The sequence below is a fragment of the Pseudophryne corroboree genome, chromosome 2, assembly GCF_028390025.1.
Source record: "Pseudophryne corroboree isolate aPseCor3 chromosome 2, aPseCor3.hap2, whole genome shotgun sequence".
Lineage (NCBI taxonomy): Eukaryota > Metazoa > Chordata > Amphibia > Anura > Myobatrachidae > Pseudophryne > Pseudophryne corroboree.
The window spans coordinates 258,177,096-258,249,184 of NC_086445.1; the positions used below are offsets into that span (position 1 = coordinate 258,177,096).

Sequence of the window (72,089 nt, forward strand, 5' to 3'; positions counted from 1 at the left end):
TTGTGGCACGCCTGTCTATGAAAAAATAGAATTAGTTCAAACTTAACTTGTATTAGTTCTAATTAGAATAGATATATACGATAGCCTCTGAGATAAATTTCACATGGGGCATAACAATAGAAAGAAATTTCTAGTGTTGGCGAAAATATCAGGAATAATATTAAGAAATTTGAGTTGAATTACTCAATTCAAAACAGGGCACTGCAACAGGGCACACTACTGACTCGACCGCTCTCCACAGCCGCCCACTCTTTCTTCCTTCTATCCGGTCACAGCTGCGGCAGGATCCGCTCACCGCTGTCCACTGTAACTATATGTCACACACAGCAGGCAGCAGCGGCTCTCCACGACCTCACCGAAACTTTGTTCTACCCCTCTCCAGCTCAATTCCTCTGCCCAAACCTCATCTCATCTCTCTACCTCTCCAATCCAAAGTCCTCTCATTGGATCATGTGTCAGCAGTGTCTCTGCACTGAATTTTATTAATTAAATTCATCAGTGACAATCTGCCTCCATTTTTCTAATAGCAGACATTCTATATACCTCTGTCTCCTCTATAGAGTGCCGGCTCTACGGACACACACTCTGTTATCATTGTGACCATTTGCATATAACCGCAACAGCTGCCCTACAGAGCTCATACACGTAAGACCTTCTTTTCTATCACCCCTGCCCTGAGTGTACCCATGCATGGTTTTATTGTGGTAGATACATCACTGAATCAAAACTAAACAGTAATATTTTCACTGCAGAACTTATACATTGTACCCATCTATGTGGCAGACTTATTTTGAACTGTACTTTAATGATTCTGATTTGTTTCTTTCATTACCCTTACACAGCAGTATTGTATCACATTAAGTTTTACATTGACACATTGTTCTCCAGTTCAGCAACCCACTATTGTTTGTTATCATACAGAGGGAATCTGTTAACCATTAACATCCAGGTTATTGAGATGGACTGCATATGCCAATCATGTATTTTGTGACTGCAGGTGTTACTAATTTATTGTGTGTGTGGAAATTGCTTCGGCCTAATATAGTGTCAGTCTGACCTATAATTGGTGAAACGCCTTAAGGCCAGTACTCACAGGCCGACGTGGGAGAGATGTGTGCTGAGCGAACCGCTCAGCACACATCTCTCCCGCTGCTCAGCACAGCGTGATGTGTGCTGAGCGTGCGGGGGGGAGACGGGGAGGCGTTCATTTCATGAAATGAGCGACCCTCTAGATTGGCCTGCACGACAGGCCAATCTAGCACCGGCGATAGCGATGCGCGGGGCTGCGCATCGCTATTGCTGTAGGGGGTACACACGGAGCGATCAGGCTTAAAATCTAAGCAATCTAGTCAGATTGCTTAGTTTTTAAGCAGCGATCGCTCCGTGAGTACCCCCCTTTACAGTATATCGAAGCATCATTCTTTTTTATTATCTACATTTCAGGTTCTGTACAATTTTCTAACAGTATCAGACTGTCAATATATTTATCTAGGACTGCCTATATGTTTTGAATTGAGTCATTAAACTCAAATTTCTTAATATTATTCCTCATATTTTTGCCAACCCTAGAAATTTCTTTCTTGTATTATGCCCGATGTGAAATTTATCTGAGAGCTATCGTATATCTATTCTAATTAGAACTAATAAAATTTAAGTTTTAACTAATTCCAAGAGAGTTTCTTTCTGTCTTTTTTTCTATCAATACTATATTTACTCTCTGGGTGCACCTCCACCTGCTACATGAAATATATGCTAGTTATTTGATGTCTTTTTGATGTGGACTTTTCTTTGACCCCTCTCTAATTACTTTGACTTAAATTGCTGTTCTTGTTGAAACCTCCCTCTCATTGGTTGACACCCTCTCTCTCTCTCTCTCTCCCCCTGATAACCCCCCTCTCTCCCTGACACCCTCTCTCTCTCTGTTTCTTTCTCGCTCCCCCCTCTCTCCCTGACACCCTTTCTCTCTCTCTCTCTCTCTCTCTCTCTCTGACACCATCTTTCACTATCTCACTCACTCTTCTCTTTCTCCCTGATACAGTCTCTCTCACTCATTTTCCCCCTTCTCTCTCTCCCTTGTTCCCCCCTCTTTCTCTCTCTCTCCCTGAAACCCTCTCTCTCTCTCTCTCTCTGAAACCCTCTCTCTCTCTCTCTCTCTCTCTCTCTCTCTCCTGCTCCCCGTTCTGTCTTATAGCCACCCCTCCTGACTTACCCCTCTTCCCTTTCCTGGGTTGAAATAGGGTATTGGGAGTGGAGGGGGGGGGGGGGGGGGGGGGGCGCAGTAGGCAGAAGTTTTGCCTAGGGTGTTGAGCGACCTTGCACCGGCCCTGTGCATGATGGATAAGTACCTGCCTGTATTTCTCAGCATTGAGGATACCATTAATCCTGACCAAATACCCAACTCAATTTGCTGAACTGCAGCCCCAAACTTGCAAGGAATCTCCACCATGCTTCACTTTTGCCTGCAGACACTTGTTATTGTACCACTCTCCAACTCTTGGGTGAACAAACTGCCTTCTGTTACAGCCAAATACTTTACATTTTGACTCATCAGTCCAGAGCACCTGCAGCCATTTTTCTGCACCCCTGTTTCCATGTTTTCGTACATAGTTAAGTCCATTGGCGTTGTCTTCATGTCGAAGGTATGGCTTTTTAGCCGCAATTCTTCCATGAAGACTACTTCTAGCCAGATGTCTCCAAACAGTAGATGGGTTTACCTGGCCCCACTGGTTTCTGCCAGTTCTGAGTTGATGGCACTGCTGGAATTTCGAAGGGAAGTAAGCATGATGTGTATTTTATCTGATGCACTATGTTTCCTTGGCCGACCACTGCGTCTACGGTCCTCACCATTGCTATTTTTTTGTGCTTCAATGCTGATAAATACAGGCAGGTACTTATACATCATGCAATACCATCAGAATATCCACAGAATATATGTGAATAAACTAGTAACACTTCTATTTTTGAAAGCATTCTTACTTTGCAGCATTTTTTTCTACACCTGCCTAAAACTTTTGCACAATATTGTATGTTGACAAAAATATAAATAATTACCCACAATACAGTAAGGAAGGAGGTGGTTTGGCAGCTATGGTTCTCTGAGCAAATACATGCCTGTACTCAATACAAAGTAAAAAGATAAATAGTTTTTTATTTTATTAGTTTGAGGTACAGGATAATAATTGTTTATATGACTGGCACATGTAATAAAACTAGGCAATGACATGTTCTTTACGGAAAGTATCGGGATCCTGGCGGTCAGAATACCGTCAGCGGCATCCTGATGCTAAGAATCCCTACACCTAGTATGTAAGTAGTCTAACCCTCCCCATCTACACCCTAACCCTTCCCGCAGCCTGATTCTAACCCTCCCCCTTCCTGCAGCCTAACCCTCCCCAGTGGTGCCTAAACCTAACCCTCCCTCCCCGCAGCCTATACCTAACCTCCCTCCTTCATCGCAGCCTGACACTAACCCACCCCAGCATACTTAAGATCGAGAAGCCAGCAGTCAGGATCCCGACGTCAGTCTTCTGCCAAGTGTCGGGATTACGGCATCGGGATTCTGATTGCTGACATCCTGTATGCTGATTGGATCCCATTCTGTATGGATACACAGGAAAACACACTTTCTGTTTTAATGGGGTTAGAATCTGCTATTCTTTGACATGCGTGGGGGCGCCCAGCACAGGGTAAGTCTACCCCGCATGGCGGAATCAGCCCCCTCAGCAGACATGCGAGAGCATCGCATGGCAGCAATGCTTTCGCATGTTTCGAGTAGCCCTCTGCCTACGCAACCTAGCTGCGAAGGCAGACGGCTACCCGCTATGTTAAGTGTCGCAGAGGCTGTGTGTAATGGCTACCTGCTATGTTAAGGGTCGCAGCCACCGCGGCCCACCCAGGGACGGATTAAGCCTTGGGAGTGCCCGGGGGCACTTTAGACAGCGGGGGCCCCAGTGGTGGTGGGGGGGCTGTATATAAGATTGTGCATACCTCCCAACATGACCCATTCCAGGAGTGACAACATGCTCTTTACATGGACTTCCCTCTTAATATATGATTGTGGTCACTTGTGTTAAACTATTTAATTGATAAGAAAGGTGTTTTCAACACAGGTGATTGCAATCATAACTTAAGTAGGAAGTCCAGGTAGACAGCATTTTGTCCCTCCTGGAATGGTTCTTGTTGGGAGGTATTGATTGTATATATTAAATTAAGCCCAATGGTGTATATTAGATTTAAAATGATAGTTTCATTAGCTCCACTTAATTAAAAGACAACTATTTTCTAAAAATGTTCTTGTAGTGGAACAAAGACAACTTAAACAACCTTAAAATACACGTAGAAAAATAAATAAATAAAAATCTATAATTTATCTGGTCACATGCAAAAATAGCACCAGCCTCTGTACTGCTTACACACTGGGACAGGACTCAGGAGGACTCTGTGTGTGTCTCTCTCTCTCTCTCTAGACCCTTATTAGATAACTTACAGCTCTCTCCACCCTCCTATCTCTCCTCTGGTTAGGAAGCTCCGTCGATAGTCCATTAAATCTGATACTCCTGTGTTTCTGCCTGCACTGCATACTGGCCTGCATGTTTTCTGGCTGTCTGGTTCTGCTGCTGCATAAAAGGGAAAGCTAGTGATATCAGTGTGCTCTGGCCAGGGGGCCCCCTGACAGGGGGGGCCGGGGTACAGTATTCCCTGCATCCCCCCCTTAATCTGGCGATGGGCCCACCCCGCAAACGGTCTGGACATGTCTGCATTGTCCGGACGCGCCCCAAACTGAAACATCGACTCCCACAAAACACGGCATCGACGCCCCTGTTCCCGGCCCTCTCAAGGTCTTAAACTGTGTTCTGAAGAGAACACAGTTTAGGACCTTGCACATGCGCGTACCGGCGTACGTGCATGCGCAGATGTGCAGTAATCACTTCTGTTAGTGAAGGCATTACTAGAGAACACTTTGATTCTGACTGGTTACTATTTCTCATCATTTCATGAATCATCTTGAAATTCATGACATTTTGGCATCAAAAATTGTTATAAACTTGAATATTGATTATTTTGTTTGTTTCAATCAATTTCTACAGCCAGGAGAACACTTCCTATATCATAAGTCTCAGCTGTCTAAATTCCCGTTGGGTCTGCAAAACGTTTTTTTTCCCCATAACATTGATACATCACTGTGGCAAATTAAATATATTTCAAGCGATTACCCTCATCCTACCACATTTTGGGGCAGATGTATTAAGCCTGGAGAAGTGATAAGCGAAAGGTGATAAGGCACCAGCCAATCAGCTCATAACTGTCAATTGACCTATTAGAGATGAATGGCTGGTGCGGTATCACCTTGCACTTATCACTGCTTTATCACTTCTTTAGCCTTCTCCAGGCTTAATACATCTGCCCCTTTGTGCTTAACCAACCACAGAACAGACATAACTGTAAGATTCCCTAGAGAACACAAGCCTTCTACACTAAAGTATTTTTCTCCAGCAGGGTCTACAGGTTATCCACAGGATAACATTGGGATATGATGAAGCGACAGCGGATTTGCACCAATCGGTCAAAGTTTTTCGGCCTCCCAGCATGCAACGGGCCCGTCCATATATCCCCACCTCCTGGCTCAGACAAATCAGTTTTTTGTTTGGTGCGGCAGGAGCCGGACCATGGTCAATTAGATGCTGGGTTTTAGCAGCCCTAAGCTTTCTTATTTTATTTTTATAGTCTTACTATTTTTCTGAGTGATCTTTCTGAACAGCGTCTTATATGTACCTTAGAAAGAGTCGCTCCAACAACTCCCCGCCTGGCCACGACAACGCTTACCCACGAGTACAGTGCTGTTTCGGTGGGTGTCTGTGTCGGATATACTAGCAGGTCCATCAGATGTTACCAGGCTGTGGCCGGAGCACGGGGAAGAAGGTAAGGCATCGGTTCCGCTTAGAGGGGGAATACGGACACAGCCGCACTGTTTTGGGAGGAGACCACCAAACAGTCGCTGATGCGTCTGCCACCTCGGGTGTACCAACGATAGGCCTTCGGGATCAGAGGCCCCAGGAATAGTATGAGGCCGCGATCCCTAGGGTTGAAGTCAGCAGTGGGGAGTGAGAGGCTCTCCTGGTCGCCCCTTCCCCCGGTTCATGACCAGTTTCCTCTGAGTCTCCCGCCATGAACTGTTTCCCGCTTCCGTCTCAGATGCTGTACACGAAGGGGACCCAGTCGCAGCATAGGCGGCTGTGTGACTTGTGGCAAATCCGCTGTTGCTTCATCATATCCCAATTCTATCCTGTGGACTTAGGAGAAATACCGTTATCAACGGTAAGTTCTTACCATAATGTATTTTTAATAAAATAGTAATGACATGGCATATGCAGGGGTACTGCAGCGTTCTCCCCTCTCCTGGTGTCTCCCGTTCTGGACAGTGAAAGCCATTTGTGGGGAGAACATGCTTTAGTACACTATACTATGGGGGCAGAAGCAGCCAATAGTGGGGGTCATTCCGAGTTGATCGCTCGCTACCATTTTTCGCAGCGCAGCGAACAGGTTACTACTGCGCATGCGCATCGTACGGGTACAAAGCAGATCGTTGCTGGGCGATGGATTTAACGAATAATCCATTCGCACAGCTGATCGCAAGGAGATTAACAGGAAGAGGGCGTTTGTGGGTGGCAACTGACCATTTTCAGGGAGTGTTTGGAAAAACGCAGGCGTGTCCAGGCGTTTGCAGGGCGGGTGTCTGACGTCAATTCTGGGACCAAAAAGACTGAAGTGATCGCAAGGGCTGAGTAAGTCCAGAGCTACTCAGAAACTGCAAAAAACTATTTTGTCCCGCTCGGCTGCACACACATTCGCACACTTGCAAAGCAAAAATACACTCCCCCGTGGGCGGCGACTATGCGTTTGCACGGCTGCTAAAAGTAGCTAGCGAGCGATCAATTTGGAATGAGGGCCAATGTGACTACAGGTCACCCCTAGATCCATCTCTGCAGTTATGTACGGGCTCCAATGTCACTATTAGACTCTGGTGATGTGGTTTTATGCTCCTATGTATGAGTCCTTTTTTTTGGCAACTATTTTTATAATACCAACATTGCAAAAATCTTCCATTTCACTGTAAATGCAACATATCAATCATATATAACATGTAAATAACTTTGTTTACTATATGGGGTTTATGTAAAACTAGTTACTAGCCCGTTAAAAGGATGAAATAACATAACAGTAATGTCAGCGCCGGCAGCTGTGTATGCCTGTACAGGGCAACAATTGAATTGCTCCGCTGGGCGCCAACAAGTGGCTGTTGACGGGCAAAACACTTGAATTCCCCCATAGAGGTCAGGAGCAACATTTGCCTTTTAATTATATGGGTTGAAAAAACGAACACTTACGTGCAGTAAAAATGTATATATTTCATTATATTCTTGTTTCATCTATAATGCAATGCCTCTTATTATTGTATGAGGAGGAGTTTTACATCACGCTGACCTAGGTAATGAAGAACTTTTTGCTTTGTTTGCCTTCCAAATATTACTTGCAATAATGTGGATTCCTTAGCTTGGAGGAGGCTATAGCAACACAAATCTAACCAGGGAGTGCACATGACAGCAAGCACAGTGCTAGGCTATGCAGAACTTTGTAGTGTCTCCCTGGACTGAGGTGAGTGCTGAGCTTCTGGTGTGCGTCTACAGACTTTATTTCACTTAATACAGACATATATTGGGTGTATATTGTTAATTAGCATGCACATGTGTTCTAGGTCAGTATCTAAAGATAAGATGCTTAAAAGTGGTAGTGGATTTAGTATACTACATACATATGCTGTAAGATTGTCTACTTTAGTTTATTACTTGTTGGTTTTAAGGATACTGTAGACTTTATGCAAAGAGATGACTTATTTATTAACTGTTACTTTTATAGCACCAATATTTTCCATTGCGCTTTATAATTGGTGACAAAATAGTAATCAAACCGATTTTACAATGCAACTTCACCAATAGGTGCATCCAACATGGAAAAGAATCATATACTGTGTAAGCTAGTGGTTTCCAAACTTTTTTTAATCACAGCGCCCTAGAGTATCAGAATTTTTTTCTCGGCCCCCCTAGGCCAAACATTTCTTATTGAGAAATTTAGAAAGAAATATTCAATTAAGTAAATTGTATTTATATGTCATCCTTAGGCTCAATTGCGTGGTGAGGGACAAGATTTGCTTCTGTTTGTCCCCATATTTTATGACTGGCAGCCACCAGCACTGGTATTGCCTATTATATTGACCATAAATAATTTGAATTGGTCCTGGACCACCAACCCAAGGCACCCCTGCAAGTGTCCCGAGGCACCCCAGGGAGCCACGGCACACAGTTTGGGAACCACTGGTATAAGTAATATGCACCTGAGCTCAACCACTCAAATCGCCCGAAGGGTAGGGGGGTATGGACAACACACAAAACACTGATACGTTTCAATTAGAGATGAGCGGGTTCGGTTTTACTCGTTTTTACTTTGATTTACTCAGTTCTCAAAATGGAATCTTATTGGCTCATGGATGTCACGTGTTTTGGATAGCCAAAAGAAAAAATCCGGATAAAGCCGAACTGGCGTTAATTCTGTTTTCATTCTAGTTTCAATGAGTGTACTCTTGTCTCCTTGATAGATGAACAGTCACACTCTCAGTACCTGCAAGTAAGAACAACAAAATAGGCCACCTACATGGCTGAACTGTATTATCTTTTTAACCACAAAAACCTGTCTACTCATACACATATCAGGGCCCTAATTCTAGCAACAATATAAACTACAGGCTGGATGTAGTTCGTGCACTCACCTATCCACTCGCTACTGCTATATTTGCCATGAATACATATACAAAGCAAGGCAATAAGCACAATCCGCTACCTTACCAATAGCTTACTTTAGCAGGGCCTGACTCTGGGAGATACAAGACAAGGTTACCTATCACGGGGATTACCCATTAGACCTTTTATCTGCCTGACCATGGGCCTGTCACACACATATTATAGGGCCTAATGCCCACTCCAGCCTCAGACCTAGTGCCCACCTAACCATGGGCCTATCACACAAATACTGTATGGCCTAATACCCCCTCCAGCCTCAGACATAGTGCCCATGTAACGGTGAGCTAACATAATACTACATGCCATGCTCGGGCATAGTGCTTTCCTACTAATCAGCCAAAATACAGATACTGCAACTTCTATAGGGCCTAATGCTCTTTGCAGCCTCGGCCACAAGCCTACCTAAACAATGGAGCCTTTTACAAAGCTAATGAGCCTAGGGCACCTTTGTGCTTCATGGGCCTAATGCCTGAATATGCCCACTAGTTTGGTGCCCAAAACCCTTATGGTCTAGGGAGATGTTATACACAATAGATGGACGTACCAGTCCTGCAGTCTTCAGCTGAGCCAAGCCTGGTTCAGCTATGGTCACCCACACTGAGGTGGGCTACTCTCCACCATGATGTGAGGGAAATAGGAACGGGAAGGTCTGAGTACTGGAGAATCCCAACTAGTAAGATAGGTTATTATAATATAGGACTATCCACATATCATGCATTTCTCATCAACTTTCCATGGAGATAACTCTGTGGAGGTGCTCCCTGAGAGTGGGTAATAGTAAAACAGAACTATCAAAGAAAGGATATGAGAAGAACTCTCTTACAGGGACACTCTGCCTATATTGTTTTCCGTTTTAAGATATAACTTTTAATTAGTATGCATTCAAAGATGTTTGTTTATTCCAAAAATGATGATGTTCCGGGAGAGTAGGCAAGTATGATTGTTTATCATATGTATTATGAAGTTTATTGTATGTATTATTTACCTCATTAGTACACAGTCTTCGGTATGTATGGGAGCATGTATATAATGTAGTGTAATTTTAATAGTAAATATATTACATTTTTTTTTACTATAAAATTGTTTCATTGCTTTTGTGCAGAGATAAATGCTGTCAAAAATTAGGTTAAAGCATGAATATTTCCTAACTATAAGCAGTGCTTCCTATCTCTGTATTAAAGTTTAGCTTCATTATATGGAGTGGTTTGTTTACATTTAGTGTAACAGGCATGAAGTTGTGTTAGGGTATATATAACATATTTTGCACCCGTGGTACGTTCTAACAAAGTTGTAGTCATTGCAGCTTAGACAGATGGTGAAATACAAATCTATTTTCTTTATAGTGGAGAGATCTGTTGGTTCATACATTAACATTGTTCATGAAATATTCCAAATGGAAGAAGAACTTATAAATAAAAAGCACATTGTAGTGATTACATATTATCTTTTTTACATAATTGCAATCAATTAAAAAAATCTTTCCATGCGATAGTAGCAGAGGTTATCGCTGCAAAAGCTGGGTTCAACTGGTTTTGAAGTGATTAAATGAGCTATTGAAAATGTTTTTAGATAACACTAATGTTCTTCAATGGGAAATTTTAAGAACAAGACGCATACACTTGTTGCAGTGTTCTAATGCCAATATATCTATTGTTGATGTGTTCAGAACTTGTTAAGGATAACCATCAATGATTAACAACAATCGATGGTTTACCACCAATGGACCATATATGTGTCCTAACGCCAAGGGGCACGGAGCTTAGGGGTCTATTTACTAAGCCTTGGATGGAAATAAAGTCGCTGGAGCTAAAGTACCAGCCAATCAGCTCCTAACTGTCATTTTTCAAACACAGCCTGTAACATGGTAGTTAGGAGCCGATTGGCTGGTACTTTATCTCCAGCGACTTTATCTCCATCCAAGGCTTAGTAAATAGACCCCATAGTTCTGTCCCCTGTCCCTTCCCCAATTGGTCTACCACCCACCAAGTCCTAACTCCAGCCACTGCAGTGATAGCTATCAGTGGGGTAAACTGTAAATGTTTTTTCCTGCCATCATCATAAACCACTGATGGTGGACCATCGATGGCCATCTGATGGGCATTATAGGATATTGTAATTAGAATTACATTTTGTATACATGTCACATAATAAACATTATAACCAGAAATATACAGTATACATATATATAGTTTATTATATGTCTTAGATAATAAATTATGTATTAAATATGATCATTTAATGGAATATTTACATTTACTCCTTTCTGAACAATCCGCAGCCAGTCAGAGCATTACAATATTAACAACAGCACAAAGTATTTCAGCTCATACAACTCCTGTATTATTGTGATCTAAACATTGCATAGATTATGCATTCTGGTGCAGGAAGACTTGTGTCAAATATAAAGCTATATAAAACTGAGTACATACATCCTACTAATTAAAAGGTGATTCACTAGGACAGAGGTTCTCAAACTCGGTCCTCAGGACCCCACACTGTGCATGTTTTGCAGGTCTCCTCACAGAATCGCAAGTGAAATAATTAGCTCCACCTGTGGACCTTTTAAAATGTGTCAGTGAGTAATTAATACACCTGAGCACCTGCTGGGTTACCTGCAAAACATGCACTGTGTGGGGTCCTGAGGACCGAGTTTGAGAACCACTGCACTAGGACAAAGTCACCTTTTAAAAAAAACGTTTTCTGCTAAAAAAAACTTTTAGTATTTTACAGAATCCTTAAACTGAAACCTGGATTGGTTACATCACTAGACAGCGACCATCCTGAAAGAGCAAAACGTTTCTTATGGCAAAGCAAAGGTAAGACTGTGTTCTGTCATATGGCAATGATACATATTCTAGTTATGGGATGACATGTACGGCTTCTTACTGGGCCTGATTCAGACACGGATGCACTGGGGATTTGGTTGCAATTAGTTTTTTGCCCATGCAGCAGAGCCACAATGCTTTGGCCAAAGTACTGTGGCTCTAGTCGCAGTGTTGAGCTAGCCGTAGCCTGATGACAAGTTGCAGGCATTTGGGTCAGGAGACAGGGAACGGCATTGAAAACAGAGGCTGTATCCTCGGATGCAGATTCACTGGCCTTGGCAGCTTAGTTCTGGTGGGCATTTTGATGTCCAAGAGTCGTAGCAGTGTTGATCTGATGCTGTGTCTTCAGGCAGTGGATCTGAGAAGCTGGCTCCTGCATCATTAGCATAAATTCTGAGATCTGCTATGACCGAAGGCGAAGCAGCAACCGCCACTGTGTCAACCTCTGAATCCTGGCCACGCATAGGTGTCAAAATCCATCGCTATTTATGATGGGACTCATTACGTACATAGTACACATTGCAGCAGAGACTGGAGGACATTCTGCTAAAAGTGAGGACAAAGGGGTCTATTTACGAAGCCTTGGAGAGAGCTAATGTACCAGCCAATGAGCCAATAAGCTCCTAACTGCTCTGTTACAGGCGGTGTTTGAAAAATGACAGCTAGGAGCTGATTGGCTGCTACTTTGGACCTACTTCAAATCTGATCACAGCAGCAAATTTGTTAGCTGATGGACAAAACCATGTGCACTGCGGGGGGGGGGGGGGGGGGGGGGGGGCAGATATAGCATGTGCAGAGAGAGTTAGATTTGGGTGGGGTGTGTTCAATCTGAAATCTAAATTGCAGTGTAAAAATAAAGCAGACAGTATTTACCTTGCACAGAAACAAAATAACCCACCCAAATCTAACTCTCTCTGCACATGTTATATCTGCCCCACCTGCAGTGCACATGGTTTTGCCCATTAGCTAACAAATGTGCTGCTGCGATCAGGTCTGAATTAGGCCCTTTATCTCTGTACACTTTTTCTCTCTACAAGGCTTAGTAAATTGACCCCAAAGTTTTTTAATTTTAACTAGCATTGTTTTCCTATGTGTTTATATGTGTACTAACACAGTAGCTGTGACTTTTTTGTTTTGCCAATGTGGTTCTCCTGGTTTTGTGTCTTGTATATACTGGTTAGGATGGACAGTCGAAGATGGATGGATTTGGATGGCTCATGGGTGTACAGCACAAGTCCTGTCAGTAGACAGACAGACAATCATCTGAAATACAGCACATTACCCGGAGGAAACCTGGATAGGCACAGAGCAGATGCTGATGTTTCTGGGAGACCAGGAGATGACAGAGGGAAATACTGTACAATCCCTGGCAGGTAAATCCCAATTTATGGTACAGATTATGGCATATAGTCATTGTAATAAAATGATGTACAGTATATACAGTATGTTGTCACATAAAAAAACATTAGGACCAGAAATGTGCAAACTTACAGGGGTCAATCCAATTAGCTGCGAAGAGTGTGAAGTGCCGTTGCAACGATGTTTAAACGCCAGCAACGGCACCCGATCTCGCACCCTTTGCGGGCTGAAGTCAGCCCCAATTTGCACAAAATTGCTCGGACCTCTATGGGGTGATGAGCAGTTTTGTGCAAATTGGGCCCGCCATAAAGTGCGGACCCTACCACAATGATTCGCAGCCGCGATAATATCGCAGCTAATTGGATTGTCCCAACAGAGTACTGCGTGATAGTAATGTGTAGCAATGTGCATTAGAATGGTCCTACCAATGAGGGCAAATCATGACCTGAAATATCTGTTCTCTTCTGTCGTCCTCAAAATCATCACCTATGTCTTTCTCTTATAAAGTGAGGAAAGCAGTTCTGTGGCACTAGCAGCTGCAGCAGGGGACAGGAGAAACAGATGGGACAGGGTAAATGTATTTGACCTGTACTGGACTCAGGGTGGATTCCCAAGACAGTATAGACCAGTCAGGGGACTTGAAAATTGTGTTGAAAGTGGAATAAATTATTACCAGTTATTTATATAGATGGGTTTATTCAGTGCTAGAGATAGGCTATAAGTGTCATGGGGAGGATATTACCATGCAGTGAGTAACTTGGAAGAAAATGCTACCCATCTTAATTAAATACAGCAGACGACACTTCCTCCCAGAAACTCATTAGGTGCTGTTAACGTTGCACTTTTTCTGAGATTACTCTGCAGTTTCCTACGTCCCAAATTCTTCAAATGACAGAGAACTGCCCCCACAGAGCAACGCTTTTTATAGGAGGTGGTAGTTGGTCAGCAGATCCCATTCATTACTAAAATTGTTATTCTGTACATGTTATACAATATATCTAGATTAGATCTAGACAGGTCCTGTGGCTGGCTGACTTCAAGCCTACATTTCAGCTGGTTTTAATTAGCCACAGAACCTGTGTAATCCATGAGCGTCCCAGGTAAAAGGGATAATATGGTCACTCTAGTATATCAGCAGCATGTGAACAGTGTAAAGACCATGCGCTTAGATAAAACAGAGAGCGCTCATGAGGCAAAGTGCCCAAGGGACCTCTGTTACAGTGGATCACTCTGCTGTCTGTCTCCATTCCCAGCACTAGAGGCAGCTTCCCTGCTCTAGTGTTTTCCCTCCTAGTGTCAGCTCAGTGCAGGAGGAGGTGCTTAGTGCATAGTCTCACCCGGTCACTCAGTTTAGATGGCCGGCCAGGATGAGTCCTGGTGGTTCCGAATTTCTTCCATTTATGTATGATGGAGGCCCCTGTGCTCATTGGGACATTCAAGGCAGCAGATATTTTTCTGTACCCTTCCCCAGATTTGTGCCTCGAGACAATCCTGTCTTGGAGGTCTACAGACAATTCCTTTGACTTCATGCTTGGTTTGTGCTCAGACATGCACTGTCAAGTGTGGGACCTTATACTGTATATTGTAGACAGGTGTGCACCTTTCCAAATTATGTCCAATCAACTGAATTTACCACAGGTGGACTCCAATTAAGCTGTAGGAACATCTCAAGGATGATCAGTGGAAACAGGATGCACCTGAGCTCAATTTTGAGCTTCATAGCAAAGGCTGTGAATACTTATGTACATGTGATTTCTTAGTTTTTTATTTTTAATAAATTAGAAAAAATGTCAAAAAAACTTTTTCCATGTTGTCATTATGGGGTATTGTCAGTAGAATTTTGAGGGGGAAAAATGAATTTATTCCATTTTGGAATAAGCATGTAACATAACAAACTGTGGAAAAAATGATGCGCTGTGAATATTTTCCGGATACACTGTAAGCCCTAGTTTACTAGTGCTATTTTTTTTTTTTTAAAGATTTCTGTTTCAGCCTATCCCGTTACTCACTGACTACACTCACTTTAAACATTATTCAGTTAAATCACCTGGCAGGTAAATGTGTAAACTACACTTTTCTTCACAATAGATACTCTTTTGGGAATAGTTCACTGACAATATACAAGTATTGGCAACAATGATTTAGGGATATAAAATGTACCTCTGATAGTGCTGTGCGTGCAAAAAACAGGTGTTTTTCTTTCTTCACCCTATCCAATTAGGTCATGCAAAAAACACCTGTTTTTCGCGCGAGAATGCATAGGTTTTGCGAAAAGCCGCGGACCTATGTATTTTTGTTGCTCTTATCGTGGCACATACTAAAGTATGGTGATGTGATTCAGGTACGGACAGGGGTGCCGCTGGAGAAGCCAGGAACTTCTCCATGGTAACCTGCTTCATGAATAGCCCAAAGCAGAGGAAAGCCCTATTTTCAGCAAAACAGGGCTTTTCTCTGCTTTATGAAAATACCTTTATATCTCTCCCCAAGGCTTAGTACATTTGCCCCTTAGTTTTTAAAAACATGAAAAAGATACTGTAGGTTAGTTATTGAATTACTGTCCACACTTTCCTCTTAACAAATTCATGTGCTAGGTACCTTGGTCATTGATACTGCATAACTGAAGTACATTTGGTGTTTTGGTTTACCCTAACACTGGTCATTTAAATTTTGATAGTAGTGGGTTATACAGTAAAAATAAAGGAAAATAATACATGTATCCATAGGCGTGCATTTCAGTGCCGGATTAACGGGGAGGCCCGGGTGGTAGCAACGGGTCCATCTTAACAGCAGTGTAGGCCCCAGGGCACAGCAATGCAACGTGCCCCCTACCCATCATCCAACGGTAGGGGATGCTATCAGCAGCAGCTTTGATGTCCTGCGGGCTATCTTCTGCTCAGCATGTAGGACCTGGAGCAATAATTTCTGCTAATTACTCCTTTACTGCACAGATGGGGCTAAATTGTAGAAGGGGGCATTGGGCTGAATGAAGGGGCCCTGGTACATGAATGGTAGGGGGGTTTAAAACGTAGGGTAGGGGTGGATATTGGAGTGGGCTTAAGATTCATCATTTTCTGGTGGAAGGCCAACTTGCTTGACTGCAGATATCTCAAGTTCCTGAAAATAGATTTCTTAGCTTTGAATATGATAAAAATCTAGAGAGTCCCGCCTTTCACGGGGTACTGGGGATTTGGGGATCAAAGTTCAGGAGCCAGAGCAATCCACCAACGAAAATTTAAAACTACATATTAGGCATGTGGAGCTGGAGCACGGACCAGCTGCATGAAGGCTGATATCTCTGGTTCTGGGCATAGTAGAGACAAGCTGCCAGTATCCACCAAAAGGGTAGAATCCTAGCTTTAGGAGTATGCCCTCAGAAAAACTCTAAGTCAGACAGAACCTGAGATATATGGCTGAGAAGAGCAATTAACAGGCTTTGATGGGGCCCACTGCTTTCAAGTTGGTTATCTCCGGTTCCCCAGTGCCCATTTTTAAAAATCTGGTACCCCTGGAAAGATGGGACCCTCAGCTATCATTCTAGGGCCTGAACCCTTGGGCCAAGAGCCCATACGAAAAGACCGGCCTGGGTAGCGATGTGCATGACTCTTAGACTGCAGGCAGTCATGGAGACCAAGACAATGCCAGTGGCATTTCAAATGTGGCACAAGCCGACAGCCAATAAGAAGCAGCTGCTCTGACATTTGAAATGCCGCCGGCACTGTCATTCTCTCCGTGGTTTCCCGCCTAATAAATGCTCTGGAGCTGCTGGGGTCTCCATTCTGGGGCCACTCGGCCAGAGCAGCCGGGGGCCAGTGGCAGGGACCCTCTCCCAAGTGAGAGATCTCCATTGAGAAAGGCAGCAGTCTGTGAGAGGGGCTCTGTCTCACCCAGCCAGTACTGCCCAGCTACCACCTACCAGACTGTGAGGGACCTGGAGGTAAGATGCCCCTCATGTGGGTCTGACTTTTTCATTATTATTATTTTTTTAATGCAGATCTGACTATTTCATTGTTTTTTTTGTTGGTTTTTTTTTTAGATCTGACTTTTTTAATGATTTTTTTTTATGTGGATCTGTCTTTTTCATTTTTTTTTAAGTGTATATTACTTTTTTAGTATATTTTTATGTGGATCTGGCTTTCTCAATTTAACAAATTAGGTGCTACTACTGTATGTACAAATAATGATCAAAGTGATGATTCAACAATAAAAAATATAGTCCAAAAAGTGAAAAATGTAGTGCCTAGTAAAATCCACATAATGGGACAGCCAAGCTCCTCATCTGGACACACGCACCAACTCCTTAATCTGAAATTAACCAAAAATCAAAGATGCTAGCTGGAGCTTTAATATGTAAACACCACCAGTGCGTGCAATAAACTAATTGTGGACTCCCAGCAGTACAAGTGTTCATATTTTAATAAGTCTGCAAATAACACATAAGACAACCAAAGTGCAATCCAGTTTACAAAAAACGAACACTACAAAAATACATAAATACTCGTACTATGTAAAAGAGAAATTCTGCTTATCTGAAAATCAACCAGCAAGTTACCCAATGTTTCATCAAGATGAGCTAGACTTCCTCAGGGGTAATGCAGGTGGTTACAGGGTATAATATGGGCGTTGTATGCCCGTTATATGCAGTGCCGTAACTAGGCATTGTAGCGCTGTGTGCAAGAAACGGCATTGGCGCCACCCCCAATGCAAGATAGGGGCAGTGCGCGCCGCAGGTGCGTGAAAAATATATAGGGGCGTGGCTTCATGGGGAAGGGGCGTGGCCACAAAATAATACCAATTCATACTACGGTGCACAGTAGTCTCCATTATTCAAATTACGCTGCACAGTAGCTCCACTACACCAGGTAGAGCCCTTTTTACACATTACGGCAGCCAGTCCCCCTTTTTACACATTACAGCAGACAGCGTCCCCTTTTTACACATTACGGCAGACAGTCCCCCTTTTTACACATTACAGCAGGCAGCGTCCCCTTTTTACACATTACGGCAGACAGCGTCCCCCTTATTACACATTATAGCAGACAGCATCCCCCTTTTTACACATTACGGCAGACAGCATCCCCCTTTTTACACATTACGGCAGCCAGTCCCACTTTTTACACATTACGGCAGACAGCGTCCCCCTTTTTACACATTACGGCAGACAGCGTCCCCCTTATTACACATTACGGCAGACAGCGTCCCCCTTTTTACACATTACGGCAGACAGCATCCCACTTTTTACACATTACAGCAGACAGCACCCCCCTTTTTACACATTACAGCAGGCAGCGTCCCCTTTTTACACATTACGGCAGCCAGTCCCCCTTTTTACACATTACAGTAGGCAGCGTCCCCTTTTTTACACATTACGGCAGACAGCGTCCCCTTTTTTACACATTACGGCAGACAGTGTCCCAATTTTTACACATTACGGCAGACAGTGTCCCCATTTTTACACATTACGGCAGACAGCGTCCCCTTTTTACACATTACGGCAGACAGCGTCCCCTTTTTACACATTACGGCAGACAGCGTCCTTTTTTTTTTACACATTACGGCAGACAGCGTCCCCCTTTTTACACATTACGGCAGCCAGTCCCCCTTTTTACACATTGTGGCAGACAGAATAGAGAGAGAGAGAGAGAGATATACTTACCATCTCTACCCACTGGCAGTCAGGCTCCTCGTGCTATCAGATCCCGGGCAGCCGCAGGGGAGAAGGAGGAGGGAGGGGGACTGGAGCTTCAGCAGCGCTATGTAATTGGTAGTGGCGCCGCTGCAGCAGTCCCCTCTCCTTCCGCATTGGCTGCCCGCCGCTGTGAATGCTGGGATGAGGGAAGCGCATCCCAGCATTCACAGCAGCACCGGGCAGCCAATGCAGAAGGAGAGGGGACTGCTGCAGCGGCGCTACTACCAATTACATAGCGTTGCTGCGGCTCCAGTCCCCCTCCCTCCTCCTCCTCCTCCTCCTCCCCTGCCTTCAGCGCTGCTGCTCTCCTCCAGCGCGGTGCACGGGCGCGCACAGAACAGGCAGCTTGTAATGAGTCAATTTGACTCATTACAAGCCGCTGGCAGTGCACCCTCAGGGCAACTGGGCTGTGTGCCAGGCACACAGGTAGTTATGGTGCTGGTTATATGCTCCGCTTCCTCACTGTATTGTCATGTGTACAGTGCTGCACTGTGCCACATTTTGTAAAACTATGTTCTAGTTGCTTATATAGACAAAATATACAGTTATACCCCTTTTACACCGCCAGCTAGTAACACGGGTTATTGCACATGAACGTGCATAACCCGTGTTGCTGGCTGGTGTAAAGGGTCGAGTTGGAATAGTCCGGGTCGAGTGACCCGGTATTCCAACTCGGGAAGTTTGCGGGGTTGAACACGTGTTCAACCCGGCAAACTGTTCAGTGTAAACGGGAGCCGGATCGCACGACCCAGCTTCCCGTTTACACTCTATGTGTGGGCGGCACTTGGAGATCATGTGATCTCCAAGCGCCGCCCCCATCACGTCACCGGCAACGTCACCAACCCAGCAATATGCCGGGTTGGTGACTCCGGTCTAAATGGGGGCTGACGCGGGTCGCAGCCGGGTAGCTCCCGTGTCGGGGCTCCCGGCTGCGACCCGCTATACTTGGTGTAAAAGCGGTATAAGCTTCACTTATACCTTTCACTTACTGTATTATGCTATTGGGCAGGAGTGCATTGTTGTGTTACAATAAACACCTGGATGAGTAGAGGTGTTTTATTGCTGCTTCACTGTATCATATTAAATATCATTGTGCAAGGTTTCATTTGTTTGCACCCTTTGAAGTGAAGATCAAAACTAAATGTACTTCCTCCTGGGTGGAGAAAAGATACATAAGGGGCAGCCTGAATGTGCTGCAGTTGTACCACTCTCCCTCAGCCTAGGAGACTGACCTACTGACCAGGTGAGATTATGAGAATGGTTTGTAATCCTACAGTTCAGAAACCCAAACAGTCTATTCATTAGAACCTGTGGATTTTGTTCCCTAAAACTCCAGAACAATTGATTCTCAGTAGCATCTTATGTTTTACAATGTACGTAGGCAAGGGAAGCATCTATACAAGCTCATGTAATACTTCTCAGACAACTTTTGCTGTTAGGTCACCTGTTCAGTACATTCTGTTCTCCGCTTATCTGCAATTTATAAATCCCACATCAGTGCAGCAGCGTGTAGAGAATGAATTACATTCCACCATATCTCATTTTCTTACTGCAAATGTCTACATTTGTCATTTCTTTGTTGGTAAATCTAATTTTGAGGAACATACTTGTCTTACACCACACTTGCCTACTTTTAAGAAAGCATTTCAGGAAGACTGTGAAAGTAACACCTATCAGCGCAGACGTGCACTGCTACATCTGAGAGGTGTCATAAAACTGACTTGCATCCGAATGTAAATGACCCCCAAAGCAGTTAGTAAGATCTACTAGTTGATAAAGACACTGATACTTTTCTGGACTTGCTCATGTATTGTGTTGTACAGGTGGTTCCATGTAAGTGGTTACGAGAAACCTTATTTGTAGCCATGGGGATCATTGTGCCTTATAACCAACGCAGGGAAATGGCACTGATGGTCACATTTAAATGTACATATCTGTGATTTCTTCTTTTTTCCAAGAATATAACAGCTATACAATGGGTATGGGACTCAGGGTCAACAGTGTCTAGGTCGACACCTATTGGTCGACAGTGTCTAGGTCAACACAGGAAATGGGTTGACACGGCCATAAGGTCGACATGAGAAAAGGTCGACATGAGTTTTTTTAATGGTTTTTTTGTGTTGTTTTTTTTTGTAAAGTGACGGGGAACCCCAATTAATGCACCGTGTCCTCGCGCATGGCGAGCGAATGTTCCCAATTGTAGTCCACGTGGATCGTAAAGTATGAAAAAGTTTAAAAAATGAAAGAAAAAAACTCATGTCGATATTTTTTCCATGTCAACCTTGTTCATGTCGACCTAATGGGTGTGTCAACCTATTTCCTGTGTCGACCAATAGGTGTGGACCTAATGTGTGTCTACCTAGTCAGTGTTGACCTAGAGTCCGGATACACTATACCAGAGGTGGCCAAAACGTAGATCTCAATCTACCGGTAGCTGGAGCATCTGCCGGTAGATCGCGACAGACTTAACAGAAAATAACTGTAAGGAGCCTGCTGCCGCTGCTTCTCTTCACAGTTCCCAGAGATGCAGTGCGCGGGTGATGCCAATGGGAGGCCATGCAGTGTGAATGCTGGACGTAAGCTAGGCAACGTGACAACTTGTCAGGTAAGTTATGCAAAGGGGGGTTTCTTCACAAGGGAAGGGATGATCTGCAAAGGAGGGGATATACACAAAGCGTGGTATCTTCTCATGGTAAAGGTTTTGGGTTTTTTTTACACAAGGGGGGATCTGCAAAGGGTGGAGGATCTGCACAGGTGATTATTGTACAGGGGCTATTATTCAGGGGACTGGAAGGGGGGTATCTGCAAAGTGGGGGATTTGCACGGAGGAAGGTATTGTACAGGGGGCTATTATGCAGGGGAGTATTATGAAGGGTATTTGCAAAGGGGAAGATTTGCACGGAGGAGGGTATTGTACAGGGGGCTATTATGCAGGGGAGTGGAAGGGGGGTATCTGCAACGTGGGGGATTTGCACGGAGGAGGGTATTGTACAGGGGGCTATTATGCAGGGGAGTGGAAGGGGGGTATCTGCAACGTGGGGGATTTGCACGGAGGAGGGTATTGTACAGGGGGCTACTATGCAGGGGAGTGGAAGGGGGTATCTGCAACTTGGGGGATTTGCACGGAGGAGGGTATTGTACAGGGGGCTATTATGCAGGGGAGTGGAAGGGGGGTATCTGCAATGTGGGGGATTTGCACGGAGGAGGGTATTGTACAGGGAGCTATTATGCAGGGGAGTGGAAGGAGGGTATCTGTACAAGAAGGGTATCTGCAAAGGGGAAGATTTGCACAGAGTATTTGAGGTTGTCATTCTTAATACTATTTTTAAATGTGCACATTATTATGGGTGCTGTTATTTGATAGCATCATTATTAATGCTATTTTTAAATGTGAACATTCTTTTTGGTGTTATTTGACGCCAGTAGATCACCGCTAAGTAAGTGAACAAAAAGTAGACCCCAGGTCCCAAAAGTCTGGCCACCACTGCCCTATACAATGGGGGTAAGGTACAATCAGGGAGATTGCTGGACTCTTCAGGGAGTCAGGGAGATTGTTCCTATTTCAGGCAGTCTCCCTGACAATCAGGCTGAGTTGGCAAGGGGTGTGGATTAACAGATCAACAATGTATAGGTCGACAGTCAGTTGACATGCATTAAGTCGACAGGTACAAAAGGTCGACAGTTCAAAACGTTGCTATAAAATGGTTGATACTTTTTTTTGGTTATTGTAGCCCAAATCTAGCCCTAACCCTTCCTCATAGTGCCTAACCCTAGCCATCACCCTAGTGCCTAATCCTAACCACCCCAGCAGTGCCTAACCCTAACTGCCCCCCCAGTGCCTAACCCTAATCGTCCTTTGTCAGCCTAAGCCTCCACCAAGTGCCTAACTCTAACAATGTTGAAAAAAACATGTTGACCTTTTGAACCTGTTGACCATTTGATCCAGATGACCTTGTGTACATGCCGACCTAATGCATGTCGACCTATACATTGTCGATCTTTCAGACAGATACCATTGACAAGAATCTCTCACAGTGTGCACTCCATTAACACAGCATGCATGTACCTAGTGTGTTTGCCCCGTATGACATGAGATCTTTGGTACAATTTAGGCGCCGCACCGTGGATATCCAATGTCGTACTTTTGTGTCTCTTTGTCAAGAAAGAACATTTTTTTTTTACGCTGCAGCCACACACTAGCAGACTTGAAGTGTACTGGGGATTTAGGATTTGTGGTGTAAATTTGCGTCATACAACTCCACAGTCTCTTGGCTTTTTTCTCAGTTTAGCATGTATTTTGCACTGTAATAGCACATAAATCCACTAGTGGTATACAGGGTATGCGCACCTTGTGCTTTTAATATATCTTTTTGGTGTTTTGTTTCTTTCTTAAAAGTTCATTTCAGGTCCATACACACTTGCCGATAAAATGAGCGATGTCGCTCATTTTCCCCCTCCCTGAGTGACGTCACTCATTTTATCGGCAAGTGTGTATGCCACCAGCGACGACCGATGTGCGGCCCCGCGGGTCAGTAACGATTGTCACTGTCGGCAGTGCATGCATGCTCGATCTGGACTGTCATCCAGGAGCTGCATGCACGGATGGTGGAGGCGTGACGTCACTGAGCGATATGAGCGGTCATATCCCTCAGTGTGTACAGGCGGCCGGGAGGGGAAACTCTAGACGACGTCGCTCACAGAGCAACATTGTCTAATGTTTATGGGCCTTAAGCCGTGAGTTGTCATCTTAACATGTATGTAATATGTGTTCCATGTTTTTAATACAGAGTACATCTTTAAGTAGGTAGAAAAGCATTAGCAGTGTTTTGGTGAGGGCAGATGATCCAGTGTCTGTCTGTGTACGCCAGGGCCAGATTGCCCATTTGGCACTTCTGGCAAAAGGCAGAAGGGCCGATGGGCTTGTGGGCCGATCCTGTCAGGCAGAGAGCCAGCAAAGCCATGCGCAAAGCAGCGCAGCCTCCGGCTCTCTGCTGTGGCTGCTCCTCCGCCTCAAAATGGAGGCGTTTTTTTCTTTTTTTAAGTAAAACATTAGTTTCCATTTGGGGACGAAAGTACTGTATATGCTTTTCCTTCTTATCAACACAAAGAACCGTCTGCACCTACACCGCTCCCCCCAGTATGCAGAGAGAGGCAAACCTGGGGTTTCTAGGGCCATAGGCAAAAAATAAATAAAGGGCTGTTATGAATTGGGTTTACTTCACCATACGGTCTGGTGTTGCCAGGTTATGGCATTTAAATGACATCAGTAACTTGCCATCACTGACCACTACTGGTGGTGTTTGGCCTAACAAGCCACCAGCTGACTGCAAGTGAATTTCGCACTGGCATAATTTGCCAGAGGTTATCACTGCCACCACCATGCTCCTTCACTGGCATCTAGAACTGCTTGTTTCTGCAAAGTGTGTAGAGCAGGCCTGGCCAACGTGCGTCTCTCTAGCTGTTGTGAAACTACACATCCCTGCATGCCTTGACACAGTTTTAGCATTTTCTAATAGCAAAATTGTTGCAAAGCATGTTGGGACTTATAGTTTCACAACAGCTGGATAGCCAAAGGTTTGCCAGGCCTGGTGTAGAGCATCTGCAGAACCACATAGCTGGTTACTTTTGAATAATTACTCCTGACCACTTACTTTGGATCAGGGCCACTGCATAGCGTGCAGAGTGCTGACACCAGTTGCAGGGCTCAGTAAAGGACAGTCAGCAGATGGATTAGTGTGTTATCTCTAATCTGTTAGTCACAGGAACAAAGTAGGATGGGATGCGGTTAATATACCGTCTGTCGGGATCCCGGCGTTCAGGATACCAATGCCGGAATTCTGACAGCCGATGAAATGCAGGCGGTCGGATTACCGACCGCTGCCCCATATTCCCACTCGGGTGGTGGGTCCACACTAGTGATGAGCCGCTCATCACTAGTCCACACCACCACTCGAGTGGGAATATAAGCTGTGGCGAAACTGGGTCAAAAGCATAGTGAGCGGACTCACTGACGGGATTCTGGCTGACGGGATGCTGCTGTCAGTATAGTGACAGCCGGCATCCCAGCTGCCGGTTTCCTATATGTATTTCAGTAGGATATTAGTACGATGATATTTGTTCTTCAAATAGATCTTAAAATGCCTGTAAGTAGGGAATGCTCAATAAATGTGGCCGCTTCACCCCTTCATCTGACTTTTAAAATCTAATTTGTGCATATAGGTGTGAAATAATAAGGCAATCTTACCACCTATGGAGTATATGCAAATTTTGCACCCATGCAGATACCTCATATTTGATGTACAATCCTCTTCCTAAACTTCCTAGACATCCTCTAACCTCTAGCATGAGATTCGCCCATTATGGAAGAAGGTATCAATAGTCCACAAATGTACTGTTTATTTGGAGCTCTATTCACTAAAACAGAGATTTGAATGAATGTAACTCTCTAAAATAAATCAGTGCTTTCTTGAATCTGTGGCTCTAATATCACAATGTTAACAATTAAAGGTGTTCCTATCCAGTGCAGTATTTCTCACTAGGCATGTGTCTAGGGGCAGCACGGCAATGTTCCCTCCCCTGCATCAGAGCAGTGGAACGGCAGTCTGTCCGACCCCCGTATCAGAGTAGCGGCATTGCAGTAACTCTGGATGGCGGACTGAAAGGCGGGTTGGGAGGAATAACTATAGTGGCACCGAGTGCCTGGGCACAGAAAAGGGAGGTGAGTTTTTAAGCCCTGCCTTCTGCCGCACAATGTAAACGGGGGTGGGGGGAGGCTGTTTGGCGGCCAATATTATTGTGCTGGCAGGGGTTTGGTGGACAATATCATTGCTTGGGGGGGGGGGGGGGGGCAATATCATTGTGCCTAATGGCGGCCTGACCCCTAAATCTGGCTCTGTTCCTATCTATAGCTATGGCAACATGTGACTACTATGGCACCAGGGAGGGTCCATGATCTAGAAGAAAATACCATACTACTTCACCTGTAATGGCTTTTTTGGTTTTAATTATGGAAACCACTGACCTATACCTGTAAACGATAAAAGATGTCCATGAAAACGATGGAGTGTGTCTCCTTTAGGAGTGCATTATTCACTTCCTCTACTCAATGCTATTTGGGGCTACAACCTAAAAAGTCAGAATACACATCCTGTTGTTACTGTATGATTGACTCTATCGTCACTGATTCTTGTAATCTTGTAAAATCTCCTTAGCAAACCCTCTCCTGTCCTATTATAGAAAATCTCTCCTGTCCTATTATAGCCATAAACTAAGTAAATTCATCATCTAGCAGTGTGCAATAGCCAGGTCTTCAGTATATATGTCACGTTTGATATTGAGTTAGTAAAAAAACAAACTAAATAATGATAAATTAACCAACACACTAAAACACCATAAACTATAGTGAACTGCAAATCATGAGTCTCATTTAGAGCTAGGAGTAAATCCAGTAACGTATATGTGTGTGTGTATACATCAGGAAATGTGTATAATAAATGCACCTGAAAACGTTGAAATATACCCATGCTGGTCTGTCGGCTTATTTGAAGTCCGGGGAGTGCCGTCCTGAGTCCTCTCCCTCTGTATTTGTGTGGGAGGGCACCCAGGCAATAATATTGGAAAGTGGAGTGTCGGTCCGCATTACTTTTTTGTGTGTGTGTATATATATATATATATATATATATATATATATATATATATATAATGAGGAATAACACCTCCAGTATATCAACGTGTTAAAGAATACTGACAGAATTTCTGCCCTCCTTCCTAATGAGACACTGAGTCCTTGGACAGTTCTCTGTCAGATAAGCAGCCTTTTTTAAAAATATATTCTACCGGCATTTCTATATATTTTTATTTCGTTTAGAGATGAGCGGGTTCGGTTCTCCTAGAGCCGAACCCCCCCGAACTCCACGTGTCAAACACTGGTCCGAACCAGGCTCGGTTGTTCCCGCCTGATTCGGAAAGCTTTAACGAGGCAAAACGTCATCATCCAACTGTCGGATTCTCGCGAGATTCGTATTCCATATAAAGAGCCACGCGTCGCCGCCATTTTCACTTGGGCATTGTAGAGGGTACAGAGAGGACGTTGCATACCTTCTATCAGTGTCAAATCTCAGTATCAGTGCTCAGTATCAGTGCTTATTGCTGCTCAGTAATACTAGTACAGTGTCTCTCTTGTGCTGCGTCTTGCTGCTGTAGGGTGCTGTGGTAGTAGTGTCCTGTGACTGTGCATCGGTCATCATCATTCCAGTCACAGTGGTATATGGGGGGGTGACAATTCCAGAGTGCTTTTGTGCTGCTCACTAATGCTAGTACAGTGTCTCTCTTGTGCTGCATCTTGCTGCTGTAGGGTGCTGTGGTAGTAGTGTGCTGTGACTGTGCATCGGTCATCATCATTCCATTCACAGTGATATCTGGGGGTGACAATTCCAGAGTGCTTTTATGCTGCTCACTAATACTAGTACAGTGTCTTGTGCTGCTCAGTGTCAGTTCTCAGTAGTATCGTCAGTGCTCAGTATCACTGCTCATTGTCTTGTGGTGCTCAGTAATACTACATTACTAATACCAGTACAGTGTCTTGTGCTAATCATGCTGCTCAGTGTCAGTTCTCCGTAGTATCATCAGTGCTCAGTATCATCAGTGCTCAGTATCACTGCTCATTGTCTTGTGGTGCTCAGTAATACTACATTACTAATACTAGTACAGTGTCTTTGCTAATCGTGCTGCTCAGTGTCATTTCTAAAAAGTATCATCAGTGCTCATTATCACTGCTCATTGTCTTGTGGTGCTCAGTAATACTACCTTACTAATACTAGTACAGTGTCTTGTGCTAATCGTGCTGCTCAGTGTCAGTTCTCCGTAGTATCATCAGTGCTCAGTATCACTGCTCATTGTCTTGTGGTGCTCAGTAATACTACATTACTAAAACTAGTACAGTGTCTTGTGCTAATCGTGCTGCTCAGTGTGAGTTCATAGTATCATCAGTGCTCAGTATCACTGCTCATTGTCTTGTGGTGTGCAGTAATACTACATTACTAATACTAGTACAGTGTCTTTTGCTAATCATGCTGCTCAGTGTCAGTTCGTAGTATCATCAGTGCTCAGTATCACTGCTCATTGTCTTGTGGTGCCCAGTAATACTACATTACTAATACTAGTACAGTGTCTTGTGCTAATCGTGCTGCTCAGTGTCAGTTCTCCATAGTATCATCAGTGCTCTGTATCACTGCTCATTGTCTTATGGTGCTCAGTAATACTACATGACTAATACTAGTACAGTGTCTTGTGCTGCTCGGTGTCAGTTCTCCGTAGTATCAACAGTGCTCAGTATCATCAGTGCTCAGTATCACTGCTCATTGTCTTGTGGTGCTCAGTAATACTACATTACTAATACTAGTACAGTGTCTTGTGCTAATCGTGCTGTTCAGTGTCAGTTCTCCGTAGTATCATCAGTGCTCAGTATCACTGCTCATTGTCTTGTGGTGCTCAGTAATACTACATTACTAATACTAGTACAGTGTCTTGTGCTAATCGTGCTGCTCAGTGTCAGTTCGTAGTATCATCAGTGCTCAGTATCATCAGTGCTCAGTATCACTGCTCATTGTCTTGTGGTGCTCAGTAATACTACATTACTAATACTAGTACAGTGTCTTGTGCTGCTCAGTGTCAGTTCTCCGTAGTATCATCAGTGCTCAGTATCACTGCTCATTGTCTTGTGGTGCTCAGTAATACTACATTACTAATACAAGTACAGTTTCTTTTGCTAATCGTGCTGCTCAGTGTCAGTTCCGTAGTATCATCAGTGCTCAGTATCACTGCTCATTGTCTTGTGGTGCTCAGTAATACTACATTACTAATACTAGTACAGTGTCTTGTGCTAATCGTGCTGCTCAGTGTCAGTTCTCAGTAGTATAATCAGTGCTCAGTATCATCAGTGCTCAGTATCACCGCTCATTGTCTTGTGGTGCTCAGTAATACTACATTACTAATACTAGTACAGTGTCTTGTGCTGCTCAGTGTCAGTTCTCCGTAGTATCATCAGTGCTCAGTATCACTGCTCATTGTCTTGTGGTGCTCAGTAATACTACATTACTAATACAAGTACAGTGTCTTTTGCTAATCGTGCTGCTCAATGTCAGTTCCGTAGTATCATCAGTGCTCAGTATCACTGCTCATTGTCTTGTGGTGCTCAGTAATACTGCATTACTAATACTAGTACAGTGTCTTGTGCTAATCGTGCTGCTCAGTGTCAGTTCTCAGTAATATAATCAGTGCTCAGTATCATCAGTGCTCAGTATCACTGCTCATTGTCTTGTGGTGCCCAGTAATACTACATTACTAATACTAGTACAGTGTCTTGTGCTAATCGTGCTGCTCAGTGTCAGTTCTCCATAGTATCATCAGTGCTCTGTATCACTGCTCATTGTCTTATGGTGCTCAGTAATACTACATGACTAATACTAGTACAGTGTCTTGTGCTGCTCTGTGTCAGTTCTCCGTAGTATCAACAGTGCTCAGTATCATCAGTGCTCAGTATCACTGCTCATTGTCTTGTGGTGCTCAGTAATACTACATTACTAATACTAGTACAGTGTCTTGTGCTAATCGTGCTGCTCAGTGTCAGTTCTCCATAGTATCATCAGTGCTCTGTATCACTGCTTATTGTCTTATGGTGCTCACTAATACTACATGACTATTACTAGTACAGTGTCTTGTGCTGCTCGGTGTCAGTTCTCCGTAGTATCAACAGTGCTCAGTATCATCAGTGCCCAGTATCACTGCTCATTGTCTTGTGGTGCTCAGTAATACTACATTACTTATACTAGTACAGTGTCTTGTGCTAATCGTACTGCTCAGTGTCAGTTCTCCGTAGTATCATCAGTGCTCAGTATCACTGCTCATTGTCTTGTGGTGCTCAGTAATACTACATTACTAATACTAGTACAGTGTCTTGTGCTAATCGTGCTGCTCAGTGTCAGTTCGTAGTATCATCAGTGCTCAGTATCACTGCTCATTGTCTTGTGGTGCTCAGTAATACTACATTACTAATACTAGTACAGTGTCTTGTGCTGCTCAGTGTCAGTTCTCCGTAGTATCATCAGTGCTCAGTATCACTGCTCATTGTCTTGTGGTGCTCAGTAATACTACATTACTAAAACTAGTACAGTGTCTTGTGCTAATCGTGCTGCTCAGTGTCAGTTCGTAGTATCATCAGTGCTCAGTATCACTGCTCATTGTCTTGTGGTGCTCAGTAATACTGCATTACTAATACAAGTACAGTGTCTTTTACTAATCGTGCTACTCAGTGTCAGTTCCGTAGTATCATCAGTGCTCAGTATCACTGCTCATTGTCTTGTGGTGCTCAGTAATACTGCATTACTAATACTAGTACAGTGTCTTGTGCTAATCGTGCTGCTCAGTGTCAGTTCTCCGTAGTATCATCAGTGCTCAGTATCACTGCTCATTGTCTTGTGGTGCTCGGTAATACTACATTACTAATACTAGTACAGTGTCTTGTGCTAATCGTGCTGCTCAGTGTCAGTTCGTAGTATCATCAGTGCTCAGTATCACTGCTCATTGTCTTGTGGTGCTCAGTAATACTACATTACTAATACTAGTACAGTGTCTTGTGCTGCTCAGTGTCAGTTCTCCGTAGTATCATCAGTGCTCAGTATCACTGCTCATTGTCTTGTGGTGCTCAGTAATACTACATTACTAAAACTAGTACAGTGTCTTGTGCTAATCGTGCTGCTCAGTGTCAGTTCGTAGTATCATCAGTGCTCAGTATCACTGCTCATTGTCTTTTGGTGCTCAGTAATACTACATTACTAATACTAGTACAATGTATTGTGCTAATCGTGCTGCTCAGTGTCAGTTCTCCGTAGTATCATCAGTGCTCAGTATCACTGCTCATTGTCTTGTGGTGCTCAGTAATACTACCTTACTAATACTAGTACAGTGTCTTGTGCTAATCGTGCTGCTCAGTGTCAGTTCGTAGTATCATCAGTGCTCAGTATCACTGCTCATTGTCTTGTGGTGCTCAGTAATACTACATTACTAATACTAGTACAGTGTCTTGTGCTGCTCAGTGTCAGTTCTCCGTAGTATCATCAGTGCTCAGTATCACTGCTCATTGTCTTGTGGTGCTCAGTAATACTACATTACTAAAACTAGTACAGTGTCTTGTGCTAATCGTGCTGCTCAGTGTCAGTTCGTAGTATCATCAGTGCTCAGTATCATCAGTGCTCAGTATCACTGCTCATTGTCTTGTGGTGCTCAGTAATACTGCATTACTAATACAAGTACAGTGTCTTTTACTAATCGTGCTGCTCAGTGTCAGTTCCGTAGTATCATCAGTGCTCAGTATCACTGCTCATTGTCTTGTGGTGCTCAGTAATACTGCATTACTAATACTAGTACAGTGTCTTGTGCTAATCGTGCTGCTCAGTGTCAGTTCTCCGTAGTATCATCAGTGCTCAGTATCACTGCTCATTGTCTTGTGGTGCTCAGTAATACTACATTACTAATACTAGTACAGTGTCTTGTGCTAATCGTGCTGCTCAGTGTCAGTTCTCAGTAGTATAATCAGTGCTCAGTATCATCAGTGCTCAGTATCACTGCTCATTGTCTTTTGGTGCTCAGTAATACTACATTACTAATACTAGTACAATGTATTGTGCTAATCGTGCTGCTCAGTGTCAGTTCTCCGTAGTATCATCAGTGCTCAGTATCACTGCTCATTGTCTTGTGGTGCTCAGTAATACTACCTTACTAATACTAGTACAGTGTCTTGTGCTAATCGTGCTGCTCAGTGTCAGTTCTCCATAGTATCATCCGTGTTCAGTATCACTGCTCATTGTCTTGTGGTGCTCAGTAATACTACATTACTAATACTAGTACAGTGTCTTGTGCTGCATCTTGCTGCTGTAGGGTGCTGTGGTAGTGTCCTGTCACTGTGCATAGGTCATCATCATTCCAGTCACAGTGGTATCTGGTATCTATCTAGTGGTATCTAATTCCAGACATTACTGCCGTCTAATTCCAGGTATATTACTGGCATATAATTCCACACACTAAAAAATGGAGAACAAAAATTTGGAGGGTAAAATAGGGAAAGATCAAGATCCACTTCCACCTAGTGCTCAAGCTGCTGCCACTAGTCATGGCAGAGACGATGAAATGCCATCAATGTCGTCTGCAAAGGCCGATGCCCAATGTCATAGTAGAGAGCATGTAAAATCCAAAAAGCAAAAGTTCAGTAAAATGACTCAAAAATCTAAATTAAAATTGTCTGAGGAGAAGCGTAAACTTGCCAATATGCCATTTACAACACGGAGTGGCAAGGAACGGCTAAGGCCCTCTCCTATGTTCCTCATGACTAGTGGTTCAGCTTTACATGATGATGGAAGCACTCATCCTCCCGCTAGAAAAATGAAGAGAGTTAAGCTGGCAAAAGCACAGCAAAGAACTGTGCGTTCTAAATCACAAATCCCCAAGGAGAGTCCAATTGTGTCGGTTGCGATGCCTGACCTTCCCAACACTGGACGGGAAGAGTGGCTCCTTCCACCATTTGCACGCCCCCTGCAGGTACTGGAAGGAGCACCCACAGTCCAGTTCCTGATATTCAAATTGAAGATGTCACTGTTGAAGTACACTAGGATGAGGATATGGGTGTTGCTGGCGCTGAGGAGGATTCTGATGGTGATGTGGTTTGTTTAAATCAGGCACCCGGGGAGACACCTGTTGTCCGTGGGATGAATAAGGCCATTGACATGCCTGGTCAAAATACAAAAAAAATCACCTCTTTAGTGTGGAATTATTTCAACAGAAATGCGGACAACAGGTGTCAAGCCAGGTGTTGCCTTTGTCAAGCTGTAATAAGTAGGGGTAAGGACGTTATCCACCTAGGAACATCCTCCCTTATACATCACCTGGAGCGCATTCATCAGAAGTCATTGACAAGTTCAAAAACTTTGGGTAACAGCGGAAGCAGTCCACTGACAACTAAATCCCTTCTTCCTCTTGTACCCAAGCTCCTGCTAACCACACCACCAACTCCCTCAATGTCAATTTCCTCCTTAGACAGGAACGCCAATAGTCCTGCAGGCCATGTCACTGGCAAGTATGACGAGTCCTCTCCTAACTGGGATTCCTCTGATGGATCCTTGAGTGGAACGCCTACTGCTGCTGTTGCTGCTGCTGGGAGTCGATCGTCATTGGAAGACCACTTGTACTACTTCCATTAAGCAATTGACTGTCCAGCAGTCCTTTGCGAGGAAGATGAAATATCACAGCAGTCCTCCTGTTGCAAAGCGGATAACTGAGGCCTTGACAACTATGTTGGTGTTAGACGTGCGTCCGGTATCCACCGTTCGTTCACAGGGACTTAGAGAATTGCTTGAGGTAGTGTGTCCCCGGTACAAAATCCCATCTAGGTTCCACTTCTCTAGGCAGGCGATACCGAGGAATGTACACAGACGTCAGAAAAAGTGTCCTCAGTGTCCTAAAAAATGCAGTTGTACCCATGGTCCACTTAACCACGGACATGTGGACAAGCGGATCAGGGCAGACTAAGGACTATATGACTGTGACAGCCCACTGGGTAGATATATTGCCTCCTGCAGCAACAACAGTGGCGGCACCAGTAGCATCATCTCGCAAACGCCAACTCGTTCGTAGGCAGGCTACGCTTTGTATCACCGCTTTCCATAAGAGGCACACAGCTGACAACCTCTTACGGAAACTGAGGAACATCATCGCAAATTGGCATACCCCAATTGGACTCTCCTGGGGATTTGTGATTATCTGACAACGCCACCAATATTGTGCGTGCATTACATGTGGGCAAATTCCAGCACGTCCCATGTTTTGCACATACAATTAATTTGGTGGTGAATAATTTTTTGAAAAACGACGGGCGCATGCAGGAGATGCTGTCGGTGGCCCAAAAAAATTGCGGGCCACTTTTGGCATTCAACCACCGCGTGCCGAAGACTGGAGCACCAGCAAACATTCCTGAACATGCCCTGCCATCAGCTGAAGCAAGAGGTGGTAACGAGGTGGAATTCAACCCTCTATATGCTTCAGAGGATGGAGGAGCAGCAAAAGGCCATTCAAGCCTATACATCTGCCTACGATATAGGCAAAGGAGGGGGAATGCACCTGACTCTAGCGCAGTGGAGAATGATTTCCATCTTGTGCAAGGAACTCCAACCCTTTGAACTTGCCACACGTGAAGTCAGTTCAGACACTGCCAGCCTAAGTCAGGTCATTCTCCTCATCAGGCTTTTGCAGAAGCAGCTGGAGAGATTAAAGGAGGAGCTAAAATGGAGCGATTCCACTAGGCATGTGGGACTTGTGGATGGAGCTCTTCATTCGCTTAACCAGGATTCATGGGTGGTCAATCTGTTGAAATCAGAGCACTACATTTTGGCCCCCGTGCTCGATCCTAGGTTTAAAGCCTACGTTGTATCTCTCTTTCCGGCAGACACAAGTCTGCAGATGTTCAAAGACCTGCTGGTGAGACATATGTCAAGTCAAGCGGAACGTGACCTGCCAACAGTTCCTCCTTCATTTTCTACCGTCACTGGAGCTGCCAGGAAAAGGATAACATTTCCAAAACCACCCGCTGGCGGGGATGCAGGGCAGACAGGAGCAAGTGCTGACATCTGGTCCGGACTGAAGGACCTGCCAATGATTACTCAGGGCCGAAACTAGGATTTTCGGCACCCAGGGCAAGGCAGTAATTTAGCGCCCCCACCCTCCTCACACACACACACACACACACACACACACACACACACACACACACACACACACACACACACACACACACAACAGCAACAACAAATAATAATAATAATAATAAAATAATAAAATAAATAAATACAACAAAATAATAAAAATAAATAAAAAATAAGAATTAAGATAAATAAATAACATTAAACAAAATGCCACACAGTAGTGCACCTTATTCTTATTACACTGCACAATAGTACCCCTCACTGACATTCCAACGACCCACAGGGGAGAGAGAGAGAGAGAGGGAGGGAGAGAGAGATGGGAGAATGTGAAAATGAAATAAAATAAATGCTGTTCTTTATTATGGAATAAAGTTGCGGTTCATGCACAGTGCCATCCCATTTGTTCTTAAGTCTTTAATGCTGCACAGTGTCCCTCTATAGGGACTTACAGTACACTGAGGCAGATGTCAGGATATCTTTTAGGGCACCCATTATTCCATAGGCCCCCTAATCCTGGGACTTATGTCCCCTTAGAGTGAGTGTAGATAACATTTGTGGAGTTGATGAAAAATCTGAGCATGTAGCAAAGTAAGTGGTAGGTCCTGCTAGAGATCGCTCTACACTCACCAGTGTGTAGACAGTTCGTTCCGGATAGAGCCTTGTTCCTAATGGGAGAAATAGCTGGTGGCATGCAAGAAGCATTCTTCCCTTTGATTTTCCTGGAGCTTGGTGACTGCTCTTACCCTCAGTGCGGATCCATGTGCAGGGTATTGCTGCGCCGGCTACTCAGAAGGTAATGTGCGCCCTCTGACTTCCGGGTGCGGGGGTCTCGTCCCTTTTCGCCTCTCTCCAGATCCCGCACTCAGTTTGTGCAGGGGATTGCTGTGCCGGCTATGGGGCTGGTAAAAAGCGTCCTCTGACTTCCGGGTGCGGGTTCTCGTGGTCCCTTCTTCCGTAGCTCGGCGAGGGTAGGGATTTACTCTTGTCAGGAGGGTTCCATGTACATGTACTGCAGTCAGAGGGTGCATAAGGATTGTCGAGGGAGCCGGGCAGAGTTCTCGGCGCCCCTTGAAATCCGGCGCCCGGGGCACGTGACCCCTTAGCCCCCCCCCTAGTTACGGCCCTGGATTACTGAATGTCGTCTACTGTCACTGCATATGATTCTGTCACCATTGAGACTTTTACCAGCAATTGCCTCCAGAAAGTACACAGGGACCTGTGATGGTGGTTTCCAGTGGGGATGCATTAATAATCTGTAAGGAGGAGGATGTACACAGTGAAAGGGGTGAGGAATCGGAGGATTAGGATGAGGTGGACATCTTGCCTCTGTAGAGCCAGTTTGTGCAAGGAGAGATTGATTGCTTCTTTTTTGGTGGGGGCCCAAACCAACCAGTTATTTCAGCCACAGTCGTGTGGCAGGCCCTGTCGCTGAAATGATTGGTTTGTTAAAGTGTGCATGTCCTGTTTATTATACAACATAAGGGTGGGTGGGAGGGCCGAAGGACAATTCCATCTTGCACCTCTTTTTTTATTTATCTTTGCATCATGTGCTGTTTGGGGACTATTTTTTTAAGTGCCATCCTGTCTGACACTGCAGTGCCACTCCTAGATGGGCCAGGTGTTTGTGCCGCCCACTTGGGTCGCTTAGCTTAGTCATCTAGCGACCTCGGTGCAAATTTTAGGACTAAAAATAATATTGATGGTCATTCCGAGTTGTTCGCTCGCTGCTATTTTTAGCAGAATTGCTAATAGGCTAAAATCCGGCAGTTCTGCGCATGCGTATGCACAGCAGGGCGCACACGCTAAGCAATTTTACACAAAACTATGCTATTTTACACACGGGCGAACAAAGCTTTTTAATCGCTCTGCTGACCGTAGTGTGATTGACAGGAAGTGGGTGTTTCTGGGCGGAAACTGGCCGTTTTCAGGGAGTGTGCTAAAAAAACGCAGGCGTGCCAGGTAAAAACGCAGGAGTGGCTGGAGAAACGGAGGAGTGGCTGGCCGGACGCTGCGCGTGTTTGTGACGTCAAACCAGGAACTAAACGGACTGAGGTGATCGCAATCTAGGAGTAGGTCTGGAGCTACTCAGAAACTGCAAGGAAATACTTAATAGCAGAATTGCTAATCTTTCGTTAGCAATTCTGCTATGCTAAAATACACTCCCAGAGGGCGGCGGCTTTGCGTTTGCATTTCTGCTAAAAGTAGCTAGCGAGCGAACAACTCAGAATGAGGGCCATTGTGAGGTGTGAGGTGTTAAGAATAGACTGGAAATTAGTGGAAATTATTATTATTGAGCTTAATAATACTATAGGATCAAAATTACCCCCAAATTCTATGATTTTAGCAGTTTTTGAAGTTTTTTTTAAAAACACCCGAATCCAAAACGCATCCGAATCCAAAACCCAAAAGAGTGGTTTTGCCAAAACGCGTCCGAATCCAAAATCAAAACACAAAACATGAAAAATGCCCGCTGCACATCTCTAATTTAGTTACTTGGTGTAATTGAGTTATGCTACTGTGCATGTTCTTTTCTCTCTTTATGTATATGTATGTAATCTTGCATTTGGATTGAAAGAGAAGCCCCTAAAGAGACCACCCAAACTGTTATATACTGTACCTGTACTGAAATTATTCCACAACGTTGAAAGAGTCTATATCTGCATGCAAAAAGTGGTTTTATCCACTGTATTTGGTACACCTGAATTAGGGTATTATGAATTGGTGATAGGAATAAGCACCAGCTTTGATATACTGCACTAGGAGGCGCTATTTCTCATCCCTTTTTATCAGATTAATTTGGAATCGACTGAACTTCAGTCACTTTGAGAACAGCAGCCACCCTATAAACAGGGGACTCTTAACTGGTCATTAACTTGGACCTCAGCTTCAACATAGTTCATTGACTGAGAAACTCTATTTGATATCGTTTGAATGAAGGACTACTAACAAACTTGTTTTTCGGTGTAGTTCCCAAACTTTTTTTTAATCACGGCACCCTAGACTATCTGAATATTTTTCATGGTACCCACCCCTAGGCCAAAAGTTTCTTATTGAGAAATGTAAAAATAAATAATAAATAAATTAAGCACATTTTGTTTAGATGTCATATTTAGGTTCAGTTGTGTGGTGAGGGTCAAGATTTTCTTTTGTTTGTCCACATATTTTATGATTGGCAGGCACAGCACTGGTTTTGCCTATTACATTGACCACAAATAATTTGACTTGGACCACCAACCCAGAGCACCCCTGCAAGTGCCCTGAGGCACCCCAGGGAGCCTGGGTACACAGTTTGAGAACACTGCTCTAGACAGAATTATCTCCAATTGCTCTTTATGATGTTATTGTATCACTGATCTTATATTGCTACTCTAATGCTGGCCATACACTTGTGCGATGCCCCGCGACGCGACATCGCGGGGCATCGCACCGGCAGTTCAGGTGCGATCAAATCGCACCTGAACTACCAAAAGTTGTTACCATGCGATAGATCGCATGGCAGTCACGTGATGGGCATATCACCGCCAAGTGGGAGCAGCCTCTGGCCGCTCCTGGCAGGTGCCCATCGCACATCGCAGTGCGATATATCTCATGTGGGTTTGAAACCACATGCGATCGCACTACGATGCGAGAAATATTATGTGCAGCACATATCTTGAGACGCGATATTCGACCGGCGTGCCCGCGCATCGCGTCTCAAGGTACCTAAAATGTGCATACAATCCTTCGATTTCTCTCACAGATGTGGTCAAAATCAAAGGATAGCATCGATTATCTCATAAGTGTATGAGCACCATAAGTTCTTGAGGCTTTCTGAAGTTAATTAATGCTATATACATCCTTCTCTAACTTCTGATAACTAAAAGAAAAGCTTTTAAGAAAAAGGGGGAAAAAATTGGTCTGGTCATAAAACTATCATGTTAGCCCCTGTCATTAAGGGCTTAGCAATAGTAGCAGACAGTATAGTCTCCCCTTCTGAGTATTGCAGGACAATAACTAGGGATGAGCAAGCCGTGGGGTTACCCAGCGCACAGGGATCTGGGGGCAGAACCATTGCTGAGTGAGCGTTGGCCCTGCTGTTTCACATGACCTGCATATGGCCTTCCTAGAGCTGGCCTAGTGCCTAGGCATAATGTCATGACTTCACGGGTTTAGGGTGCAGGTTCAGCACAGAGCCTCATACAGCCCTGTTTCAGCCCTGGGGTATTGCAATGATGCATTATAGGGTGCAGCAATTAGATAACACTGGGTGGACAACCCTTGGACAACCCTTCCTTGCTTTGTTTTGACTTCTTATCCACCTTATTCATTGTGGTTTCTGGAACCCTAGTGTGTCCTTGGAATATTCTATATGGTGACCATAACTTGTAATACTAGATGGGGACTACAGACCTACAAAGTCAGATTTTAGTGGTGAAATAGCTGACCAGGTAGAGCAAATAGTACTGCTAGCTGATATCAAATAAAAAAGGTCCTGTTTATCTGAATTCTAGAGATGTGGAAAACTTTTCATGTGTGTTGAAAGGAGCCTCACTCATGGCACAAGTCTTGCAACTGATGGTTTTTTCTACAAAATGTTTTGTGAGGGGGGTTGTGAGTCTTTAATATCATCTAATTTGTAAAATATCTGTTTATTGGTTTATTTCTCAGGTTTGTCAGCAGAGAACCAGAGAGAGAGCAGAATCCATACAGACTATGGACTACCTCCAGATTGCCACAGAGTATGATCCTGCAAGATTCTACAAACTGGGATCCCAATGCCCCACCCCAAACTAGAAAGTCCACAATAGTGAGAATGACACAAAATGCAGATACAAGAACTGATGCAAGAGTAAGAGACCGAATCCATTATGAATGGAACAAGGATATATCCAGGAGAAAAACTTTAGATCAAGAAAGAAAAAGACAGAAGTTGCAGAAAGAAGCACATGCAGATATGTTGACTTATTCCCCATCAACTAAGCGCAGACATAAAGGGAAGCTCGTACAAATGGATTCTTTCTATGGAGGGTGGGAGCCTCATTATACATTGGACAATAAGGTGAAGGTAGCAAAGTATGAGGAGTGGGAACCTTTGGCTCGCCCACCTAAGGCTTTGCAGACTCATTCTGAACCGATGAAGGAGGAACTGCCTCATTCAGAAAAAACAAAATCACTTATGGCAAGCACTAAAGAAACAACTCTGGAAAAGAAAAGGTGGTGGTCTAAGCTTGTAAAACCATCTAAATCGAGGTTGACCAATGCGATCAGTTCAGAGGTTCTACAAGACAAAACAAGTAAACTCTATATGGAGCAAGGCCCAATAATGAACCATTGCATTTACAAACAAGAAGGTTTCAAGGAAAACTGGCCCCAAATAAGAAAGAGAAAGGGACCTCCACCTTATGTTCCACCGCCTTCTTATGATTACCCACATCGTATCTTCCCTATTAATAAAGAAAAACTCACTCATTCTAGAGAATCTAACCAAAGTGGCGTTATACATGCTATAATTCTGAAAGACGATGGGAACTGTCAAGAAAGGAGAGAAAAAATGGCAAGATATAGTGTGGAGCGCCCTAAAGCATCCAAGGTAAACATATTGTCTATCCCAAATGTGAGAGAGAACAGAGTAGAGGAGAAACTTACATTTGACTCAACATATCAGAATATAATGCAGGGCAGAACGCTTCCTCAAGCCCATGGCACATGGCCAGGATCTAAATCTGATGACCTCCTTGATCACATTTATGAAATTGTGGAAGGTGGAGGGATTCCGCTTACTACCAATTTACCCACTTTCCGCACAAATAAGTCTGACGTGGGCTTGCAGATTGGTGAAATGATCTATGAAACCGTTTCCATACCAGCGCATGGAGAGCCATTAATGCCATACACATTGCCAAGGACAAGTAGCAAAGGAATACATAATGAAAATGAGACAACCAGAAGGAAAACTAAAAGTACTGTGAATCGTAGCCAGCGACAAATGCCACCTTTTGATGCTCGCCTACCAATTCCTCTGAATGGAGTAAAACTGCCAAGAGAATTGGGTTTCAGCTATACAAGTGGGAAATTAAAAAGTATGGATAAAAGGACTGGGGAAGATTACAGAAATATTAAAGAATCAGACCATTATGAACCAGGGCATGAGTGGAGAAGACCGTTGAGAGTTATAGCAAATACAGAATCAAAAGCAAGAGGCCCATCAAATTCATTGTCAAATAAAGGTAAGTACAGTTGGCATAGTCATACTCTTCCTTTGAAGAAAAACTTAATGAAAACATATAAACAGGAAGAAATATCTTACGTTGATTCTCGAAACCAAATAATATCTAGTCGGGATGCAGATTTTCTTAAGTGGAGAGAACCTGAAAAAATCTGCACTTTTCCAGGCAGGGGCCATAATCAAAACCAGTGGAGGCATGAAGATGGCCTAAGACCAGCAATGAAACCTGATCCTTCTAGAGCACGGAGGTCTGAGCCTTCTGCTACACACAACCATGAGGAAGGGCCAAGAATTAAACCAAAAGAAGCTGCTTCAGAGAAAATGCAGCATCCATTATCCAAAGAAAGTGATGGGATGTTTGTTATAGATGCAACTTGTGTTGTTGTAAGAGCAGAGTATATTTTTCCACCAATTATGGAGCAAGTTACATTTCTACATACTGGAACTTCCAAAGGAGATATCCTCTTCAATAAAGTTAACTCTACATGTTTTGATAAGAATGAGAAAATATCTAATTTGTCTTCTCATCCAAAGCCTTTTTCAAATTTAACTCTAAAAACCTGTTCACAGAAGACTCATTCCAAAGCTCAACACTGTACCGAGCTCTCCAAAGAGAAAGTAGCTCCAAACCTAAAGGAAAGAGCAATTCGTATTCTGGGGCTTTCTGTGGGGGAACTGGAGTCCCTTAATGAAATTAGAGATTATCACAAAATAAATAGCTGTAGGAAAGAAGCTGGTAATGCGGATCAAGAGCCCGGAGCCCAAGAACAAGAATGTGAGGTACATAATAAGAACCCTAATGGAAATAATAACAGAAAAGAATCTAAGATCAGGAATTATAAAGAGATGCCGTGCATTTTAGAGGTTGCTGATTTACCAGCAGTTTCTTCAGGGGTGGAAGATCATAGTGTACAAATGATTGGCCAACAACCACTGGACAATAATGCCACCATAGACATTGATGAAGCAGAACAAAAGATATTAAATGCTGACATACATAATAAAAACATTATTGAACCATCTAACATCAAGCTTCAACATGTAGAAAATCCAGCAACAGCAGCATCTGAAGAAAATTCTGATTATGTACAAGAACTAAAGCATCAGAGCTCATCTCTGATGGAAGTAGACTCATGTTTGGTGGAGGGGAACAGCATCGATGTAACTACCTCCCCAGGTAGAGTTTCTGATTATATGAAAACTGAAACAGCCATGAAAGAGCAGTTACTGGAGGATATGGGGCCTAATCCTGATGAACAACCCTGTATTACACCAACCAAAACTCTAGAGTGTCAGGTCCCTGAAAAGCAAGGACAAGCTGAGTGCATGTTAGTAGACACGAAGAAGGAGGAAGGTCATAGTAAGGGAAATGACAAAGAAGAAAGACTTTTATTACCGATGAATACAAAAGAACAACACCCCACTGAAAATCAAGGGCAGGTAGAAAGCACCAAATGTGCAAAAGCTGGTCCAGGTTCTGCAGGTCCTGCTGAATGCAGTGACCCAGATCATCCGTACCTGCCACTCAGTAGGCAAAGAGATACTGGCTATTGTGTGAATCGTCAAACCGATCAAACATCCCCCCAGCCCATGGTGAGAACATATACAAGAAGGCTTAATTACTATGCCAAAGATCTAAGGGAAGCCGTGTCCCGTATTAGACGTCACACTGCCCCAGACTCTGACACAGATGAGGATTTAGAGCAGCCTGTTTGTGACTCGGTAAAGTCTGAGGAACACTTACCAGATGAATGTGGCACATCATGCAGCTCAGACACATCAGACTCTGAAGTCACAGTCATATTGTGTGAAGCCATAAAGGAAGAAGAAACAGTATCCATGTCTGATGTTAGTGAAGGTACAAATGGACAAAGTAGAGTAGAATCGTATACATTAGACTATATGGCAGCAGAATCTACACTAGTTGCGTTGCAATATGATGAGATGGGAGAAGAGTCTTACATTCTCCAGGAACCTGAGCAAGAACCTGTGTTTGATTTAAGCAGTTGCATTGATGAGATACTCCAGGATCTGAATAAAACCAAACAAGAATTCTTTCCAAATGAAGAAGACAATTGAATTGTATTAACAAACACCAGCCCTTCAACAACAGGTAATTGGCAAATCATTCTTTTGTATCATATTTCAAATGAAAGCTACACAAAGCAAATTGATGTCAAGAGTTCTACACACCAACATTTCAAATGTACATCCGCTTCACATATCAAACAGAATAAGATTAGTCATTGTGCTAACCAGAACTGAAATGTTAGCACCCTGGTCTATGGCACCTGCTGCACCGTTCTCCCTGTGGCCCTCTGTAGCATTGACAGCCAGTGAGATTGTCTACACTACAGAAGGTGAAAACTGATAATACCAATCTCTCAAGCTTATAAAGGAAAAATAGTTGTAGTTCTGTGTAGTATGACTTTTATTTTTTTTTAAATTTATGTAAAAAAATAAAAATAAAATAATATATATATATATATATATATATATATATATATACAATCCTTGGTGTGGGCGGCACTAAGAGACTTTGATAAGCCAAGTAAGTGAACAAGTCTAACAAAACAGGAGCGGTACTTGCTGCAAAAGGCGCCACACCAGTAAAGAATCAAATGATGCAAGATACGTTCCTTTATATGCAGAATGTCCTCATATTCCTCTTGCCCTCTACTCTCATGCCGTCAGCACATGTGAGGAGAACAAAGGTGCACCATGTGTAGTAAAGTCAAAATATCTCTTTTTAATTACATACACATATATAGAAACACAACATGGAAATATAAAAATAGATCCCCCATTGATCCTTAGATAGAGTAGTTAAAAGCTGTGCAATTACCAGAATTTCTGAGAACTAGTGCTATTAGTTCTCAAAAAAGCATGTAAATCATTCACCAAACGAACCACCCGGGTAAGCAGTCTGGGATAAACGTTCTGGTTTCCGGACAGCGATCCACTTTTCATCCACAGGAATCTGGGGTCCAAACAGCCGATGCGTTTCGACCCACCTGCTCTGGGTCTTTCTCAAGGCAATATGAGTCATTTTACCTTGAGAAAGACCCAGAGCAGGTGGGTTGAAACGCGTCGGCTGTTTGGACCTGTTTGACTTTACTACACATGGTGCACCTTTGTTCTCTCCACATGTGCTGACGGCATGAGAGTAGAGGGCAAGAGGAATATGAGGACATTCTGCATATAAAGGAACGTATCTTGCATCATTTGATTCTTACTGGTGTGGCGCCTTTTGCAGCAAGTACGGCTCCTGTTTTGTTAGATTTGCCATTTAAGTGTTTTGGGGAGACACTTCTTTGGTACTTGCAGTGGAGGGCAGCCTTTAGAGCGCAGTCATCTATATCATTGAAAGTTTATCTTGTCTAAAGTAAGTGAACAAGCCCCGCAGGGCAAAGTTTAATGTGACGTTTCAGGGTACAATCCCCCCCTTGGGTCTGAGTAAGGGGATTGAACCCCGAAACATCACATTAAAGTTTGCCCTGAGGGGCTTGTTCGCTTACTTGGGTTATCAAAGTCTCTGAGTGCCGCCCACACCAAGGATTGTATTAAGCAGAGGCAACTCTGAGGGGAAGGCACCTGAGCAAGGCATACGTAAGTCCGGAGTGCTGGGTCCTTATCTTTGTTTATATATATATATATATATATATATATACATACATATACACTCCTTTCCAAACAGCAGCGGCACTCAGAGGAATTTGTAACAGAAAAATTGTGTATTTCACATCAAAACGATTCCCAACGTTGTGCTCATAAGTTTACATACCCTAGCAGAATTTGTGATTTTCTGGCCATTTGTCAGAGGATATAAATGATAACTCACAAACTTTTCTTTCACTCATGGTTAGTGGTTAGGTGAAGCCATTTATTGTCAAACAACTGTGTTTACTCTTTTTAAATCATAATGACAACAGAAACTACCCAAATGACCCTGATCAAAAGTTTATATACCGCAGTACTTAATACCGTGTATTGCCCCCTTTAACATCAATGACAGCTTGAAGTCTTTTGTGGTAGTTGTGGATGAGGCTCTTTATTTTCTTAGATGGCAAAGCTGCCCATTCTTCTTGGCAAAAAGCCTCCAGTTCCTGTAAATTCTTGGGCTGTCCAGCGTGAACTGCACATTTGAGATCTCCCCAGAGTGGCTCAATGATATTGAGGTCAGGAGACTGAGATGGCCACTCCAGAACCTTCACTTTATTCTACTGTAGCCAATGACAGGTCGACTTGGCCTTGTGTTTTGGATCATTTGTCATGTTGGAACGTCCAAGTATGTCCCATGCGCAGCTTCCGGGCTGATGAGTGCAAATTTTCCTCCAGTATTTTCTGATAACATGCTGCATTCATCTTGCCATCAATTTTGACCAAGTTTCCAGTGCCTTTGTAGCTCACACATCCCCAAAACATCAGCGATCCACCTCCGTGTTTCACAGTAGGAATGGTGTACCTTTCATCACAGGCCTTGTTGACTCCTCTCCAAATGTAACGTTTATGGTTGTGGCCAAAAAGTTAAATTTTGGTCTTATCACTCCAAATTACTTTGTTCCAGAAGTTTCGAGGCTTGTCTCTGTGCTGCTTGGAGTATTGTAAGCGGGATGCTTTGTGGCATTTGCGTAGTAATGGCTTTCTTCTGGCGACTCGACCATGCAGCCCATTTTTCTTCAAATGCCTCCTTATTGTGCATCTTGAAACAACCACACCATTTTTTTTCAGAGAGTCCTGTATTTCAGCTGAAGTTATTTGTGGATTTTTCTTTGCATCCCGAACAATTTTCCTGGCAGTTGTGGCTGACATTTTTGTTGGTCTAACTGACCGTGATTTGGTTTCCACAGAATCCCTCATTTTCCACTTCTTGATTAGAGTTTGAACACTGCTGATTGGCATTCTCAATTGCTTGGATATCTTTTTATATCCATTTCTTGTTTTATACAGTTCAATTACCTTTTCCCGCAGATCCTTTGACAATTCTTTTGCTTTCCCCATGACTCAGAATCCAGACACGTCAGTGCAGCACTGGATGAAAGATGCAGGGTCTTTCAGGAGTCCAGAAACTCACAACCTTTTATACACACACACAGAGGCTAAGACAGTAGAGAAATTTAAACATGCTTGGGATAGACATAACGATATCCTTACAAAGAAATAAGGATCAATTAAGGTTAGAGATAAAAAAAAAAAAGGGGGCAGACTAGATGGGCCAAGTGGTTCTTATCTGCCGACAAATTCTATGTTTCTATGTTTCTATGATTACAAGCAAACATCACAGGTGAGGATGGTTACCTTTAGTAGCCAATCAAACCCGTTTGTGCCAACTTGTGTGCATGTTATCAGGCCAAAATCTCCAGGGTATGTAATCTTTTGATCAGGGTCATTTGGGTAGTTTCTGTTGTCATTATGATTTAAAAAGAGTAAACACAGTTGTTTGTCAATAAATTGTTTCACCCAACCACTAACCATGAGTGAAAGAAAAGTTTGTGAGTTATCATTCATATTCTCTGATGGCCAGAAAATCACAAATTCTGCTAGGGTATGTAAACTTATGAGCACAACTGTGTGTGTGTGTGTATATATATATATATATATATATATATATATATATAATTACTCTTTCATTTGCATAAAATTATATAGCACCAGCATATTAGAGATGGAGCCGCACTCATCTGAGGTTGCTCCATCGCAAATGTGCACTCCTGGCGTGACTAGGCGATCCGTCTGCCTACTCATGCCGAGAGTGCACAGAGACGCTCCCATTCTGAGCGTCTCCGGCCGGACATGGACGCTCTCGGCAATAGGTGCGCACAGACGGAGCCATGACTAGCGTGGCTCCTTTTAAGGGATGTTTACTCATACAGCCATATATCTTTGCCTCCTACTATTCTTTAGTTCCTGAACATACTCGGTGTGATGTAATGCTGCCCAAGTCCAGCGGCCGTGGTGTATGCCGGCTGAACTCGGATGTTTTTTTTTAAAGAGGCAATCACTTCCAAGGCAAAACCATGCCTTGTAAGTGATTGTCCCTTTAAAAAACGTCCGAATTTGGCCGGCATACCGCACAGCCACCGGACTCGGGCAGTATTACATCCCGCTGGCTGTGTCATATAGCACACAGAACAATAAGGAACTGTATGCATCTCTGTTTGCACTGATTACCATCACATGGAAATGTCTACAAATCTCCAAGTACCAAACAAATGTGATTTAAAACCAAATCTTCCAAAACCAGCATTTTAGAAATCCTGATAAAGTAGTTTAGCATGAAAATAATATAATACATATAGTAGAAGACCAAATTGTAATTAACAATTATTATTATTATTATTATTATTATTATATGATGTTTTTCTACTTTGCTTCATTATCGGTATGAAAGGGATCAGGAGGCTCTGGAGCGCTGACTTCTGGATTGAGTTGGAATATTCCCCACCAGTGATGGAGCCTGCTGGTTATTGAAGAAACTTTTGATGCAATGAGAAAATTTGAAGAGTAATACACAAAAATCGGGAGTCTCTAATTAGACATAACATAAACCACTGTCTGCCATTCACTAACATAGCCAAATAAACAATATAACGTTATGTATGTAGTTTAATATTAGCAAGGACACTCTCTTTACCATTTTTCATATAACTGGTTTGGTATTTTAACTGTTTGAAATTATTTATTTGCAGCGATATTCATGACACCTGCCTTAACCACTTGCCTGGCATGGCCGCATGAGATGTGACCATGCCTGCAAGTGCTCTATCTGACCTGGTCGCACAGGATGCGACCAGTCAGATAGAGAGTGTTAGCACCGGCAGGGAAGATAAACTTCCCTCTGCTGCTGCTGTCAGAAGGACCGGAAGGCCCCTCTGCCTCCCCGTACTCTCCCCTACTGATTGTCGTGCTGCTGATCGGTCAGCATGGCAGCAGCACCCCCCCCCCCCCTCCAGCGGCTGCAGACAATGTCAGCCGCTGGGGAGTGTAAATTAACCCTCCCAAGCCACCCCCAGACCCCCCCTGAATACCCGGAGACTGCCCCGGCTTTCAAAATGAAAGCCGCGATGTTCCCGATCGATGTTTCAATGTTTTTAAATATTTTTTTTACAAAAATGTTTTTTTCTCTTTTTTAACTAAAATAGTTTGGGATAGAGTCAAATTCATGTTCATCACCTAATTCACTCATAAAAAACCCCCAACAATTTCGGAGCGATGTTTGGTGAAATAAATAGTCAGTTAAGTGGTTAATAATTACCAGTAATATATAGGAAGTTTACAAACGTTTAACATATATTCAAAATATAAGGTAGACATATGTATATAATCCCTGAGGAAGGTTTAATAAAACTGGAATGTTGGAAATAACTTTGTCTATGTTTCAAGTTCTGTCAGAAGTCACATCAGGGTGAAATATACTTAAATATGCATACATATACAGGGTGGGGCAAAAAAACTTTCCCGATTTTCAAAGTTAACAAGAAAGGCCTAGTAAATGCTATTCAACATTTTAGTACATAATCTAAAAGTGCATGGCATACAGTTTTTCAATGGGTGTTGAATATGATATTGTCACTTCTTGGTCTGTAGCAGCCTAAGTTGATTAATGGTTCTTGGCTGATGTTTGTAGACTTCAGCTTTCAGATAGCCCTGTTGACTGTGTAGAGGTTTTTCGTGAAGCTGATGAGGATTGTTTTCCGCCCAGTAACGAAAATTCTGCTTGTTAAATGTAGTCAGACAAATGAAAGTGAGCTTCGTCAAGAAATTGATAATAATAATAATAATGCCAGAAATTACCCGCTGAGTGATGGTATAACTGCAGAAATCGACTACAATTGTGTATCACGAATAAAGGCCACCATCTGGACCATATCATATTCAAAATCAGTTGAAAATAACCTGTATTCCTTGCCCTATTAGATTATGTATTAACATTTTGAAAATCATTTACCATACCTTTTTTGCAGGGCCGGTGCAAGGTTTCTTGACACCCTAGGCAAAACTTCAGCCTGCTGCCCCCACCCCCCAACCACACACCAGTACCCACTTTCCAGCCCCTCAAGTTAAAGTGTGGCGGTAGCATCTTAGAAGTTCATACACATTCAACAGCTAGCGTCTGCATTAAGTTTGCCAAAGATGCATCTTTCAGAGTTATCCTTTATTTTGTGATAAGCATACTCAGGGTTGCCCCCTAGCCCTCCAGATCCTGGCGCCCTAGGCAGCTGCCTAAAGTTTAGAAACAAGAGAGCAGGTGCACCATACAACCATTAGAATTATAATAAATGTAGTAATTATTCATCCTATATCAGGTTTTTTGGCATACAATTTGGCAATATTATGAGCCTACCCAGCAATTGTCAAGATAGCCTCATCGGGCATTACATTGTAGGGGTTCACCTCTGTGGTGCAGGGCACCCCCAAACCACCCCAGGGCACCATACAAATAAAATATAGCAGTTAAGCATCAGAGTGTTTAGGTAAGTGAAAGTAGCTGCTCAGTGTTAAAAAAAAGGATAGCAGTGAGGTATCAGTGTTAGGTACAGTAAGTGACAGTAGCTGCTCTGTGTTAGATTGTTCTTGTTTTTATTATCCTGTTAATATTAGGCCTGTGTCATACATCTCAAAATTGTCCCAGTGCAAGGACAACATGCACAAGCTGCAGTGTTCATGCTGTACTGACAGCAGGACCTTCTGCATGGGGTGTGTCAGTTCTTCAGATGCTCTAAACCTCTCCTCACCCCTGCTTGTATCTTAACCCCCTAGAAGATCTACGTATTGCTGCACACATCAGTTTATTTAGGTAAGTAGCACATACTACACAAAATTCATGGCAGTCAGGACTGTTCTGCCTAACTGGGCAGTTACGAAGAAGGTCTGTGATACTACCATACTTGCCTTCACTCCCAGAATGGACAGGAGGCTCCCAAAAATCTGGTGGTGATACTGGACAGCCACAATAGAAGACAAGTCTTCCAGATCTAGACCGCTGTCCTCCACCCAGCAGCCAATGATGTGATTTATGCTGAATCACGTATCATCATCATGTTTTATATGGTGCCACAAGGGATCTACAGCCCCTTACAAAAAAACAATAAACAAGAGACTTACAGTACAAAACATAGCATAACATGGATAAGGTTTTCTAATAATACACAAATAAGTGGGCGGCGGATCCCAAATGTTTGGTGCCACTGTTAGCAGTGGGGACGAGATGATGTTATAAGGAAGAAGGAAAAAGCATGAGGGAAGAGGGCTCTGTTGGTGAGAGCTTACAGTGTAAAAAAAAAAAGGTTTCTGGTTTAGTAAATGTACGAATCACGAGAACCTGGTTCACGAAGTTAAGCAATGTATGGCTGTCTTGACAGCTCTTAAATGGAGAAATAACAAATTTGAAGAAATCTATTTATGGAGTGGTATAATGATGTCTCAATCAATAGTATAGTTAAAACAGAACACAGTTCAGGAGAGATGTAGTGGCTTATTTAATATACTTTTCACCCGAAAAAATCATGTGGAAACAGGAGTTCCTGCATGATTTTATTACCCTGATATTTACCATTCTTTGAAGTAACATGGGTAATAGCAGTCCTTGCTTTTTTAATAGGAACGGCGGTCTTCTCCAGTTTAAATAAGAGACTTCTACACTATGTAGACTTAAGTAATTGGACACTGACAGCAAATAGATCAATTAAATTTTATTGATGTCAGTGCTTTGTAGGTCCACCACGTGCAGCCATTACTGCACACACCCTTCTTGGCAAACTGTCTACAAGTTGCTGGACAACAGCAGGTGGTATATTTTTCCATTTCACCTTAAGTACAGTAATCAACTGTGATACTGAAGGTCGAGTCCAACCAGGTAACCAAATTTTCTATATACCATTCCAGCGTCTCCCTGGAAACATGACAGGTGGCATTGTTGTCCTGATGAAAATATTTGTCATTTCCATAGAACTGCCACAATGAAGGGAGCACAGAGTTATCGAGAACATCTCTATACTTCTCAGAGTTAATGTGACCATGCATTACAACTAGTGGACCCATGCCAAACCAGCCCTACAGCATAACACCACCACCTCCATGCTTTACTGTAGGTACTGTACACTCTAACATCAGACGTTCTCTTGGAAATTGCCAAACCCAAACACGTCCATCTGATCCGAAAAGTGTACATCATAATTTGTCACTCTCTAACACTCGCTGCCATTGTTCCACTGTACAGTTTTTGTGCTCTTTACACCATTGTAAGTGCTGAGCTGCATTCTTCTTTGTAATTAGAGGTTTATAAGCAGATGCTCACCCATAATATCGAAGTGCATGGGCCTCCCTATGAAGTGTTCTTGTCAAAACCGGCAAATAGCGGCCATTTGGAATGTGTGTGCAACGATATGCAAGGGAAGACCCCTGTTCTTCTGCAGCTCACTGGATAGCACTCTCTGGTCCCTGGGTTCCAGTCCCAGGGGAATTCCAGGGCGAGATGATTTCCTGCAATGACCAGTCTTTTTCCACGCATTAATGACAAAAGACACAGTGGGGATGCGGTAAATTTGCCTACAATCAAAATCCTGACAACCATTGACCGACGGTCAAAATACCGACATGGTCAAAATACCGACATTTACAATACTGACAAGGTCAAAATACAGACATTTAAAATGTCGACAGGTCAAGAAGTCGACATGAGTTTTTCATGTTTTTTTTATTGAAACCGACTTGTTCATACTTTACACTCCCAGTGGACCTGGAGGGGGAATATAATAGTGTGCCGAGCGCTGAGGTACATATGTCGACATACACACCAAAAAACAATGATAACCCTGTGTCGACTTTTTGACCTGTCAACATCCTTAATGTTGGTATTTTGACCTTGTCGGCAATTTAAATTTCGGTATTTTGACCTTGTCGGGATTTTAACAGTCAGTCAATTGTTGTCGGGATTTTGATTGTAGGTATTTCATACTGATCCCGACACGGTGGATTTAGGAACTTTCCTAACATCTGCAATGCTTCTCACTCGTCTCTGGCATGCGCGCGCGCACACATGACAGGGGCATGTGCGCCGCTAAAAGGGTGTGCGGACACTAGCGACGGGCATGCCGCGAGTCAGAGGGGCATAGACTCACGGCATGCCCACACTCATTTACATGGAAATGAGCTGGGGCGTGTTGTGAGTCAGGGGGTATGGACTCGCGGCACTCCTCCATTTCCATGGAGGCCGGCAGGGGGACGGGGGAGCGTCCACACCAGAGAGACAGAGAGCCGGAGGCCTTCCCTGCTCTCTTAATGACAGGACCGGTCCACCATCCCACTGGCCCTTCTGGCATTTGCCAGACGTGCCAGATGGGCAGTTCGGCCCTGCCTCCGATCGAGTAGCCTATGATGATCCCCTTTTCAAACTTGGTTAGCTCCTTCAAGCAGGCCATTTAGTTAGAAAATTATCTAATCAGTGGCCTTCTACCTGTTTTATACTTTCACAGACACGTGACTGCCACAGGAGCACACCATTTTGCTTGTGCAGGGGTGTCCAATCACTTTTGTCAACATAGTGTACTGCATAACTAAACCAAACAATCCCTAGCGCTTATACAGCCACCTTTCCTGCTCAGTTTTATATATATATATATATATATATATATATATATTTATTTTAAGATTAATAATAAGCAGCTCCCAAATGGCAACACTGCAGTGCCTAGTAGTTGATAAAAATATAAAAAGATACAAAAATCTATATCAAACGAGCGCTTACATGATATAGTTTAAAAATAAAAATGTATTAGTTACACCTTACAGATATAACAATTAAAACAATATAGCAACATATAACATATTAGTTGACATATAGCTCACAAACAGTGATAAATAACTGTGTTAAATATATCTGACACAATGGTCTCTGGAATGAGTCCTTTGACGAAACCGTCGTTGCACAGGTGTGGAGAAACGCTACATTAGACGATCCGTTGATTTGAGCTAAATCGGAATGACAAAGCATCCACATCGTCCAGTGTTTACACACTGCACACTCCCATGCATCGTTTATCGCATCTTCAGCTCAGTCTTTCGGTGCAGGCAGAGCTGAAGATATTAATTGGAAATGGTGTTTGGGGAGCATCTAAAATTACAACTGTTGAATCCACAGTTATCTATAAAACTTTATGAATCTTTCTAAAGAGTAGAGATCAAAATAGAAAATGGTTGACAAACCCTTATCCCGGGATAGACCTGAATTAAGTAATTCAATTTTCTCAGATTTTAAAAATGTATTAACTTAAAAACAGTTCGTATTTCACACAACACATATCTTTCTTGACCCTAATGGGCTTGATGGAAAAGAGTCTTCGCTGTCAACCCCAGCCGAGAAGAGCTCTTTGACAGTAAGTGGTCCCTTCGGGTCAAGATGATGTCACCCCTCAGGGTTTGCACATAGTCTAGTCGCTGTGTACCCATCTTTACACATATGTGAATGTCTAGTCGCTGTGTACCCATCTTTACACATATGTGAATGTCTAGTCGCTGTGTACCCATCTTTACACATATGTGAATGTCTAGTCGCTGTGTACCCATCTTTACACATATGTGAATGTCTAGTCGCTGCGTACCCATCTTTACACATATGTGAATGTCTAGTCGCTGTGTACCCATCTTTACACATATGTGAATGTCTAGTCGCTGTGTACCCATCTTTACACATATGTGAATGTCTAGTCGCTGTGTACCCATCTTTACACATATGTGAATGTGCATAATGAGCATTAATTATCCAAAAAATGTGAAGTGTATTCTTGAACCATTTTGATCTAAAACCTATGAGTAAAGATTAAAAAATTGTTGCAGAGATCTTTATGGGATTACTGGGATAATTAATTTGTGATAATTGTTGATCATTCTGTATTTGCATAGCAACACAGCCAGACCTTGTTTTATGATTAAATAAAATAATATTCAATAAACATATTTTCATACAGTTTACTATCCATGATTTTTATATCTTTACTCTTTACTAAATTACTAAGAAAATCAGTAATTTGCAATATGTGAATTAGCCAGTGTCTGTGATAGTTAGGGCGGTATCCTATTAGCAGAGGTACTTTACCACTGATAATAGGATTGCTAGGGGCTATGTAATTGCACAATGCCGGCATTTATCGTGAATTATGATTTAGGTGCCTCAGGCACCCAAAGCATAATCCCCAATAAGCAGCCACCGAAGCTGCGATTAAATATGGGATCAGGGACTTATCCCCGATCCTATGTGTTTTTGTGTGAACGCAGATCCAATTTCGGCCGATAAAAACACCCTCTAATTAGAAACCGCAATAATGACCATCAGCCATTTTTACAGGTGAAATCACATTGGGCCTAATAGGATACGGCCCTTAGCGTGATCATGAAATGACAACACTGCCGCTGTGCGATGCTTTTTTACTTGTGCTGGGGACTCGGGCCTGGCATACGGGGCAGACTAGCCCTGTGCTGGGCGTCCCCCCGTATGTCTGTGACTGACTGATCGTAGATGTGTTACATTTTATAAATATAAATTTTGGAGGAGAAATATACTTGTAGGAAATGTTTATGAACTATAAAGATGATTTTTTTTTCCAGAAGACATCCACACGAGCGAAGGGACAGGCAAATGCTAGTTATATAATATATTAGCTGAAGTATCAGGCGTTTACTGGGTTTAAATTTTTCAGTTAGTAAGTCATCCAGGACCGAAACCAGGATTTATGTCACCCGGTACAAGGCAGTAATTTGCTCCCCCCCAAAAAACCCCATTACAGAAGTAGTACTGTACAGCACAGTAGTACCGCTTATTAGCATTACACCACCCAGAAGTACCCTTATAATATCCCCAGTGTGTGACTAAAACAACAAGTGCCCCTGGGATCACAATGGACAGAGAATTCCAGGTACATCAGCATCAGTCACTCACCCAGGAGTACAGCTCGTACACTAACATGCTCATCTGGGCGGCAGTTTACTGTCTGTTTACTCTCAATGGGGTGACCTGGTCTCCCTCCTGCGCTGCTGCTGACAACCTTTAGCTCCTAGTCCTGGCAGCAGAATAGCTTCAGTCCCTGGAAGCAGAGTAGCTCCAGTGTGGCCCCATTCCCTGGCTGCAGCAGTCCCCAGGAGCAGCCACTGCACTCCACACCACTCCCTGGACACGGAGCTCCAGCAGTGGTTATATTTGAAAGGGCACAGTGCCTAATGGGATTTTTAGCTTATCTTTTACTGCTCAGAGTCTGAGCAGTAAAAGATTAACTACAAATCTTATGTCACTCCTCTTTCATCTCTGGCTGGCTGGGTGCTGTATTTGTCCAGCATGGCAAGGACCCAGTGCCCCACTTTAATCTGGAGCCCGGGTCACATGATCCCTAATTGCGGCCCTCAGTTATCTATGAGTTGGATGTAACTGTCAACATATTTTAAAGAATGTGTAGCTTAGCAGCTCTTCCAACACACCAATGAGGTGGCTGCCCAGTATTGTTTTTGTTTCTGGAGTGTCACCAGTAGCCTTTATCCCCAACTTTTCTTTCTGCTCAGTTTTATAATCACTTTTCCATTGCAAGATTAGTTTAAAGTTTTCTTTCTGTTATCAGTGTTGCTATTCCAAGGCTTTTGGGTATACAACATTTTTTGTCTTCCCACCTCCATTATGTTATGGTTATTTCAGTTGGCTATTTGAGGTCATTGACTTATTGTGATTTCTGTCAGTTATTACAGTTCATCAAAGTTTTCATCCAAACCCATCCATTGGAAGGCCAAGGACATGCTCCCTTTGTCAAAGTTCTGGCTGACGCATTCCGCCGTGAGGACCGTCCGGGACTCTAACCCCATCTATAACCTGGCCAGGATCCAACTTGACCACCTCGCGTTGGTGTTATCCCAATCTCAGTACAGGGGTGTAAGAATGCATAAGTGGACAGAGAAATAAACAGAGCAATGAAATATATATATATATATATATATATATATAACAATAGTGCAAAATAGCGCTGCTACCTAAATAGCAAGACTAGTATCATTAAACATTAAAACAGTCAAAAACACTTCCCCTATTTAGGGGGGCTGCTAAAAGGGTCCTCTTGTATGAACTCTGTTTCAAAAGTCCAAATAGATAAAATGTACAAAATGGTAGAACCCAGCGCCTTCTGTGTTATGCAAACTCCAAGTGCAAATTAAATAATTATATGCGTACCGCATCCCATGTGGATATCAAGCATGTGATATAAATCGTAGTTTTCCTGATGTCGGTCCTGTAGCTTTCCCACTAACTTCGTGGACGGTCCGTATAGAAATGAGAAGAATACCACAAAATAGTGTAATATTGCCAGCATATATGAAGGTGTGCATAAGTATATTTTCTGATGTGATTGGTAATAGTGCCTTTAAATAAACAGTGCACCCAGTGTCATAAAAAAATGACTGTGAGAAAGTGCCCACCGCCTGTAGTAATATATATAAGTACCCTCAGGACTTGTAAGACTTGCATGTAGGAATAACTTTATATGGTTCTTCTCCTGTGGTTCTTGTTGGGGACCCTAAGGTTCTCAAGGCAGCCCACAATGGTCCAGGTTTAAGGTATACATACATACATCCGAAATTGAGTTACTATGCCTGACGACAGTTGAAATAAAATTACCGAAACGTTGCAAACTACTGATGGGCTGAGGACCCGTTTTTCATTATAAGTCCTGGGAGTGCCGCTCAATTTCGTATGTTTGTACAGTGGGTTGCTCTGCATGAGAAGTCACCGGGCATTATATCGACATAGTCTGGAGTGCCGTCTGCTTGGACATTTATATATATATATATATATATATATATATACAAACACCAGTCAGGCGGCACTCACGGCGATAAATGAAGAAGCAGATGCCTTGCAGAGACAATCAACGTTTCAATGTATAAAATCATACATTTTCATCAGGACAACAAGACAATGAAACATACATACCTATATAGCCCTCTCCATCTGAGCATGGCGCCGCCCGCCCGCCGCAACCCGCTCCGTCCAATGACGTAATCCGCAAGCGCCGGCGTCCGGCGTCATGACAACCAGACGAAGCTCACTGAAACACACATGAAAAACCGGATTGCAGTGAAACAGAATAAACAGACACTTAAGTGAACATAAAAAAATCTAAAACCTAATACCTAGTGTAACACATTTAAGATCATGATGCCTGGCTACGAACACTTTCTGAACAATTTCATTTAAGAACAACAACTATATATTAGTGGCATCAATCCCACATAGAGTACACTAGTGCGCCATGTGGGTAATTTACAACGATCCTGTCGACCTGAGTTATAGACAGTATTAATGGAACTATTTAATGACCAAACTAAACAAGAAAACTACATAAAAGAAAAAAAACTGAAAAAATGGAGAACATGTAAACTCCCCACCAAACCATATCATTCACATATTACAACATAAATGCGATAATTAAGGTCCCAAAAGCAGATTAAATAAAGCATGCCAGCCCTTGATGTTCATTAAGGCCACGAGGAGACAAGGTATCTAAAAGAAAGATCCACTTTGCTTCCCTTTTTAATAATAAAAGGCCACGGTCTCCCCCCCGTTTGAGTAGGGGAATGTGGTCTATAATACGGTGTCTTAGCTGGGCTAGAGAATGACGTGCCTCAATAAAGTGACGCGCTACTGGCTGATCACTTTTTCCTGAGTTAAGCGCTGCCCTGATTGAAGACCTATGTGCCGCCATCCTTTCTTTGAAGGCACACTCCGTCTTGCCTACATAGTGTAGGCCACACGGACAGCTCAATAAGTACACTACAAATCTAGTGGTGCAAGTCACCCGATGTAAGATTCTAAACTTTTTCCCAGTGTATGGATGATGGAAGCTGTCTCCTGCAATCATGTGGCTGCACGTAGTGCAGCCCAAACACTTAAAACAACCCAACCGTGCCGGATTAAGAAAACCGGTCTCCCTACCACTATTCAATGGGGGAAATTGTATGTCAGTTTTCATGACATGATCCCTAATGTTCTTGCCCCTCCTATAGGCTGGCATGATCCTAGCATTATTCAGACTCTTCAATTGCTTGTCTGATCTAACTACTGGCCATAGGGATTTGCAGAGTTTGTTGATTTGATTACTCTGACAGTGAAACTTATTCACCCAAATCAAGCGATTCTCAATGTTTTTAACAGTAGGGGTAAGTGCAACAGATCATGGAGTGGCAAGTACCTTTAATTTAGTCGCTAGAAGATCATCCAAAGGGTAACCTCTCTGATGGAACTTAGTCACCATGGAATCCAATGCAGGCTCAACCTCACTAGCATCATTAATGATTCTACGTACACGCAGCATCTGTGAAAAAGGCAGACCCCTTTTAAGGGGTAACGGATGATGGCTAGTAGCCAACAACATATTATTTCTGTCAGTTGGCTTCACAAACAGTCCAGTGTTAACCTTTCCATCGTTGATGGTAATGCATACACCCAGGAAATTAACGCTCCTCTGGTCAATGGTATATATGAGTTTCACAGGGGAGTCTGACGCGTTATGCATAACAATCAAAGACTCCAACTCATCCCGTGATCCCCCCCAAAGGACTAAAAGATCATCAATAAATCGTACATAAAGTATGATCTTGCTGCGAATATCCGGACATTTAAAAAACAAGGTTTCCTCCACTGCGAACATGAAACAGTTCGCAAATGAAGGGGCCACGTTACTTCCCATGGCACACCCTTGGAGTTGGAGGTAGTATGCATTATTAAACATAAAGTAATTGCGTTGGAGTGTCAATTCCAACAACCGCATGAAAAGGTTAACATCAGGACCCTTGTACAAAGGATTCCCCTCTATTACAGATCTCACAGCTGATAGCCCCTCCTGATGGGGTATACAAGTGTACAGGCTCTTAACATCAATGGTGGCCAAAAAACAACCCCTTGGAATATCCCCAAGCTCCTCCAATCTTTTTAGGAGCATGGTGGTATCCTTAAGGTATGATTCCTTGGCCTGCACACATGGCTGCAAAAAATGATCCAAGTACATAGAAATTTTCTGGTACATGGAACCCCTAGCCGATATAATGGGCCTAGCAGGGGGGCACTGAGCATCCTTGTGGATCTTAGGAAGCGAGTAAAGCAAAGGAATTACAGGAAACCAAGTGATCAGAGCATCACACGTAGATTGTAAAATTAGGCCATCAGAGACCGCATTAGTCAAGATGTGATCCAATTCCTCCTTAAACCGTGGAGTGGGATCTGCAGAGAGTCTGCAGTAGACACTGATATCGCCCAGTTGTTTATCTAATTCCAACACGTAGTCGGATACATTCTGTATAACAATGGCCCCGCCCTTATCGGCGGGCCTGATGACAATGTCATCATAATTACCGAGCGATTTCAGTGCCTCCCACTCCTCACGGGAAAGGTTGGAATGTGTCTTAGTGGATATGGAAGTAAGCTGTTGCACTGAACTATCCAAAGTGCGACAAAAGACTTTAATAGACTGATTGTGAGAGACAGGATCAAATCTGGATTTTTTCCGTAATGATGGCGGCAAGTCGCCACATGAGTCCACTTTCGTAGACTTGTCGTTGAAATACTCTTTAAGGCGTAATTGTCTCCCCAGTTTGTATTGTTCGATCTTCCACTCAAAGGGGTCAAACCGGTTGGTGGGTACAAAGTTTAATCCTTTAGATAACACCAAGGTTTCCATAGGTGTGAGGGTTCGCTCGGAAAGGTTGAATATTACTTGGTCTTCTTCTTGTACCGGGGACGGCCTGCCCCTCGTCCTTTTGTTCTGGCCCCCCCTCCGCGTACGTTGCCTGCGGGGTTTATCAGTTGAGCTCTTGTGAGCACCCCTAAAGGGGGATGACCTGAGAGATTCCCTTGTGTATCCACCTCACTTGCTGAGCCATTCCCATCTGTAGAGGTGTCAGTATCAAGCGCAACTTGATTATTATAATTGGGATAGCGTCGTCTATTAAATCTAGCTGGATTGGACGTGCCAGTGATCCATGGATATACTTGTTTACGGGTATAATCCATATTGACTTTCTCAAGTTTGTGTCGCTTATATTGGATAAGATCTTTCCTATATTTGTCCAATTGTGTGGATAAACTGCCCAGCCAATCATTGGACTGGTCTGCCGTAAGCGTAGATTTATGAGAAAGTTCAAACGTCTCTATTTGGGATCTAATACTGGCCAATTCACGGGTAACTTCCTCTATCACCAGCAGGATTAAGTCGTACGAACACTTGTTCAAAATAGAGATCTATTTTTTGCAGAAAGATTCGTTGAAGCGGCCAATGGTGGGCACATTCTTAATCCGAAAACCCCGGGGAATTTTCCCATCCCGGTGGTAATCGGACAGTGTTACACCGTGGTAGTAGTAATCCAACTCCCGCTTCTTTAATTTTAATAGATCTCTAAACAAGTGCAAGTTATCAACGTCACCACTCGTAGTGCTCAGTTTGTCTTTAAAACGAATGGAATCAGCGTCCCCATCTGAGTAGCTGAAAGTCTCACCTTGTGTGAGATCAATAACAGCCAGTAATGCATCCAGGTCTGTGTCTATGTGTGAGGTCATAGTTCCAAATACTGTGCTGTATCCAGATCGGTGTTACTTGTATCACCCAAAGTGAAACCAAAGAGACTTTAGTGAGCTAAAAACACGTCCAACCAGATCAGAGCTGGGAAAAAAAGAGATAACAGGTGCCTTCCACAGGTTCATTCAAACAAGTATGTCTGTGAACAAACCATAATAGTCCAGCATGTCAGGCGGCACTCCGTTTATAATGGTAACTGCTAGTAAAGCCGGTGCCCTCCAGGAGGAATTAGGGCCAAGCCCCTCCAAAATGCACAAACACCAGTCAGGCGGCACTCACGGCGATAAATGAAGAAGCAGATGCCTTGCAGAGACAATCAACGTTTCAATGTATAAAATCATACATTTTCATCAGGACAACAAGACAATAAAACATACATACCTATATAGCCCTCTCCATCTGAGCATGGCGCCGCCCGCCCGCCGCAACCCGCTCCGTCCAATGACGTAATCCGCAAGCGCCGGCGTCCGGCGTCATGACAACCAGACGAAGCTCACTGAAACACACATGAAAAACCGGATTGCAGTGAAACAGAATAAACAGACACTTAAGTGAACATAAAAAAATCTAAAACCTAATACCTAGTGTAACACATTTAAGATCATGATGCCTGGCTACGAACACTTTCTGAACAATTTCATTTAAGAACAACAACTATATATTAGTGGCATCAATCCCACATAGAGTACACTAGTGCGCCATGTGGGTAATTTACAACGATCCTGTCGACCTGAGTTATAGACAGTATTAATGGAACTATTTAATGACCAAACTAAACAAGAAAACTACATAAAAGAAAAAAAACTGAAAAAATGGAGAACATGTAAACTCCCCACCAAACCATATCATTCACATATTACAACATAAATGCGATAATTAAGGTCCCAAAAGCAGATTAAATAAAGCATGCCAGCCCTTGATGTTCATTAAGGCCACGAGGAGACAAGGTATCTAAAAGAAAGATCCACTTTGCTTCCCTTTTTAATAATAAAAGGCCACGGTCTCCCCCCCGTTTGAGTGGGGGAATGTGGTCTATAATACGGTGTCTTAGCTGGGCTAGAGAATGACGTGCCTCAATAAAGTGACGCGCTACTGGCTGATCACTTTTTCCTGAGTTAAGCGCTGCCCTGATTGAAGACCTATGTGCCGCCATCCTTTCTTTGAAGGCACACTCCGTCTTGCCTACATAGTGTAGGCCACACGGACAGCTCAATAAGTACACTACAAATCTAGTGGTGCAAGTCACCCGATGTAAGATTCTAAACTTTTACCCAGCGTATGGATGATGGAAGCTGTCTCCTGCAATCATGTGGCTGCACGTGCAGTCACATGAAGGCAAGACGGAGTGTGCCTTCAAAGAAAGGATGGCGGCACATAGGTCTTCAATCAGGGCAGCTGATATGGTTTGGTGGGGAGTTTACATGTTCTCCATTTTTTCAGTTTTTTTTCTTTTATGTAGTTTTCTTGTTTAGTTTGGTCATTAAATAGTTCCATTAATACTGTCTATAACTCAGGTCGACAGGATCGTTGTAAATTACCCACATGGCGCACTAGTGTACTCTATGTGGGATTGATGCCACTAATATATAGTTGTTGTTCTTAAATGAAATTGTTCAGAAAGTGTTCGTAGCCAGGCATCATGATCTTAAATGTGTTACACTAGGTATTAGGTTTTAGATTTTTTTATGTTCACTTAAGTGTCTGTTTATTCTGTTTCACTGCAATCCGGTTTTTCATGTGTGTTTCAGTGAGCTTCGTCTGGTTGTCATGACGCCGGACGCCGGCGCTTGCGGATTACGTCATTGGACGGAGCGGGTTGCGGCGGGCGGGCGGCGCCATGCTCAGATGGAGAGGGCTATATAGGTATGTATGTTTTATTGTCTTGTTGTCCTGATGAAAATGTATGATTTTATACATTGAAACGTTGATTGTCTCTGCAAGGCATCTGCTTCTTCATTTATCGCCGTGAGTGCCGCCTGACTGGTGTTTGTGCATTTTGGAGGGGCTTGGCCCTAATTCCTCCTGGAGGGCACCGGCTTTACTAGCAGTTACCATTATAAACGGAGTGCCGCCTGACATGCTGGACTATATATATATATATATATATATATATATATATATATATATATATACATATATATATATAAAAATACGGAGGTGGATTTCTTTGAATTGAAACCACAACAATATTTTAAGTTGAGTATATGTATCATGTTTGGTCCAGATCCATCAAGGCATGTAGGAAGTACACTGCTCAAAAAAATTAAGGGAACACTAAAATAACACATCCTAGATCTGAATGAATGAAATATTCTTATTAAATACTTTGTTCTTTACATAGTTGAATGTGCTGACAACAAAATCACACAAAACTTATCAATGGAAATCAAATTTATTAACCCATGGAGGTCTGGATTTGGAGTCACAGTCAAAATTAAAGTGGAAAAACACACTACAGGCTGATCCAACTTTGATGTAATGTCCTTAAAACAAGTCAAAATGAGGCTCAGTAGTGTGTGTGGCCTCCACGGGCCTGTATGACCTCCCTACAATGCCTGGGCATGCTCCTGATGAGGTGGCGGATGGTCTCCTGAGGGATCTCCTCCCAAACCTGGACTAAAGCATCTGCCAACTCCTGGACAGTCTGTGGTGCAACGTGGCGTTGGTGGATGGAGCAAGACATGATGTCCCAGATGTGCTCAATTGGATTTAGGTCTGGGGAATGGGCGGGCCAGTCCATAGCATCAATGCCTTCGTCTTGCAGGAACTGCTGACACACTCCAGCCACATGAGGTCTAGCATTGTCTTGCATTAGGAGGAACCCAGGGCCAACCGCTCCAGCATATGGTCTCACAAGGGGTCTGAGGATCTCATCTCGGTACCAATTGGCAGTCAGGCTACCTCTGGCGAGCACATGGAGGGCTGTGCGGCCCACCAAAGAAATGCCACCCCACACCATTACTGACCCACTGCCAAACCGGTCATGCTGGAGGATGTTGCAGGCAGCAGAACGTTCTCCTTGGCGTCTCCAGACGGCTCACTATCCCGATGGTCGGCATGCCAACCAACAGGGACTATTTCCACTCGTGGGTGTCCACGACACCCATAGAGTGGGAATAGAACCCGTGGCGACTGCAGGTTGCCACCGAGCCGCAAGGGGCTTGCTGCACTCGCCCCTCCCCGCCGGGATCCCGGCGTCGGTAAGCTGACCGGCGGTCTCCTGACCACCGGTCATCCGTACTACACCCCTCGCATTGATGTGCCATCCTGGATGAGCTGCACTACCTGAGCCACTTGTGTGGGTTGTAGAGAGGTCATACAGGCACGTGGAGGCCACACACACTCTACTAAGCCTCATTTTGACTTGTTTTAAGGACATTACATCAAAGTTGGATCAGCCTGTAGTGTGTTTTTCCACTTTAATTTTGAGTGTGGCTCCAAATCCAGACCTCCATGGGTTAATAAATTTGATTTCCATTGATAATTTTTGTGTGATTTTGTTTTCAGCACATTCAACTATGTAAAGAACAAAGTATTTAATAAGAATATTTCATTCATTCAGATCTAGGATGTGTTATTTTAGTGTTCCCTTTATTTTTTTGTGCAGTGTATATATGGCCCTGGCCCCAAAAGTGGTGGATTTTTTGTTTGTTGTTGAAGCCCTGCCGGTATTTTAAGTTGGATAATGAAGGGTAACCGTATATGTAACTGTAAATCATTTCTATTTTCCTCTGACTCTCATTAATCACTCTCCAAGTCTGCCGCCGCCACATTGCATATCTATGACCAGTCACTAACCTTATGTGAATAGCTTTTCCGGTGATATCGCCTACTGTTGGTGAGCTGTGTGTTGCCAGGACTCTTTAGGAGTAATGTGACAGGGCAGCAGCAGCAGCAAAGTCCTGCTATATGTAGTTGCTACCGTTATGACATCTCAGAATGACCTCACAGACAGATCAGACAGACAGGCACACAAACAGACCAGTGCATTTTCTATATGCATTTTCGTGATTAGGGCCCTGGCCCCGCAAGAGGTGGATTTTTTCACTTGAAACCCCACCAGTATTTTAAGTTAGATAATGGAGGGCATGTGTTCAAAGTTTGATCCAGATCCATCAAGGCATGTAAGAGCCTATGATGAACAAACATAATGTACAAATATACATACAGTATATACGGGTTCACTACGGCTGGCCGGCGGTCGGGCTCCCGGCGACCAGCATCCCGGCGCCGGGAGCCCGACCGCCGGCTTACCGACAGCTTGGCGAGCGCAAATGAGCCCCTTGCGGGCTCGCTGCGCTCGCCACGCTACGGGCACGGTGGCGCGCTACGCGCGCCACACTATTTTATTCTCCCTCTATGGGGGTCGTGGACCCCCACGAGGGAAAATAAGTGTCGGTATGCCGGCTGTCGGGCTCCCGGCGCCGGTATACTGAGCGCCGGGAGCCCGACCGCCGGCAAACAGAAGACCACCTGTATATACATACATACTTTGACTTTGATATATATATATGTATATACAGGCCCGGCGCTACCCGCTCAGCGAAGGGATGCAGTGCAGGGAGGCGCTGGGACGGATAGGCGCTTCTCCTACTCTGCATCCCTTCCCTGCTGCGCCGACCTGTCCCCCCTGCTGCTGCTGCTGCCACTGCTGTGTCTGTCACTGTATGACAGGCACTGGCAGCGGGAACCTGCAGCATGATACGCCTCCTCCCTCCCCTCACCTCATCTCATCTGTGTGAGAGCGCCGAGTACGGGACAAAAGGGGGCGGAGCTACACGGGGACGGTAGGGGGCGTGGCTAAACGGGCCATAAGGGGGCGGAGCTACACAGACCTGGCTGCTGTACAGAGGGAGACTGGATTAGGTAAGTGGAGGGTGAGAGAGAAGTGGGTGTGTGTGTATATATGTGTGAATTGTGTGTGTGTGTGTGTGAGGTATGTCTGTGCGCGCGCTCTATGGATGCCACTACTGGGGGGGCATTACGTATAAGGACGCTATTACTACAGGGGGCATTACGTGTAACAACGCTACTACTGGGGGGGCAATTACGTGTAAGGACGCTACTACTACTGGGGCTGGGGGTATTACATATAAGGACGATACTACTACTGGGGTGCACTACGTATAAGAACGCTACTACTACTGGGGGGGGCATTATGTACAAGGACGCTACTATTACCGGGAGGGCATTACGTATAAGGACGCTACTACTACTGGGGGGGCATTATGTATAAGGATGCTACTACTACTACTGGGGGGGCATTATGTATAAGGATGCTACTACTACTGGGGGGGCATTATGCATAAGGATGCTACTACTACTGGGGGGTATTACGTATAAGGACGCGTCTACTACTGGGGTGCATTACAAATAAGGACGCTACTACTACGGGTGGGGCATTACGTATAAGGACGCTACTACTACGGGTGGGGCATTACGTATAAGATTAATAAGATTGTGCTACATTGTGGCGTAATTTTAAATGGGGGTACTACTGTGTGGCCATGCCCCTTACTTGTGAGACCACACCCCTTTTCCCGGCGCGCGCCAAAGGAATATGGGAGGGCGCAAATTTATAGTTTGCAGGGGGGCGCCGAACACCCTGGCACCGGCCCTGTGTATATATATTAGATATAATCTATATTAGAGATATACCACAGCTTCACAAGATATCAACAATGCAAGTCTGTTTACAACACACAGTTGTCTTTAATTAGGACAATGAGCACACACCAAATGTTTATTGCCACATGACCACACATCATGAGGGCAACGCCAGGTACACATATCTTTTTCTGTTTGATTAAAAACACCAGCCTTTGGTACCTGCGGTATTAAAGGGACACTCACTTCGGGTCACAACTTTCAAATGTGCTGTAATCAGGACAATTGTTACAATCCATGGGACAGTGGAACATTCCACTTATGGTAATCTCCCTGGTGTATTTGAATCCGTACCCCAGGAAAAATGATTAAATATACAAATGCACAAGCATATAATAAGATTTTAAACCTACCGGTAAATCTTTTTCTCCTAGTCCGTAGAGGATGCTGGGGACTCCGTAAGGACCATGGGGTATAGACGGGCTCCGCAGGAGACATTGGCACTTTAAGACCTTTAATGGGCGTGAACTGGCTCCTCCCTCTATGCCCCTCCTCCAGACTCCAGTTATAGGAACTGTGCCCAGAGGAGACGGACATTTTGAGGAAAAGGATTTTGTTAATCAAGGGTGAGACACATACCAGCTCATACCACAAACACACCGTACAACATGGTATATAAGTAAACCAGTTAACAGTATGAACAACAACAGAAAACAGCAACAGCCTGATTTCAACAGTAACACAACCTGTGTATAATCTTATCAATAACTATGTACAATTATTGCAGATTTCACTCCGCACTGGGACGGGCGCCCAACATCCTCTACGGACTAGGAGAAAAAGATTTACCGGTAGGTTTAAAATCTTATTTTCTCTTACGTCCTAGAGGATGCTGGGGACTCTGTAAGGACCATGGGGTTTATACCAAAGCTCCAGACCGGGCGGGAGAGTGCGGATGACTCTGCAGCACCGATTGAGCAAACATAAGGTCCTCATCAGCCAGGGTATCAAACTTATAGAATTTTGCAAAAGTGTTTGAACCCGACCAAGTAGCCGCTCGGCAGAGCTATAACGCCGAGACACCCCGGGCAGCCACCCAAGAAGAACCCACCTTCCTAGTGGAATGGGCCTTTACCGATTTTGGTAACGGCAATCCAGCCGTAGAATGAGCCTGCTGAATCGTGTTACAGATACAGCGTGCAATAGTCTGCTTGGAAGCAGGCGCGCCAATCTTGTTGGCCGCATACAGGACAAACAGTGCCTCTGTTTTCCTAATACGAGCCGTTCTGGCTACATAGATTTTTAAAGCCCTGACCACATCAAGGGACTTGGAATCTTCCAAGACATCCGTAGCCACCGGCACCACAATAGGTTGGTTCATGTGAAACGACGAAACCACCTTGGGTATAAATTGAGGACGAGTTCTCAATTCCGCTCTATCTACATGGAAAATCAGATAGGGGCTCTTGTGAGACAAAGCCGCCAATTCTGAAACCCGCCTTGCCGAAGCCAAGGCCAATAACATGACCACTTTCCAAGTGAGAAATTTCAAGTCAACAGTTTGAAGAGGTTCACACCAATGTGATTTAAGGAACTGTAACACCACGTTAAGGTCCTACGGTGCCACTGAGGGCACAAAAGGAGGTTGGATGTGTAGTACTCCCTTCACAAAAGTCTGCACTTCTGGAAGAGAAGCCAATTCCTTCTGAAAGAATATTGATAAGGCTGAAATCTGTACCTTAATGGAGCCTAACTTCAGGCCCATATCCACTCCTGTCTGTAGAAAATGGAGAAAACGACCGAAGGAGCATTCTTGGATTCACACCAAGACACATACTTCCTCCAGATATGGTGATAGTGCTTCGCCGTTACCTCCTTCCTAGCTTTAAGTAGAGTAGGGATGACTTCCCCTGGAATACCTTTCCTAGCTAGGATCTGGTATTCAACCGCCATGCCATCAAACGTAATTGCGGTAAGTCCTGGAACACACATGGCCCCTGTTGTAACAGGTCCTCTCTGAGAGGAAGAGGCCAAGGATCTTCCGTGAGCATTTCCTGAAGATCTGGATACCAGGCCCTTCGAGGCCAATCTGGAACAATGAGTATCGTCTGAACTTTTGTTCTTCTTATGATTCTCAATATTTTTGAGATGAGTGGAAGGGGAGGGAACACATACACCGCCTGATACACCCATGGTGTTACCAGCGCGTCCACCGCTATCGCCTGAGGGTCCCTTGACCTTGAACAATACGTCCAAAGCTTCTTGTTGAGGCATGACGCCATCATGTCTATTTGAGGGAGTCCCCAGCAACTTGTCACTTCTGCAAAGACCTCTTGATAAAGTCCCCACTCTCCTGGATGGAGATCGTGTCTGCTGAGGAAGTCTGCTTCCCAGTTGTCCACTCCCGGAATGAATACTGCTGACAGGGCGCTCACATGATTTTCCGCCCAGCGAAGAATCTTGGTGGCCTCTGCCATAGCTGCTCTGCTCTTTGTTCCGCCTTGTAGGTTTACATGCGCCACGGCTGTGACGTTGTCTGACTGGATCAGAACCGGTAGGTTGCGAAGAAGGTGCTCCGCCTGTCTCAGGCCGTTGTATATGGCCCTTAATTCCAGCACATTTATGTGCAGACAAGCCTCCTGGCTTGACCATATTCCCTGAAAGTTTATTCCCTGTGTGACCGCTCCCCATCCTCGGAAGCTCGCGTCCGTGGTCACGAGAACCCAATCCTGAATTCCGAACCTGCGACCCTCTAGAAGGTGAGCCCCCTGGAGCCACCACAGGAGAGAGATCCTGGCCCTGGGGGACAGGCATATCAACCGATGCATTTGGAGATGGGACCCCGACCACTAGTTCAGTAGGTCCCACTGAAAAGCTCTTGCATGAAACCTGCCAAACGGAATGGCCTCGTAGGCCGCCACCATCTTTCCCAACACTCGAGTGCATTGATGAACCGATACTCTTTTTGGTTTTAGCAGAGCCTTGACCATGTTCTGGATTTCCTGAGCTTTTTTCACTGGAAGAAAACCCCTCTGTCTTTCTGTATCCAGAATCTTGCCCAAGAACGACAGCCGAGTTGTCGGAACCAACTGCGACTTTTGCAAATTTAGAAGCCAGCCGTGTTGTCGTAGCACCTTCAGAGAGAGCTCCACATTTTTCAGTAATTGTTCTCCTGATCTCGCTTTTATCAGGAGATCGTCCAAGTACGGGATAATTGTGACACCCTGCTTGCGCAGGAGCACCATCATTTCTGCCATTAGCTTGGTGAAAATTCTCGGGGCCGTGGAAAGCCCAAACGGCAACGTCTGAAATTGGTAATGACAATCCTGCACAGCGAATCTCAGGACGTGTTCTTTTCCCTCTTCTTCTACCTCTGGCGAGGAAAGACGATCCACGCCCCTTTCTGAATTTATGAGACCGAAAGGACTGCATCTGGTACTGAGGCGTTTTCTTTTGCTGTGGGGGAACAAAAGGCAAAACAGAAGACTTACCCGCGGTAGCTGTGGAAACCAGGTCCGCGAGGCCATCCCCAAACAACACTTCACCTTTGTAAGGCAGAGCCTCCATAAGTCTCTTGGAGTCAGCATCACCAGTCCATTGACGGGTCCACAGCGACCTCCTAGCTGAAATTGCAATTGCATTGGCCCTTGATCCCAAGAGGCCAATATCCCTCCAGCCTCCCTTGGGTATAACGCTGCGTCTTTTATGTGACCCAAAGTTAACAAAACAGTATCCCTGTCGAGGGTGTCCATGTCAGATGACAAGTTATCTGCCCAAGCTGCTATAGCGCTACTCACCCATGCCGATGCAACTGCCGGTCTGAGGAGGGCTCCCGTAGTCGCATAAATTGATTTTAAAGTGGTTTCCTGCTTGCGGTCCGCAGGATCCTTTAGTGTCGCCGTGTCCGGGGACGGTAGGGCCACTTTTTTGGATAACCGCGTCAAGGCTTTATCCACCGAGGAAGAGGATTCCCACCGTAACCTGTCCTGTGAGGGGAAAGGATACGCCATAATAATTCTCTTGGGAACCTGTAGCCTCTTGTCTGGAGTTTCCCAAGCCTTTTCAAATAGAGCGTTCAGTTCATGAGATGGGGGAAACGTTACCTCACGTTTCTTCTCTTTAAACATACAGACCCTTGTGTCAGGGACAGAAGGGTCCTCTGTGATATGTAATACATCCCTTATTGCTACAATCATGTACTGAATACTCTTGGCCACCTGTGGGTGTAATCTCGCCTCATCATAATCGACACTGGAGTCGGAATCCGTGTCGGTATCAGTGTCTGCTATCTGGGTAAAGGGATGTTTCTGTGACCCTGATGGGTTCTGAGACACAGCAATATCCATGGATTGACTCCATGCTTGGTTCTGAGACTCAGCTTTGTCCATTCTTTTATGCAATAAAGCCACACTTGCATTCAAAACATTCCACATGTCTACCCAATCAGCAGTCGGCGGTGCCAACGCAGTCACTATCACATTTTGCTCCTCTTCCTCCCTCGAATAGCCTTCCGCCTCAGACATGTTGACACACACGTACTGACACCCCCACACACACTGAATTATAGGGGACAGACCCACAAGGAGGTCCTTTGGAGAGACAGAGAGGAAGTTTGCCAGCTCACACCCAACGCCGCCACAGTCTGAAATATAACAATACCCCAGACCTGTATAGCGCGTTTTATATATAATATATATATATCAAATCAGCACCAAATATTGTGCGCCCCCCCCCCCCCCCCCCCCCCTCATTTTGCACCCTGTTACTTGTAGATATCAGGGCAGGGTCCGGGAGCAGCGTCTCTGCAGCCAAGCTGTGGAGAAAAATGGCGCTGGTTAGAGCTGAGGGACGAAACCTGCCCCCTCGACGGCGGGCTTCGGTCCCACTAATATTTATACTGGCGGGGGTTTTAAATACCCTGCAATGCAGTGTATATAGCTTGCCAGTCATTTTTATGAGGTAAACTTTGCTGCCCAGGACGCCACCCCTGCGCACTGCACCCTTGCAGTGCCTCGTGTGTGTGCGGGAGCAAAGGCGCTCAGCGCGACCGCTGCGCGGTACCTTCCGAAGCTCTGATGTCTTCTGCCGCCTGTGAAGTCTTCTTTCTTCCTATACTCACCCGGCTTCTATCTTCCGGCTCTGTGAGGAGGACGGCGGCGTGGCTCCGGGAACGAACAGCTAGACGACACCAGTGTTCAGACCCTCTGGAGCACATGGTGTCCAGTAGCCTAAGAAGCAGATCCCATCAGTCCAGGAAAGTGGGTCTGCTTCTCTCCCCTCAGTCCCACGAAGCAGGGAGCTTGTTGCCAGCAGAGCTCCCTGAACATAAAAAACCCAACAAAGTCTATTTTCTAGAGAAACTCAGTCGAGCTCCCCTAGTGTGTGACCAGTCTCCTCTGGGCACAGGATCTAACTGGAGTCTGGAGGAGGGGCATAGAGGGAGGAGTCAGTTCACGCCCATTAAAGGTCTTAAAGTGCCCATGTCTCCTGCGAAGCCCGTCTATACCCCATGGTCCTTACGGAGTCCCCAGCATCCTCTAGGACGTAAGAGAAAGTAAAATAGACAATACAAATAGCCTTAATCTAATTTATGTCCTCAAAATTATTTTGTTAGATTAATTTGTGTCATGAAAATCAAATATACAGTATTTGTGGTTCATGAAGAGTATTGTCCCATATAACTCTCTCAGCGTCCCTAGATGAAGTTTTGCATAACTCTATCAGTGTCTATGATAATTTTCAGACTAAGGGTGAATTCAATTAGCCACAGCAAATATGTTATTTACCACGACTACTGATGTAACCATGCTCATATTACTGCAATGTGGCATGCTGCATGGCATGGCAGACTGCGACTATTCTCAGCTGGTGATTGCTCCATTAATTCCTAATGGAATTAATGGAGCGATTGCCGGCTGTGAATAGTCTCAGCCTGGCACAGTAGATGCTAGAATCAAGTGGGCTAAGGGACCTTTTCCGTAAGGGGGAGGAGTTACGACGCAAGGGGGAGGAGCTAGGCCAGCGGGATAGTTCCTCTACTATCCACGCCACCAACTATTACCTTTAGTAATTAGGTGGTGAGCGAAGCGGAGCGGAGCGAGCCACCGTGCCCGAAGCGTGGCGAGCGTACTTTTCGGGTACCCTTTTCGCCCGTAGCTCCTCCCCCTGGTGACGTAGCTCCTCCCCTCAAACGTCACAAGGTCCCTTCAGC

At 44.0% G+C, this 72,089-nt stretch overlaps 1 protein-coding gene across 1 annotated transcript; it reads left to right on the forward strand.

Moving 5' to 3' along the window:
* Positions 1-11,579: 11,579 nt before the first annotated feature.
* Positions 11,580-48,038, forward strand: LOC135050707 (uncharacterized). The gene is made up of 4 exons (XM_063957106.1): positions 11,580-11,668; positions 12,859-13,050; positions 39,116-42,786; positions 47,065-48,038. The coding sequence occupies exons 1-3, from the start codon at positions 11,655-11,657 to the stop codon at positions 42,750-42,752; spliced, it is 3,843 nt and encodes a 1,280-aa protein (XP_063813176.1). The 5' UTR covers positions 11,580-11,654; the 3' UTR covers positions 42,753-42,786; positions 47,065-48,038.
* Positions 48,039-72,089: the final 24,051 nt, after the last annotated feature.

Coding starts and splice junctions, on each gene's coding strand:
- LOC135050707 (XM_063957106.1), top strand. Junction 13,051..39,115: donor TACTGTACAATCCCTGGCAG/GTAAATCCCAAT, acceptor TTTATTTCTCAG/GTTTGTCAGCAGAGAACCAG.